Below are 72,089 nucleotides of genomic sequence, written 5' to 3'. Positions count from 1 at the left end.
ACATTCGCTTAGTTTCTTTCAGAGATCAACATATATAATATATTGGAGCCTAAATGTGCTGATGAACCTCTAGAACCAAAAGAATTGTATGAAGCTAGCAAGTCAATTAAAGGAAAGTCTTTGGAATTTCATTGTTCATCATCTGTTCTATATATTGATTGTTCAGTTAAGTCATTTGTATTAATTTGATATTCGTTTCTTTTTACATAACCAACAGGATTTATTGACGATTGAAATACTACTATATTTTGTAGAATGCGGTTCTTCTTTCCTATTATTGGTCAAATGATGATCTCACTAAAGAAGCCCTTAACATTAAGAAGGTAAATTGATTGCTTAAGAGTTACTTTTGTTGGGAAAATAATGCTACTCTAAGAAAAAAATTTGACCAAATGTAGTTAAGTTAACCCAAAAAAAATTTTTTTTGATATTATAAGTAGTGGTAAAATAGTAAATTCATTTCATCAAAGTATGAACAAAAAAAATTAATTTAAAAAATCATAGTTTTTTGCATTTCACATAGTTGAATGGAAGAACACTCACCCTATATAAATCTTTATGTTTCACTAACTCCATTCAATGTTACTGATAAAAAATATGCAGGGAACCGTGGAAGAATGGCATCGTTGCAGGGAAGACTTAAATAATTACACATATAACATACCAAGTTCTGAACCTTATCATCTCAATCTGACAAGTAGAGGATATCGAGCTCTAGTTTATAGGTGAAGCAAATCATTAGCATGCAATTGTTTGCTTTATAATTCCAGACAGCCAAAAGTTTTCTGATTTGTATGAACTTATGGATGAAATAGCGGAGATCATGATCTCGATGTACCATTCATAAGCACATTGGAGTGGATAAGATCCCTCAATTACTCTATCATTGATGATTGGCGTTCATGGTATGCAGTCGGCCAAGTTGCAGGGTGAGCATTTCCTTCATTAGTGTGGAAAATTTATTTTTCACTCTCCTTTTTCAGCATATTAATATTAATAAATATCAATCGATCATAAAGTTTCGCTTAGCTCGATCAACAGTCGTTTCATTTGCTTGCTCATCAGGTACACTATGCTGTTCTCAAACAATCTGACATTTGCAACTGTGAAGGCAAGAAACTTTTCCTTTGTTATTTGACTATTTCTGTATAAAACTGCAGAGTTTTTACTCATTTGCATGGTTGCAGGGTGGAAGTCATACAGCTCCAGATAATAGGCCTTTGCAATGCTTCGTTATGTTTGAGAGCTGGATTTCTCATAATGTTCTATGATTAATCTGACTTGAACAAACTAAAATGGGGCTTATTTTTAATCTTTTGAAACTGAGAGATATTAAAGACCGGATATGCAGAAGTTAGCAAACTTTTTTTATAAGGATATTTATTATATTATCTTATTTAAATGATGATCACATCAGATTAATAATATATACTGAGAACATCATAAATAAAAATAGAAATTTTATGTGATTCTGTCTGTGAGATCTACCTCGGAGAGAAAAATATTCATCAGTTCAAAATAAATGCACATTTGTAGCTATTGTGCTCACGGCCTCTCATTGACCTCTTTTTGAGGAACAATTATTACGTCCTCTGACCTGATGTAGAGGTAGGAGCGTACGTTCACCGGACCAAATAAAAGTTCTTTTTTGAGAGCTCAGCATCTATTGACAGATAGTTTGTTAGCTGTAAAAAAAAAAAAAAACCAAGCTCCCAAATAACTCACCTTTAATTAGCGCTTAAGAGAATATGAGTCTTAAAATTGGTAAAGTATATATTGTCACTCCCAAAAAGGTTCTTTAAATTAGTCTTCATCATCCTTTATTTATAAGATTTAGAGGGTTGTATAAAATGTTACACAGAAAAAAGGTCAAAAGATACAACGATACACAGAATACTCGTACAATGCTATACACTATCTCAAACACATGTTGGCCCATGCTTGGCTGAAGAAGGGCAAGGTCGGAAGGCTTCAATGAGTAGTCTATGGGGGAGCTTTATTATGCCGAGTAGATGAGAGCGAGTGTGCTCGGGCGAGTCTACAAGTGAGTATTGAGATGAAAAGGGAACTAGTGACTGGGGACTTAGTTGATATTGTAACATCTATTGTGTGTGATTAATTTAATTTTGTGTAAATCCTTACCTATTTTTGTTTAACAATGAAGTTTAAATTAATTTCTCTTGGGAGTAACTTGGAATATTGTTCTGTTTGGGAGGAGAAATGGAGGGGGTGCTACGGCACCAGGGAATGTCGTCGCGATGCCAAGCTCTCTGTTTGATTTTTTCTTAGGGGAATCTGGAATGTTTGATTTTTTCTTAGGGGAATCTGGAATATTCATCTGGGTGCTAGACTAAGGTTAGTGTTTTAAAATAATAAAATATATAAATTATTTGCAAAAATCTCATTCCTTAGCCACTTTGCTGGAGAAGAGAGGAGAAAAAGGTGGAGAAGAGAGGAGAGAGAAAGGAAGAGAGGGATATTGGAGGCCAAAATTTAGGATTCATCCGTCGAGCATGTTCAGGATACTTTAGAGCACGAGGTAAACTTATAAACTCTTATCTATGATTTCAATTTCAATCATTTTATAAAAAGTTATGAATAAAAATATTTTTTTTTTTTTCAGATTTTATGAAATTTTCACTATATAACAGAAGTCTACATGCGAAGTTCTAACTTCGCATGTGGACATCTGATTTGCATATTGATATATGTGATGGGCTAGATAAAGAAGTCTACTAAGTTGGTTGTGTTCATTTTGTAAATTTTTTAATATTTCAGAAAAAAAGAAAAGGCCTATTGGAGTCGAAAGTGTAGAAATAGGATCTTCTAAGTCTTAGTAGACTGAGATACCTTTTTGTAATCCAGTTCTAATTATATTGATGTATAGAATTTCTTAAAATTAATGTATATAGATTTTAATGAAATGAAATGTCTTTGTATTGTTTTTTACTATTTAGATTTTATAGTAGCTCTAGTTGTTTTAGTTGATGTTTCATTAATAATTATAGGGATTAGATTTTCAATCATTCCATTTGATCCTAAGATGTCACATATGTGGCCGGCAACCTCTTTGAAACCTTTAAGATCAACTTGAGAATATAAACGCAAATTAGATGTTATCTCAAGAAGAGAAAGCTCTGGCTCGAATGATCATGGTGAGTCAAATTGAGGGGTCCCATAAATCAGATTCTTCATGTACTTGAGTATGGTGAGAATGGTCGCTTTAGAAGAGAGTGGATGAAAGGGATGTGATCCAAGCATATGACGAGTGTCAAACTGCTAGTTCTGCAAAGGAATCCTCAATATGTCATGTGCAAGGTTAGTACATGGGTGAGTTCTTCTACAAGTTCATAGTGAATTACATAAGTGGGCCCCCTCTGAGAGGTGAGTTCCTATATCGTGACCCCCTAATAAACACCTATGAGGACATATGCAAGTATACACCTCTACCATGTTAGTCTAGTCAAGACAAAACTCTCTCTAAAGAAGGCCTCAACAAATCCCATTACTCCCTCAACTTCATGGTCACTCTTAACAGGAGTGGAGTTTAGGTGTTTGGAAAGATGGGTGTGGACAAATAAATGTGTCACTTATTAGCTTTAATATTTTTTTAGTTAAATCTACATTGCTAGCATTATAATACTTTGAGAGATAGATTAATGCTTCGCTATAGGCTTGAAAAGAGAAACATACTTTATTTTCATAATCAAACTTAGCATAGGAAATGTAAAATTCATATCAATGGATAAAATTCACATCACCTATCATTTTGAAAATTAAATTAACTAAGGATTAGCTTAGTGTGTGTTCAGATATTTTTCCCTTACTTTAGAAAACTAAAGTAATGTTTATTTTAATTCTAGGTTCTAGACTACTTATAGAGGCAAGCATCTATAGTTAATTACATCTCCGAAAAGAAAACTCTTGATTAAAGTGAGAATTATAGTTTTAATTATATAAAGATTTGATTGAAATTTGTGTTTGAAAATCTAGAGATTTATTTATATATTTTTTAAAGAAGAAACTTAGGCTTTTATAATTTAATTAGAATTTAGAGAAGAAATTGGGTGTATAATATGAACTTATATCTATTTGGAGTGGACAACCATAAGCTATTCTAAACACAATCAATTGCCTTATGAATGCAAGATATGATGATTCTATTTCTAATAGAAACAAGGATGTTTAGTTTAGAAAGTTTAATCAATACTCTTTAATATGCAACAACATCTAACTAACATCATGTATGATGTATGAAACGATGTATAAATAAACTTTTTATTCATTTATTTGAAATGAAAAGAAAACTCATGATTAGCTCTAAAAGTAAGGTGGTCAAGATCTACCATAATGGCTTTGATCGATTTCTACTCATATGAATGAAGTAGGTTTTAAATATGATTGTTTACTTTAGACTTTATATCATCTCACTCTAGATCTTCTATAGAATTCTAAAAGAGAATGCTCTCAAAGGAAGATGGGTCATTATCTTTTGGAGCCCTATGTAAGTGTAAGCAAACATCTTTAAATCTCTTATAACTTTTGAATTTTATAACTCAGCCAACATAACAGTTTTAAAGTTGAGATACATGCTAAATAGAGATAAGGAAGATCACTAAAGATCATTAGAAAGTCCCAATAATGAGGTAAGTCTAACAAGGATCATTAATAGCTAATTAGAACTACCTTTAAGATAATGAAAACATTTGAGCTCTGTAGGATCTGCCATTTATTCCCATAGTTATGCTCCATATATCTAGCATAACATCAAGAAATGAATATTCAAAACACCATAAATCTGTAGCGATTGTTTTGAAACCTAGAGCCATGCGATTTCCTTTGTTGAAAGTCGCCTTTCGGTAGAAAGTGGGATTAGCTACAAGTTCTTGCGCAAATAGAAATTCTTGATCTCAAAACCTAAATAAGCCCCAATATTTTTAATTATGGTCCATGGAAACTCTGGTTATATCAATAGACTTTTGGAAAAACTCATTACATTTTCTTCATTAGAAACACAATTGAAAGAGGTTTTTTCTTCAATAGCCCTGGTATGTTATCTTAGATCTATCTCATTTCTCATTTCCTTCTTAAACTTTAGATATTATCTAATTGCATTGTTCTTTTAAAATTCGAACTATATTATAATAGCTAGCTTGAAGTCTACTAGTTATTATTTCATTGTATGGTGCTTAATCGTTTGCCTTTTTCATGATAAATAAAAATCATATGAACTTTTTCAATTCTTCATTAACTAAGTAAAGCAATAACCCATTTTCATAGTGAATCCTTCATTTCATGAAACCTTTCCTGAAACCCATATATTACATTAACTTTAAATCTTCCGCTGAATTGTGTTCTCTAAAGCGAATTGATACCTAACATGTGGATTTTGTCCTTTTTGTAGTTTTTTATCAAATCATGCATGGTATGACAATCTAGAATGCAAAAGTAAATAAACGTTACAAAGGAATATCCTCAGCACAAAGGCAACCACATACACTAAAAATGCTATCGGCTTAGCCTAAGATAGAGTTAGTTGTCCTTAACAAACATCATAAGGTTGAATGAATATGTGATGTATGGCTTTAATATGTCATCAACGGATTTTTTATTAAGTTGTTTGATTTGAAGTTATTGTGATTATTAGATCAAAAGAGAATTTTAATTTAGAATCTTCATGTTTTAATTATTTAGAATTTTATTAATTAATTTTTAGAGTGTTTTATTTATTTAAGTTATTTATTTTTAGGTTTTAAAGAACAATACTAGTTAATGACTTTAAAGGGAAGAAGTCATTAGCGGCCAAGTACTAAGGCTCATAATTGTAATACATTCATTCCCTCATATGGGATAGATAGAATGATTGCCATAGAGTTCTTAAATTTTACTAACCAATTTTTAGGTGATTTATTAATAATTATTTTTAAATACATATTAATTATTAATACTCCAAATTACTTATTAAATATCTAAACAAATATCTCTTAAGGCCCTAATTTATGTAATTGTGCCCTCCAAGGAATCAAACACAATACTTAGAGTTTTCCATTTATTAAAGACCTGTAAATATAATGCATTTGTCTTCTTCAATGGAATCAAATATAATGCACAGAGGTCTTTGTTACTTATCATATGATTTATTAAAAAAATATTTAATTATTAATTTATTTAATTAAATTGAATTTAGTCTTGTTGTATTATTAAATTTTATTTAAATTAACATCAATTAAATTTCTATTTAATATTCTTATTTTATTTATTTATTTAAAATTTTAATTAATTTTAATTAATTTTTTTATTACTTGATTTTATAGAAAAATTATTTTTATTTAATTCTTTGTGATTTTTCTTCTATATATGTGATTTTAATTTATTTAGTTTTTATCTTTAATTTTCTTTAATTCAATTTAATTTATATTTATTTCTTTATTTTATTCATTTAGCTTGGATTTATTTAATTGGTTTATATTTATTATTTTATCTTATTATCATAGTTATTTTGCTTTTCTTTTTTCAATTATTTGCATTTTTATTAAGAAAAGCAAATAGGAAAAGTCCTAAATATTAAAAGCTTTCTATTCTAGAAAAAATATTTAGGAAATAAAACTAAGTGTGAGTTATTAATCAATGCTACGTGCTCTTAATTTTTGACATTGGTGGGTTATTGGGTTTAAAATAATAAATGTGTGGTTTCTACAAAAACCTAAGGTTTGGGAGGATCCTATGCATGCCCGCATATAAGGGTTTAAAGACCTAAGGGCCCTAAGTTTCAGATGAATTACTCATCGGTGCTAGCTTGTCCAGTGGTTTTCGACCATAGCACCTCCATTTAAAAGAAATAGAGGCAACCGAGTTCTTTAGCTTGCTGTCCAAATATCTCAAATCAAAGTATCTGGCAAATAACAGAAAGTAACATGTGTTAGAATTCAATACATTCTAGTTTTCAAATTGATATGCATATGAAATTCATAGTAATACTTGAATGATTGTACATATAAATAATACACAATGAATTAAATGACATCTCCTTAGCATGCATTATTTTGAAATATATGATATCATTAAGTGAAATTGCATTTAAAATAACTTTCAAGTGCTTGTAATCATATTAATTATGGTGTATTTAATTACATGCCAATTGAAAAGTCTAACATTAGATATTAAGGATATATCATAACATTATTTATCAAAATTGATTTTCTAATAAAGAAGTCAATGTAGGTAACAAATTATCATTGAGAGTGACTCGATTTGTTTTTCTCTTTCTCTTTCATGTAAAATTGAATCATGTAAGATAAATTCATTATTGCTCATTCTTTCTTAAAATAAGATCACATAAGAGGAATTCATCATTCTTTATTCTCTCAAGCAAAATCAAATCACATAAAATAAATTCATTATTCCTCATTCTTTTATTATATAGGATCTCACATAAAAGAAATTGATCATTCATTATTCTCTCGAGCAAGTAAAATATGATATGTCACCAAAAATTATCTTGATCGAGCACGAATCTCAAGGCATATTCAAGTTGGAAACTTCCAAATTAAAATTAAATTTGGGACTATCTAAATTCTAATTTCATCAAACTTATAGGCAAATTGAACACTTGAGGAGATGAACCCAACGACACCAAAATCAATCCAATCTGAGCCCAAATGGACCCAAATCAAGAGACTGAAGCATACTTAGAAGATTCAAAGCATCAATTGGATGACCAAATGATCACCAAATATGACATGCTTATACTTGAATCGAGGGGCTCGATGAGACGAATCTAACAAGCCCAATATATATCAATTTTGACATCATTAAAGTACTTAAATGGTTGATGAATGCTCTATGATCAAGGGGATCAATATGGGTCATCCAATAACTTCTGCTTGATAGTTATCCACATATCCACCATTAACTTTTGCTTGAAAGTTATCCACATCTCAAGTTAGTTACCAGCATTATCTGGATGATTTGATTTTATCAACAAATTCCTCCCTTAAACACAAAGTCCCTTCTATCCTTCATATTGATTGACATTTTGCATTTTTCGAACAATATTTTGTGTAACACCTTTGTAAATATATTCTCTACTTGATCATGAATCGCAACCTGACTCATTCTTATGCTGCCTTCCTATACATGTTCTCAAATGAAGTGACACTTGACATCGATATGTTTGCTTTTTTAATGTTGTATCGGATTCTTTGCTAGCTCGATTGCAAATTTGTTATCAATAAGTATCTTGGTAGCCTCTTTTTGTTGGAGATTCAGCTCGTGGAGTAGATTCTTTAGCCAAACTGCATGACACACACACAATGATGCTGCCACTTATTCTACTTCACTTGTCGAAAGTGTCACGATCAGTTGTTTCTTTAATAACAATGTAAATGTCATTTCTCCCATAAAAAATATATACCATGATGTACTCTTTTGATCATCTATGTCTCCACATCAATCGTTGTCGTAGTAATTAACCCATGAATTTGTATTTCTCTATCTTTGAATAAAATAACCCAAGTGATTATGTTCCTCAAATATCTCACAGAATTCTCTTTAGCGCCTTCCAAATACTTGTAAATAGGTTCTTCTATGAACCGACTTACCACTCCAATGCTGTAAGATATGTCTGGCCTTGTGCATGTGAGATAACGCAGACTTCCCATCAAACTTTTATATTTTGTTGTGTTAGCTTGATCGCCACCATCAAATTTTGAGAGTTTAGCACCTAGTTCCATCGATGTTGTTATTGAATTACTATTTTCCATCTTGATCTTCTTTAGGATGTCTTTTGAATATGATTCTTGTGACACAAAAATTCTTAACTTTCCTTGTCTAACTTTCAGACCTAGAAAATACTTCATCAAGCCCAAATATATCATTCAAATTCTCATTCCATCTCACCTTTAAGCTTTTTAATCATCTCGTCATTATTCCCCGTGACAATAAGATCATCAACGTAAAGAGCAACAAAAAATAAGTTATTTCATTTCTTCATCACATACAGTGCATGCTCATATGGGCATTGAATGAGCTCATTTTTCTAGAAATACATGTTGATACGAGTATTCCAAGCTCGAGGTGCTTATTTTAATCCATAAAGCGTATTTTTAAATTTCAACACCTTTTGTTCCTCTCCAGCTTTCTTGTAACCAAGTGGTTGCTCAAGATAAATTTTCTCTTCTAATACTCTATTAAAAAATGTTTACTTCACGTCCATCTAATATATTGGCCATTCAAATTGTGTCTCCTGGGAGATGAGAAGTCGAATTGTCTCCATTCTTGTAACTGATGCAAAATCCTCATCATAGTCTATCCGTGCCTTCTATATATAGCACTTTGCTACATGTCACACCTTGTATCGATCTATATCACATTGAGCTTTCATTTTCTTCTTGAACACCCACTTTACTATAATATATCGACTTCCTTTCGATAGGTCTGTGAACTCCCATGTCTTGTTTCATTTGATCAACTTGATTTCCTCATTCATAGTTTCTTGCCTTTTTTCATCGCCGCTTCAAAACTTATATTCTCGCTATCCATGAGAAGACCTATGAGGTGTGCCTCGCTTGTGGAGTCATATAGATCTCGTAGACTTTGCATTTTTGTTTGTCTTAGTTATTGCTCGTCCTCGAATGTTTGAGGATTTCTAGTTACTTGTGAACTTGTTGGAAGAATTGTTGGCGAAATGGTTGACAATTTTCCACTTTCCATTTGCTTTTCTGACATCTTGTTCCAATCCCACATGCTTGCTTCATTCACTCGAACATTTCGACTTACCTTCATCTTCTTATTTATTGGGTCGAATAGTTTGTAGCCTTTAGCTTTCTCGTCATACCCAATTAATACAAACTTATTACTTTTGTCTTCTATCTTTGTTCTTTGTTGATCTGACACATGTGCATAAACCGCACTACTGAATATTTTGAACTAAGTATGTTGTTTTTAAGATCATGTACATAATACACATTTTCAAATAACCCTTTCACACCATATTTTTGCAAGTAAAAGATTGTACCTTGACCCTTCACTTGGATCTTTGACGCATCTCCAAATGACAAATGCCCATATTCAACAACCCGCATTTCTTTGAACAAATATTTATACCCACACATATGATTGCTAGCACCAGTGTCGAGATACCAACTTATCTCTCCACTATTGTTATTTTCGTCATGAGCTATCATGAAAAGTCAATCTTTTGTTTCTTCTTATGTGAGAAGATTAGTGTTTTCAACAATATTTTTCTAGCCATAGCAATCTCTTGTGTAATGCCCAATTTTTCCACAATTATAACACTTGTCGAAGTTGCAGTCCTTCAAATAGTAACCATTTTTGTTTTCACAATTATAACATTCGACATTCAAGTGGTTTAGCCAGCCGCCTCTTCCATGACCTCATCCTCGACCTCACCAATTTTGTTGATTTGACTACTCCTCATAATATCTTCCATTATTACAACCTCTTCCACCGCGTTCAGTTCCATTACCTCTTCTTCCACATCCTTTTCAACAAAAATTTTGAGAATATAGTACTTTATCATATTTAATTTTTGCCTTGGATAGAAGAACTTCTTCGAGCGTTTCCTCCTACTTTCATTTCTCATGTGCCTCGAGAGAGCCAACGAGCTCATCAATAATTAGTGTGGTGATATCCTTTGATTCTTCGATCGCACACACAACATTCTCAAAATTATTGGTTAATGATCGCAATTTCTTCTCCACTACTTGAAAGCTAGCACTGTTCAACATCTCAGTATTTCGCTCATTATAAAAAAACCGCTCATTAACAATGGCTTTTTCCGACGGCCTATTTTTCGGTGGATTACACTAAAATATTTTCAATTGCAAAATTTCTAGCGACTTTTCTGGTGGATTTTAATAATTTCTGAAAAATCATGAATTCGTAATTTAATTAATTAATATTTAAATAACTTATTTTAATTACTTATTAGTTTAATAATTTATTTTTATTAATTTAATAACTTTATTTAAATTATTTTTAATTTAACAACTTTTTCATTTAATTTATTAACTTTACATTTTATTTTAATTAATTTTTAATTCTGATTTCTGTATTATTATAATTTAAATAAAAAATAACATCTTTACATATTTGCCTCTTCAGCAAATTTGTTAGGCCTTTGAAAAAAAATTTTAAACCCAGTTTAAATCCCACAACAGGCAGAGCAGACTGGCAGTGCACACAGGTAGCAAGTGCGGGTAGCAGCCGGCACGGGAGTGCGGCCGTGTAGCAGACAGCGCAGGAGGGCGGGCGGTCAGCAGGGCAGGCAGAGGGGTAGTGTTCGGGCAATCGAAGGGAGGGCAGTGGGCAGCTTCATTTTCTTAATTTTTTTTTTATGGCCTAATACATTTGGATAGCCACTAGAAAATTTTTTCATGCGCAGTTTTTATCAGCAAAAATTTTTTTGCCCAAAAGCCGCCGGAAAATGATCAATTACCTCCGAAAAATGCCGCTGATAATAGGTGATTTTTCTATAGTGGATTGAGTTGATTTACTACAATTTGCACGTACCTGATGTAGTCAAATGCACCTTCTGACTCTTTCATCTTCATCCCTTCTAATTTTTCTCTCAAAGTTTGTAGGCGTGCTTGCTTACATGATCTGCTCCATTGAACACTTTCTCTAGAGTGTTTCACAATTCTTTTGAAGTTATCGCTCCAGCATTCTTCTCAAAGCCTGACTCGTATGCTGCTTGATATAGCAGATAGAGAGCGGTTGTATCCTTCACCCGCGTCTCCTTCAACGCCTTTAGTTGGTTCATTGTCATGCTCGTCATTTATGTCATTTCGATGAAGCCGTTTTCAATGACGTCCCATACATCTTGTGCGCCCAACAATGCCCGCATCTGAATACTAATTGTCATTATTTATCTTTGTGAGTCATGGTAGCAGTATCTTCCCCCATCGATAAACTTCCAAGATTTGACATTACTCAGGTATCATTTTGTGGAAGAACCCAAATAAAATAGGAACACCAATACTCTAATTTTCTTTTAATTGAGAGAAAATTTCAGCAATCGCTACTCTTTAAAGCGTTTCCAGGCTTTAATATAGCTCATCATTCCTATGATTATATCCTTTCAAAATGAGATTACAATCACTCAAAGCAAAAAAAATAATAATAATAATAAAACTGAAATATTAAATTCTTCTAGATAGTTATCCGCATATCCACTATTAACTTCCACTTGATAATTATCCACATCTCCTATCAACAGAAAGACACAAGAGTCTTCTCTCATTTCTTGCTTGGTGAAGGGAGGAAACATTGTCTCATCTTGAAACACATCAAACGATAACATTGTCTCATCTCCTATTAGATTTATTAAGAAAAAGCCCATAACATTGTCTCATCTCGAAACACATCAAACGATATCTCATTCGAGCGCGAATGGACCCAATTTATCTGTCTCGATGAGCCAGACTCAATGGTGCAATCTATTTGTAAAACAAAAGTCCGATTGAAAATTTTTAGGTAAGAGATGAATATGTGCATGAAAAATTCAAATGCATAAACTCATGAAAAATATTCATCAAATTGACATCGCATTAATCAAATGTACTTTTAGAACATAATGAAGAACAAAATATGATCAAAAGAAATAAATTTTAAAACCAACGATGAATTAAAGTAAAATATGTAACTTAATCTTTCATTAGACACAATGATGCAAAATGCAAGAATATGGACAAACTGATCGACAAGACATGCAATAAGATAATACAAGTGTTCAATGTCAAAAAAAGATGTCAACAATTGGCATCAAGCATTGATTGACATCAGAAGTTGATCATTGATAGGTGTTGAGTTATTGTCCATGAGGAATGTTAAATGACACATGATGATCAATTGCAGGGAGTCCTCCTAATGATCTAAGTAATATTGTGCTTATTGCGTTCCTCTCATTCAGTTGGTCGTCTCAACTGCAAGCACATAAAAGATGGCCAAGTACATTTATCACCTGACCCTAAGAAGTTTCAAACATTTATCTTATCTCCATTTCATTGAATTGGATTGTCTCGATAATAAGTTTGTTAAAAATATAATTTAAATGATATAATGATTAACACCAAAATTTATAAAATAAATTTTTTGATGAGTTGAGATATAATATTAAAATATATATTTAATGAGGTGAATTTTCTCATTGCACATAACCTTCATGAAAGATACATCAAAATAAAATAAAAATGCATTATATAAAATACTAATACATTTTTATACTTAAATTGTATGGAAAATGAATCTGATTTCATTAGGGCAATTAAAAATAAAAAATGTACAATATATATTTTTTATTAATATCAAAATATTAACTAATATTTTTGCATAATCAACTATAAATTAAAAATCTTAAATAAATAAATAATAATGATATTTTATAAATGACTATAATCTAAAATAAATTCAAGACAAAAAGCACTAAGATTTTGAAAAATAAGTTATGATGATTTTATTTGGGCAAAGCATACAACTACTTTTTAATAATAATGTATATATTATAAATTATCATATTTTCATGTGACCTTCAAGATTTTTCTCTTTTTAAAAAAATAATAAGTTTTTTTTCCATTTATTTATATTCATTTTAAAAATAATAATAATAATAAGTTCAAAACATAAAATGATAATTGTGCATAACTAAATAAATATTTAAATCTAAAATAAATAAATAATAATGATATCTTATAAATGACTATGATATAAAATAAATTCAAGCTTCAATGACTAAGATATTAAACATAAATGATCATGACTTTATTGGGCAAAGTATCTAATTACTTTTTTTTAATAATGATATAGATATTATGGCTTTCATTTTCTCATCTCACCTTCAAGATTTTTTTCCTTTTTAAAATAATGATATAGATATTATAAATTTAATATTTATCTTAAAAAAGGAAAGTTCACTTTATACGCCCTATAAGGCCCAAAACTGTAGAAACATTTTATTACTTACAGATTGAAAATTGTTCAAACCTTAATAAAACATTAATAGTTCTTATTCAAAAACACTTTGCAGAGAAATTCTATGGAACATGAAACCGGTTTCATTAGGACAATTAAAAATAAAAAATGTACAATATATTTTTGTGATTAATATCAAAATGTTAACTAATATTTTTGTATAATCAAATATATATTAAAATTCTAAAATAAATAAAAAATAATGATAGATTATAATGATTATGATCTTAATAATCTAGAAATAAAGGATCAAGATTTTACAAGATAAATGATGATGATTTTAAAAAGATAAATGATGATGTTTTCAAATTATGCAATTCTTTCTTTTTATATATATATATATATTATATATAATATATATATATATAATATATTATATAGTATATATATATAACGAACTTTGAATATAAAATATAACTACTAACACGTACAGTTTACATGGGAAACTCATAACATCTAACTTTTTATATGTACATGTCCTTTTCTGCAAATTAATATCAACATTAAGATTTCTATCAAGAATATATGTTATGCCCTAGAATCTAAATCGAAAAAATTACCCATCTCTCTATCATTTCAATCAACAGTCTGAGCTTACAAATCACATTAAAAATATAAACATTGAAAATAAAATTATATTTCTATAGTCAATAATTACACCCTTATTCATAATCTAAAATGACGTATACAATAGCCATAATATACAATTAATAACAGTACATCAATGCAAATACTTCATGAATATAAAAGAAAGAGAAAGACTTACATATCCATAAAGAAACTCCAGCTTGCAGCCCAAAATAAGCTCAGTATACAGGATCCTTACTCTTGCCTAAAAATACGTAAAAATTTATAATGAGCATATAGCTTAGCAAGTAACTAATATATGTCACTGAAATCAATGCATCAAATAAAACATTAAATATATAACTATACAAACATGTATTAGTCAATAAAAATAGTATCATATATCATGTAATTTTTATACAATCTTATCATATTCATATCAATGATCAGAGCAAAATCAACTTCCCTACATCAACATGAAGTGGAAGGAAGCATGAATACTTGTACATCCTGAAGGTCAACAAATAATTCTGTGACCTCTATGTCGTTGTATATAATCTCACTGTCCCACTGAAGAAAATGAGGTCTCAAGTTATTATCCATTGGTGAGTGGATTGACATATGCTGTAGAAATCAAATTTGTATATAAAATCCACACAGGTTGTTAGCCAATAAATTTCTACAAAGCACAGAGGTTCTAAAATATTGTATGCACTCACAATTACAATATATACAAATCCATTTATATATTCTAGTGGTCTGCCTTTGAAAAACTTCCTGGAAATAACATCAAACTCGCCCACTAAGAAATCCCTAATGGGTGATGTCCAGTTGTAAGATGTAAATTGATCTACATTATGTGCTACAATAAGAACCCTGACTGGAGTTCGATAGTTATGCAGTGTAAAGAACATGTTACAAGAAAATGATAAATTTCTTCACAAGTTGGGCAAGTGGAGTTGATTTGTAGACACTAAACATCTCATGTTTAATATCAGTTGAAGATTTTTCAATGATTCTCGCACTTCCCATCTCGAATACATCTCCTCTATTGGTTAGTCCTATAATTAGAGCAACTTCATCTACAGTGAATGGTAGCTTACGCTCTTGATGATGAAATACTGCTTCTGGATATCCCACAGTGACAACAACATGTATAGCAGGGGAACAATCTAACATAAGCAGGGTATCAACAAAAAGTGATTTAAGTGCGGTATCAACCAAATTAATGCATATATCTCTGAACGTTGAAGTTCTGCAACGAAACATTATCTTTGGAATATATTCCTGTAAAATTAGGTGTAGTGGTTAAGAACAATACGCTATATGTAGCAATACTTAGCAATACATGGCATAAAAGTAAAGAAAATGAACATAAACTTTACTAAAAAAGTTCTATGAACATGAATATGTAATTAATAACAAATAACATCAGTATACAATAATGGTACACAACAATACACATCAAAGGTATACAACACTAACCAGTATAGAAAATGAAAAAAAAAAACATCACTAAAAATATTCTATTAACTTTATCATGCGAATATAGAATAGTACACACTGGTACACATCATAACAAATATAGAAAAAGAACAAAAAATATTTTATTAACTTGATGATGTGATTAAAGAACAATACACACTAGTACACAACAGTACATAATAATACACAATAGGAACAAGTATAGAAAATGAATAAAAAAATCATTGAAAATGTTCTATTAACTTCATCATGAGAAGAGAAAACAATACACAACGGTACACAATAGTATATAACAAAGATATACAACATTAATAAGTATACAAAATGAACAAAAACATCACTGAAAATGTTCTATTACCTTGATCATTTGAATGGAAAAGAGTACACAGCATTGCACAGTATACAAAACATATTTCTCACATATATTCTATAATACGCATCTGTGAGAAAACTGAGAAACCACGTTTTACAGCAACACGCAAATGTAATAAACCCTAAACATAAACCCTAATAACTCTATTAGATAAATAATTTATAGAAAAAATAGAACTACCTGTGATAAAGTATAACTTTTATGTCCACAATGAAAATCTCGAGCAAAAAAAGGTCGATGCTTCGATTGAAGATGAAAACCGCCTGAAACAATCGATGGGAGGAGAAACTAAAATGTCTCGATGTTGAATTTTCCACGAAAACGCCTCAGGTTTCTTTTTAATAAAACTTCACTTTTTTTGTCTGGTCTAGATTGGATCATCGGATTGTGCGGTAAATTAAAAAACATGAGACAAATATTATAATTTTTTTATCGAATAATTGGATGATCAGACTGCCATGTGTCCGCATTGTATTGAAGTCTGAATATAACTACAGAGAATAATTTCTCCATTTATAAGCGACAAAAGGGCGTTCTTCCAAGAGAGTGATTATTAGGTGTGGACACCGCACCCAGAGATGCGTCCAGATTATTGGATGCACTGCGTATGCTCTGCTTACACTCTGCGTATGTTATGATTACACTCTGCATATTTATAGATACACAGCAAATAAGTAGCAAATCCTCACAATTAAATATTTGATGCTTATTTACTACAATACACAATGTATATTCAATAAATACACATAACGTAGGCAGAACTTAAACATAAAATACACACGCATCTCTAGATGTGGTGTCTGCATATAAAGAACGTGTGATTAACGGGGCAAATTATTGCATCTGGTCACCGTACGCGCAGAATATGTTCGGACATCTAATAAAAACATTCCACGTCACATGCGCTTTTGAGTGCGCTTTAGATGCACTTTAGGTACGCTTTAGGTGCACTTTGACTCCGCTTTACCTACACTTTTGAATGCGCTTTTGACTGCGCTTTACTTGCGCTTTACCTGCGCTTTATATGCTTTACCTACACTTACCTACGCTTTTGACGTGTTTAATTTAAAATAATATTTTATTAATATTCAGATATATCTCCATATCGGATGACCCAATGCAATAATTTGCCTACTCGGACAGTGCTAGGAGACATCAGATCAGGATACTCCGCCTCACCATTTTCCAAGGTTCGGTGACCGTACTTAATAATTAATTTCTCCAAGCAAGGACATGCAGAAATATGGCGCTCGCTCCTTGGAACTCCGTCTTGGCTCCGCCCCGCAGTCTCATTGCTTCTCCTCAACCACTCCCTTTCTTCTCTCTCTCCCTTCCCGTTTCTTCATCGACGTGCTTTCTGTTGGCGGCCAAAAGGACCGACGTGGCGATGGGTACTTCTTTCTCTTTCATCGCTAGTGCTTTTTCTTCTTCTTCTTCTTCCTCTTCGTCGAACCTTTCCACCGCCGGATTCGACGAAACCGCCGTGGATGCTCTTGGGAATGTCCAGGTTCTTACCTCCTCTACCGGGAAGCCGGCGTTCCTTAAGGATTTATGGGATCAGAAGGAGGTAATAAAAATTTATTTCCTTGCAATGTTTTTCGGTTAATGTTTTGGAACTACAAATGGAATTATACGTGCTTTAAACCATATAAGATGGCAACGTTGCGAAATACTTATCCAGGAATTTTTCTGAAGTTTCACCATGTTGTTCTTTTGATGATGGAGTAAATTTATTCAGTTCCAGAAGTTTGTTCGTCGGAAAAATTAGATGGGAATTCTACAATTTTTTAAAAGAATTTTATTTCCAATAAGGTAAATTGTTCCGATGAAAATAGTTGAATCCCACTGCAAACTACGAGTTTAACCAATGACTTGGGGAGAGAGGAAAACAAATGAGCCGAGATAAACTTTGGATGAATTTGGTCTAAAGTCACTCTAAACCTAATGCGACGCCCTAAATCGAGGGAGAAAGTTTCACTTTAATGTTGAACTGTTGAAGGATCGTTGAGAAAATGATAATCTGCAGACTTCTTAGATTCTGCCCCCGCCCAAAGAACGCCTAGCAAACCTCCTGCTCTCTATTTATAGGTGAAGATCGAAGCCAATGATACAAGATGAATTATGCAAAAGATTACATCAGAGAACAATAAAGGATTGTCTTCTTGTGGAATTTTAATTAGCAAGAGTACTTTTTAGAGCCACATCCAAGCTGCCCAAGAGATAATTTTTCTAGTTTTGTTTGTCAATTTGATGATCAATTAGCATTTTAGGTGAGTATTCATGTGAGTACTGCAAGTTGTTGCGGTTTATCCTTACCCATTTTATGGAGATCGTCTATAATGACTTGAGTGCTCACGCAGTTTTGATTTAATTAGGCTACTTCAGTTCAATCACTTGTGTTCGGTCCAGTCAAATTAATCCGTTCTAGTCCAATATTGACTTGTTTCTACTTTGAGTCTAATAATGGGGAGTGAATATGCTTCTTCTGTTATTTCATGTGTTAACACAATTGCTCCAATTCAAACAGTGAGTGTTGTTTCTTCTTCTAAGGGTCTACTCAATATTTTTTAAATACTCCAATCTCCTCTCATGGTACACAGGTGAAGGCCTTTTTCAACTGTTCCTCTCACAAAGAGATCTAGTCTCCTCCGGCGAACTCACTAAGAGATCTCCGGCGAACTCACTAAGAGATCTTGGAGGGGGGGAACTCACAAAGAGAACAAGTAGTAAAAATTCATTTTTTCCAAAAAACTAAAAACTATTACAAGAGAAGGACCATATAAATAGGCCTCACAATGACAAATAAAAAACAAAAGACTAAAATGCCCCTTGGGCTACAATAGCGACCAAATACCCATAAGAGCAAAAACGGAAAAACATAAAATAAAAATAAACTACTACATAAAATAATGAAAATACAACTCATGCTCGTAACCATCGATCTCCGGCGTCGAAAATGCGGACGATGTCCTCATCACAATATTTTTTAAATACTCCAATCTCCTCTCATGGTACACAGGTGAAGGCCTTTTTCAACTGTTCCTCCTTCAATGCCACAAAATTCCTAGAGCTTCTCTCAAATTTCATTTATTCTTTTTCAAAACTTTCAAAAGAAGCACTTGTCACGCCCCAAAATCTATACTAGAAGAATTAGATCTATCTTATTTGCTTTTCTTTAATCCAAAGACTTCACATTTCATTTACATAGTGGAAGTAAATGTGATTGCATTTATATTCATCAATATGTACAATTATTACAAACCAAAAAATGTTATATATACAATAGTCATGATACAAAAGTCTACTTACATCACTATAAATAGATTATGACTACAAAATGAACTACAGGTGCCAAAAAAGAAAACTAAACATGTTGTATGGAATCTCACATTGGAGGGTCCTCACTCTTTCCTGAAAATGTGTAAAGTCACGTAATAAGCATAAAATCTTAAAAACTTGGTTTTTGGCCTTCCCATAATGATTGTATCTCCATAGAACCTAGAACACTAAAAATCCTATGTCTAGGAATGCAAGAGTTCCATTTCAACACCCCTAATTGTTCCAATATTCCTCCATTGAGACAATATATCACAATGATTTTTAACTACACACATGACTATTGTATGCATTAAATTATGAATTGAAAATATTGAACACGTCAATTATACATTCAAATAACAATAGTCTACATTAGCACTTGCAAAAGATTCACATCATTAGCCAAAAATTAGAAAATCAGCAAGCCATTAAAATTAAAGAAAACAAACCATAATTCATTTCTTGCATATAAGGGAAAATATAAAAGTAAAAGTGAAGTCAGATGTCACCCAGATAGTACAATATATTAATTTCTCCTCCAAATGTCTGATTGCTTACAAATAGATAGATATGATCTCCAAATGAAGTATTTTTTTTCTCCCATGGCCTCCTTTAGATTTGATTCTAAGGGGCCATTACACTTAAGCCCTCAAGACTCACTGAAAATGAAAGACCCCATCGAAATGATAGAATTCTCTACTAAAACGAGCTAAAAAATTATTTATACTGGTACAAAAATGGACTCAGGCGCCGCAATGCTTGACATGGTGACGTCACGAAGTTATAAAATGAACTAGTTTCTCTATGCTGCTAAGTAGGCTCCACTGCAGCTTTGGACTGACCTATAACGTCTATTGGCTAAACCGATGCACCTTTTGGCTAAGTCAATGCGGCTCCTCTTTTCGGCAACTGCTCCGCCGAGGCGCTGCAAAAGTTGAGCACTCCAGCACTTGAATGTGTAATCCGGTGTTGCGGCAATGTATATTTCGGCGTTGAGATTTTGATTTCAAGCGTTGCAGCATTGTGAAGTGTTGCAGCGTTGATCTTAACTCCGCTGGGGCGCTGAATTAATTGACATTTTTTTTAAGGCTCCAGCACTGTAGGCACCGCGATGTCCTGATCTAGCCCTTGAGTGTTATGGACACTGCAGCACTAATAGTTGAAGCGCTGTGGCACTGGTTGAACACTTGTGAATTTCTACTTTTTCGTGAGACATTCATATACAATAACAAAAAAAAATACTAATATTTAAGATATTAAAACACTACAAAATTTTCTTTTAACATGTGTTAAGAAATAAGCCATAGTGGCCCAATCCTCCACTAAATTAGAATATAGGGCACTAGCCACTGAAACTTCACATCTTATATGACTTCTTCGGCTCCTACAAGAATTTGGTATTACAACTTCTCTGACTCCTCTATATTGTGACAATTTTCATGCTTTTGCTTCTGGCCAATAATCTCACCTTCTATGCGTGAACCAAGCATATTGAAAAAAATTATCACTTCATTCAATACAACATAATATCAAATAACATCACGGTGCATCACATTGCTTCACAAGAACAACTAGCTGATATATTTACCAAATATCTTGATATCACTTTTGCCTCACTTAGATATAAGTTGTTGGCCTCATTTAGGTCCATTTGAGGGGTGTTGACCATGTTATATCATTCTGATACCCCCTGCAACCACTCGAGCATATCACATCAGAGTCACTACTTGTACGAATTCATTTCCCCTTTTCACTTATAACAAGCCATGAACCACATTCATCCATCAATACCAGCCTCTATCACAGTATTTTAAACTCAAGCTTCTCTTAGTATAAGAATGATCCACTCTATGTGAATCAAGTTAACAAAATACATTGATTGAAGAGTTTACTCTACCTCTATCTCTTCTCCTCTATATTTTCTGTACTCTATTCTAGTGTCTACATTGATTATACACCTTCTATAAAGGAAATACTGATCGATAAGGATGAAGAGGGGGAACAAAGATAAACTTTTGTTTTTAAATTTTCTATTTTGCTACTAATATTGCAAGGAAATCTTGTAACAACTTTTATAAATTTTTGCCTTTCAGTGAAACTAAACTTGTCATTTTTTTCTACTTGGCTTTTAATATTCCTTCTTTTTGTACTCGGCTTTATAAGTCATTAGCAACAACAGTCATCATTTTGATGCTTGGTGATATCACTTTGATGCTCATGTTGGTATAGACCTAAAGTAACCTTGGCTAAAATTTTTAAAAGAATCTAGTGTAAATATGAGTCAACGTCATATATAGAGTTCCTTAGAATAAATGCAATAGGAGGATTACAAAGCCGACCCAAATATTAGGGATAATGGTTATGATGATGATGACTATGACTTTTATGCTTATGTTTTTGAACTTGCACATATTTTCAGGGAATAGCTGTGGTTGCACTTCTGAGACATTTCGGATGTATTTGTTGGTAAGTTGTTAGGTTGGATCTTCAAATGCCACACAACCCATTCTTATTTTGATTTTCATATGGTTCAGTTTGAGCTTTACTGCTTTAGTACTTATTTCAGGAATTGACAATTTTTTTTATGTGCTTTATTTTCAAGTTGGGAACTTGCTTCTGAACTAAAGGAATTGATACCAAGGTTTGATGCTGCTGGAGTCAAATTGATTGCTATTGGTGTCGGTAGCCCTGACAACGCTCGTATTCTTGCCCAACGGGTATATTTTCTTCCACTTTTTTAATATATGTTTGAAGGCATGGCTTTATTCTTTTTTTATTTTTTTTTATTTTTTTTTAAGGCATGGCTTTATTCTATAGTTACATGCATAAAACCCTTTTAGGCATGCTTGTATGAGTTTATCTCAGCATGGAGAGTTCATTTTTTGGAGGTTTGCTTGTACACTTGCAAGGGCTAGTTGAAATGTATTATAATTGTTATTATTTTGGCATTTTTGTTATTGATTGTTCAGGGTCTCTGATGATCTTTCATCTTGAGTACTCTGTTGGCATCCTTATTTGAGTAGATTGTTGCCATTTCCTCATGGCGAAGATTAGTTTAAAGTATGGTTTCTCCCCCATTTAATAGAAAATATGGCCACGCCATGCTTGATGCTCATCTCCCCAACTCATCCGAATTATGATGGCCTATTCTTGTTGGACACAAGGACCACTCGTGGAGGATCTCTTAAGCATATGATGTTGCTTTCCTCCATGTACCAGGGCTATTACATCACTTTTATTGGTTGGGCTTTATGAGGCAAAATGATAGAATGAAACATGGGTGGGTATGGCAATTTTGTCCAAGCTAGTTGAGCCATGGCGGCTTGATTTTTGGCAGTTACAATGATTTCGTTATTGCTGGCAGTATGCTGGAGACTTTACTCGGAATATAAAAAGATCACGATGTGATTAAACCCATATTCTTATAATTTTGGTATCATTTCTATTGCAACACTGATATGTTTCACTTACCAACTTAATAATTTGTGTGTCATAATCTTCACTTGGTTGGCCTGGACATTACCTCAGCCGTTCTTGACTTGTCTATAGTCAATTGGGAGAACCATAGGTTGCATGCCATTGTTCATTACTCCAAATTGCTTTTCTTTGTCACACAAATTGGATTTAAAATTTTCTAAGTTGCATTGCTTTCATCATCATAAATATTTGTGTGTAATGAATATGATAAAATTTTCTACATTGTGAGTTCTTGCGAGAGCTTGAGAGAGTTGGGAGAGAAATCCCTTGGAGAGGGAATCGGATTACCCACCAATCTTGGAAGAGTCCGGATTCGTGGCTAGTTTTATCTGTTCTGTTCTTTCTAACCTCCCTCCATCCTTATTCCTCCAACCCACGGTCCACCCCACCTCAAGCCGCTGGCCACCTCCACAAAACCCCACCACCGGCCTCTAATAGCCCCACCCTTGCCCGTCGGCTAGCACCCGACACCTTCTCCCCTCACCCCACCCACGGCCCATCCACCAAGCCGCCCGGCCCCTTGCTCCCAAATTTGCAAATCTCATTATTACTTTCCTTTTCCATATGTTCTCTTTTTGGAATGTGATAATTTCAATCATTCCAAAATCAAATTTGAAACGATTCCTAAAAAAGGATTCTATTTTAGAAAAGTTTCCAAAATCAAATTCAAAGTTAATTTGATTTGGATTGGAATTAAATCATATATCCTAATTAGAGAATCCCAACCATGAAAGCAATAAACCTTGCTAATTTTCTCCAATTTCTTTCCCCTATGCCGCTGCCCCCCTCATGGTTTTCTTTGGAATTATTTCCAAAAGTCAAGCTACACTCTTGGAAATAATTCAAGCCATCCCCTTCTCTCTTGGCCGAAATTCCCAAGGCCCTACCTCCTTTACTTCTTTCCAAAATCACACATTTTTTTTTTGGAATTAAATCCCAAGCCTCCTCTACTCCACCCGCCCCCTCCATGCCTTCATACCTCCTTTAAATTTCTTTCAAACTCAAGGGACTTTGATTTGGAAATTAATTCCGGCCTTTCCCTCCAAAATCCTCTCTTAAATTCAACTCCAACTCCACCCAAAAATCTGAACTTACTAACTCCTAAACCTCATTCATTAGGCCGGCCACTTCCCTCCCTATTCTCCCCCTCAATCCGTGAGAGAAACATCTTTCTCTCAAGAGGAGTCTTCAAGGGAAGCAGCGATGATTGTCTTCAACACTTCAACCCTTCGAAACCGATGAATGGATGATCCCAATCTTGACTCCAGATTCGTTTCCAACGAGCAAGAAAACGTCAACATTCTCTGGTCAACATTCTTCGATGTCAACTCGAAGTCGACAACTCCGTCGAAGAATATTTGGATCGCATCATCTACACACTATCCGAAGCAATCAAATAACAGCTTGCCAACGTTCAGTGGCAAATTATTTCCGGTCCTCGATAAGGGTGAGCTTCTTCCCCTATTCATTTATCTTCTAAATCCTTTGATCTTGTAGGTGGTGATTCAAGCACAAGGATTCGTGCCAAGCTCTCTGCCTTCGCTTAGTAAACGTAGGATTTGAGTTCTTGATTTTCTATGTTCTAATCTCATTGTTAACTTAGGGATTTTATTGAATAACTACTTAATTTGCATTTTGTTGAATCCCACATCCACCTGAGTGTTATGTTTCCATACTGGATTCTTTCTATGACCTGATGCAGATTTATCCCTACTTCTAACCATCATTTATGAGAAGAATATAAAATAGAAGATCAAAATTCAAAACATCAAGCCACTACAAAAAACACAACCTAAGAGTTTAAGACATAGCCGTCAAGACCTACAAAGTAGATTTTAATCGTATCCAAAAAAAATTTGTATCATAGAAGATCAAAATATTATTTGTGCATAACTTCTATTCATATTACATGTAGTACACCTCTCATATTAAAATTTTATGCATTAATATTTAAGAGGCGGACGCCTCTATAGATATATGTTAGGTTAGGGTTTTTTTTTTAAAGAGGCGGACGCCTCTAAAGCATGAGGCGAGGAGGCGCGCCTCAGTGAACTTGAGGCGTATGCCTCAATCCAAGCTCTCATTGCGTAGGCTTTGAGGCTTAAAAGAACAAAATTGTGTTGAGGGGCGCCTTGAGGTGCACCTCTTATTGCACAATTTTAAACCATGCACTCATAAAAGCATAATGCTAACAGCGAACCCATCATCTGTCGACAAATTGGCAGAGTCTACAAGGTTCAACCAACTAAATGAAAATTTCTCATAAATACATCGATGATGGTCGTGTTGACAGAAAAACTCAACCGGAGGGGATCCTAAATATTTGAAAATGCCTCCTGAATTCTCATAAAAATTCAAATTTCTAAAAATATCATAATGTCAAAATATTTAAAAGTGAAATAAATTATTAAATACTTAAAGCAAAACCCATCCACCCTCTATAACAATTTACCGAGGTAGAAAAATCTGAAAACTACTTCAGCTCACAAAGAACTAGCATCTAGTCGAGAATGTCACTAGGATTCATTCTCAATATGTCTCTTGCTAGTAAAGACATGACATGGTTTCGCCGCCAATTGGCACCACACTAGTGGTTTCGCCTCTAAATGATACCGCAGGTAAACGATTATGACATGAACCCTCTGACCAGGTGGTTTTCCGCCAAATGACACAATTATATTACGGTCATGGATAGCGCCCGTATGTTCCCCAATGACTCAAAATCATTGAGTAATGAATCAATAGGATATGATCTATAGGGAACAAAGTCCTCTGTTAGCTAAGGTGGATTCAGATTTGTCCCCTTACATAAATTTTCACCCCAAGTCTATGAGGTACTCTTAGACGAAGCAACCCATGATTGCCGACAAGGATCCTCTAGTCGGATTGGGTCGACTACCTCCTCTGACTGAGTAGACCAAGGGCCATGATGGCTCGGGACGACGGAACTATGGGATCTTGATTGAGCTCATCATCATTCCCCTCACCATTTGCTTTAAGTACGAGGTGGTGAATTTTTAATTTTATATATTAAGTTTTCAAATACCAAATCACGTTGCTACTATACATTAGATACTACGTATCTCTACGTATCTGTTTGACGACTAGCCTTAATCAAAAGTCCTCTCTCGTTATCGGAAGGGGTAATTAACTATAGGGGATTGCACATATAGGAAACCTGAACTCATATCATAAAGTCCAAGCAAGAGGGTGAAAATCTCTAGGCAGTGAATTATCTATAAACCCAATATGCCTTCTAAAAATTTGCCTCTAAATTTAAGTGTTAAAACTCTCCACGACGACCCAAAATGAAAGAAAAGAAAAGAGGTCCGCTGAGAGGCCAGGGCGCAAATTTTCGGAGCCAACAGGGAGAAAATCCGTCTTTCATCAAAGAATACAAAGGTGTACACAATCAAAGGAATGCTCACTGTCCTTCCCACATCCGAAGTGCACCCATTATAAATAAAGAAAAATCTCAAGTTACTTCACTAATAAGATGATTACCTCTCACAATGATATTGACCCCCAAGATGAATCTAGTTGGAACTCTTGTTAATGCCGCTCTCCTATGTTGTAATTCTACAACCAATGTCTCCAGAGAGATTGAAATTGAGAGATTTGTACTCCAAAAACCCCAAGCAAAGTGGGCATGCCTTGCTTCTTTAATATCACATGAAACCTAGGTTGAGAAAGTATGTCGTGGAAGCCTTCAAAGCTTAACTTACAAACCTTAGAAGAGAGCTAGATCTCAGCATATAGGTACAAATACCAATTATAGTCGTATGATCTCCATCTAACCAAATAAGGAATATTTTTATTTAAAAAAAAAAAAGAAATATTCTGGTTATTTTTCAATATTGAGTTACAATTAGTAATTCTCTTTTTTTCATCTCCTTTAGGATTTCTATCTAAACCAGCATCTTAAGCTCCGAAAATCATGAAGGACTTAACAATGTGCAATTTTTTACGACTAGCAAGAGACTTTGAAAGCACATTTGTCATAAAATGATTGATTCATATTACTAAAGGGAACTTACCACAAATCTTTGTCTTCCAGCTCAAACACAAGCATTTCATTATTTTCTCGAAGAACTCTAGCAACCATAACTGGATTTCCATAAGAATCTTGTTTCTCCAAAATACAAAACCACATAATTCTCGATCTTGAACTTTGTGGCCATTGATGGTGCCAAAAGACAAGATGCTAATATATCACCATGTTTAAGAATGATGTCACTAACAATAACAAAAGTGAAATAAAAACATAAATTGAAATCAATATTTATGTAGTTCAACCTTAAATAAACCTATATTCATTGTAGGGAAGAGATGATTTGATCTAGAATTAAAGAAGTCAGAAGAGGAAAAATACAAAGGAAGAAACACTCATCACCTTTACCGAATCTCTATACACCATTCTATAATAAAGAAGAAGCTTAAGAATAATCTAACAAATAAATAGATTATCTCTCACCATGATGCAGTTTGTGATAACTCTTGCTGATGCCGCTCACTAGTATTGTAATCCTATGGCCAACATCTTCAGAGAGAAGTCAAATTGAGAGATTTGTACTCCAGGAAACCCTAGTTAAGTTGGTATGTCTCTCTTCTTTAATCTCATGGGAAACCCGACGCCGAGAGCATATGCCATAAAAGCATCCAAAGCTTGGCTTGCAAACATTAGAAGAGAGATGCCCAAATACAAATTCGAAAATTAACCAAAGTCACCAACATCTATTTGATCAAATAGGGAATATTTTGTATATTTTTCAATATTGAGTCATAATTGATGGCCAAGATGATGTGATACTCCTATGAGTTACTTGCGAAATTAAAAGAAATAGTCGATTAAAACTTGCTAGTGTAAATTATTGCTTGCAAATAAAAAAGAATTAGGAATCTAAAGTAATCAACTTGCTTAGGCCAAAGAAGCACGTTTGATATCAACCGAACAATCCAATCAAAATTCAAGACAATAGTAAATACTAAGTACACATAACATAATCAATCACTTAACAACGAGAGATTCACCTTGAGTACCTTCTCACTCAATCACTCATAGGCTTTAGCGGAGAAAGATGAACCATACGAAGAATGATACTACCACTAGGAAGACGACGTTGAGGACCTTCGTTGATGGAGCGGTAGCCGGAGGTGGTGGGTGACTGACGATTATCCAACGACCCGGTGGAAGGTGCTCTTCAATCGACAATGTTAGTTGGTATAAGATGCGGTCGATGTATCCTTCAATAGTCTCGTCGTTGCCAAAGAAGACGTCAAAGAACGGGGATCCAAGAATATCCGTCCTTCCTTGCTCGTCGAAGACAAATTCGTGGTCGGCCATACACCATTGGTAGGAAGGAGGAAAGAACTTGTTTCGTTCTCGTATCTTCAAATAACATGAGGGTTTAGGTTTTTTTTTCCTAGGGGATGATGCAAGTGGAGAGGGCGGCCAAGGGTGGAGAGGAGGGGAAGGTTTGGATGAGGAAGAATTAGGTAGGGAGAAAGAGGAATAACTTTAATCCAAATCTAAAATTAACAATGAGAAACTAGACCCTAGGATGCATCTAGCACAAGTAAAGCATGCTAGCCATGCTCTGATACCAAGATGATGTGAAACCATATCATGCGAAGATGAATTACTTAAGAAAGTTGCACGCTTAATAGTTAGAACCAATAATGATAAACTTTATGTTGGTTTTGAACGACAAAAGAAAACACTAAGAGCGGTAAGACAAGCTTAGGCTAAATTACTTGCATAGGAGTTAAGATAGTAGAATAACCAATTCAATCTAACAAGGCATACATAGATGGTTTCAACAATAAATTCCAATGCTAACAATAAGACTAGTCACTACGAGGGTTCCCTCACTCAACTCTTCTAATTACTAGGCTTTAGCGGAAAACATTAACGTGATCGTCATGAATCTACTAAGACCACAATTGAGAAGCAACTTTGAAGATAAAAGAGCCGGGGGAAGAGTTTACCCACAAGAAGCAGAAGACACAACACTTCGGTGTCGATGATGATTGTTTCTGCCTTAGGACAGCAGTCGGGTTCCTTTTCTCAGTCCTGGACAGCAATATGAACTTCATAACTACCTTGAACAGCCTTCGGAAGTCTCCCCAATTGATGGGACAACAAGGGAAAGGTGCGGAGCCCTCTGGACAGCATTCACAGCAGCTGGGACAGCAACCTGGACTCGTGGAAGGCCCTGGACAGCACCCAATACGGGTCTGCCAGGATTCGGCCTGCTCCTAGTGCTGCTGGACACCTTGGACAGCAACCTGCAGCTTTCCTGGGTGCCGCTTAGCAAGGGAACTTGCTGGAATACGAAGTGGACAACAGGTAGAAGATGAGGGGAAGGTTGAAGGTCACGTGTAGAGAATTTAGGGGAATCACGTTTGCATTACTTGGAAGAGAAATTTGAATTTTGTCATTCCAAAACAATAGTGGTCCCCATGCAATCAATTTAATGATAAGCTTAAATCTGAATTAAATTCAGATTTTAGAGATTGAATGGATTTCCAAAATAAGATTTATTAATATGGGATTGATTTGAAATTCAAATAAGTTTGAATTCAAATCAAGAAGTTTCCATATTAATAGAAAGATATTTTAGGAAAATAATTAGAGGGTGGATTTGAATTTTAAAATTCAAAATCCATGAGGGATTTGGAGGGGATTAAATTTGAAATTTGGATTCAAGAGCCATGAATGCATTAATGGATCATTAAAGGGAATTTCACCCTCATAGGGTCGGTGGCATTATGAGATGGAGAGGAGTGATTAGGGAGAGTAATTTCTTTCCAAATGAGTTTGAAACTTATGGGGGGAAAATAATGAGTCATTCAATTAGATTCCATTCGAATTTTGAATTTGAAAAACTTCCTTAATTGGAAGTTTGCAAATATGGAAAGTTTTGAATTCGAAATTTGAATTTCAAAATTCAATAACTCATGCATTTAATGCGGGATCTCAATCAAGGAGCCATTATGATGATTGACATCATCATCATGGTTTGAGGCAAGGAGATGGCCGGCGGCCAAAGGAGGAGGAGGGGCTTTGTCGTCGGGTGAGGGGTTCGGCAGGTGGGGGAGGTGGAAGAGGGTTGGTTGGCCCAGTGGGGATTGGTGGGGAAAATTCGGCGGCCAAGGGGAGAGGAAAGAAGGAGAAGAAGAAGATAGGAATCAAGAGCTCTCACAAAGAGGGCTGTTGGGTACTTCGATTGAGCCTCTCCTAGGCTTCCTCACTTGAGAACTCACCAAGAGAACTCTAGAACTCACAAAGAGATCCAAAACCAAAGTTGAAATTTTTCATTAATATTCATCATCCTTCAATACAAGAAAGCTAGCCTATAAATAGGCCTCATGAAAAGAAAAATAACAAAGACGAAAATGCCCTTCGGGCTACAACACTACATGACCACCCGCAAGGGTATAACGGGAAAAACAATAATATAAAATAAACTAGTACATAAAACATATAAATAAATAAATAACTCAAGATCGTAGCCATTGATCTCCGATGTCCTCATCAGGTGGGGCATGGTGGTGGGAGGCTTGGGAATTTGGTTGGGGGGATAAGTGGGGCTCAGCCGGCGGTGGAGCTTGAGGGGTAGTATTGTGAGGGAGTTGGGTGGGGAAAATGGTTGACAGCAAAGGGACTAGGGGAAGCCGGCGAGGGGGGGAAGAAGAAAAGCAAATTGAAATAAATGGAACCACGAGCCGCGGACTCTTCCGATGACTGGTGGGTATTGAGCTTGCTCACCTCGCGCTCTCTCTCCCTTCTCTAGTGCTCACAAAAGAAGAAGAAGAATAAACAAATAAAAATTTTCATTAATCATTCATCAAAATTCTTACAACACATTAGACCACTATATATAGGTCTCAAACATGAAAAGGAAAAGTACGCAATTGCCCTCTGGGCTACAATAACAAGACAATTACTCAAAGGGGTAAATTCGGAAAACAACAAAACTAAATAAACATAACATGAAGAAATGCATCAAAAGTAAAGGCGTTGAATCGTAGCCGTAGATCTGCGATTCCTTTTCCTGGTGGGAGGCTTGGGAATTCGGTTGGGAGGATAAGTGGGGCTTGGCTGGCGGTGGAGCTTGAGGGGTAGTATTTTAAGGGAGACTTGAGTGGGGAAAATGGTTGACGGCGAAGGGACTAGGGGAAGCCGGCAGGCGGGGGAGGGGGGGGGAGAAGAAAAGCAAATTGAAATAAATGGAATCACGAGTCGCGAACTCTTCCGATGACCAGTGGGTATTGAGCTTGCTCACCTCGAGCTCTCTCTCCCTTCTTTAGTGCTCACACAAGAAGAAGAAGAAGCAAATAAAATTTTTCATTAATCATTCATCAAAATTCTTACAACACATTAGACCACTATATATAGGTCTCAAACATGAAAAGGAAAAGTACGCAATTGCCCTCTGGGCTACAATAACAAGACAATTACTCAAAGGGGTAAATTCGGAAAGCAACAAAACTAAATAAACATAACATGAAGAAATGCATCAAAAGTAAAGGCGCTGAATCGTAGCCGTAAATCTACGATTCTTTCGTCGATAAACTTGTCGGTAGCGTCTGTTGATGTCCTCATCACATGTGTTCTTGTTTTCAATTAAATCAGTTGTTAAAGTTCGACATATGCAATTTTCATTCGCTTCTCGAGAGAGTAGAATCCATCATTAGCATATGATTAAGCTAAATTGAAATTATTTTGCCAAATGAGTTAGTCATATTCTCAACCTAGTGTTTCTTAGGGTCCATTTAGGATGACTACAACTGTCTATAGAGCTAGTTGTGGAATTGCTGTGAGAAAATCAAAGCTTTTGATAATAGTCTCTCTCTAAAAAAAATATACAATAATTTTCTTACAACTAGCATGCTAGCTGATATGATTGTGATAAGCTCGCTTTCTTCACAAAATATTTTGAAAATTAACAACAAATATACAGACACAGAAATTTGCAGCAGATTATAAAATAAAGCTGTGAAAAATTTTTCCTAAATATACCTTAATTTAAATTTGCTTTCTTTAACCCATAAGCTTTATCTTAGGCTCTTAGCATGTGATCTGAAATCATGAACCCTTAAAAAAACTCTTATGATCGTCTAGCACCTGATATAATTTTGTTTCTCAATGTGGCAGCTACCATTTCCGTTGGATTATCTTTATGCAGACCCAGATCGGAAGGTAATGATATTGTTATCTTGCATTCTTCCTCTGCCTTCTTTAATTCATGATGCACTTAATTCTGCAGGCTTACGATGTTTTGGGCCTGTATCATGGTTTAGGCCGTACCTTCTTTAATCCAGCCAGTGTGAGTATCACTTCCCATTGCCATGAATGTCTGATTACTTGCATACAAATTTAAATTTACATTTATCTGATATCATATGCAGTCAAAAATTAAATAGCATAGCTGAACATTAAGTAATTATAAATAGTATACTTCCTAGTTTTCAAATATCTATGTATTAACTTGAAATTTACCATAAGCCAGCTTATTTAGCCGTTATTCTCTGACAAAACTCTCAGTAAGTATTAGCATCATTCTGATAAAATAGTTCTAGTTTTCAAAATCATAATTGTGTCAAATTTTCATGTGTTAGGTATTATATGTATTTGAATTTAAATTCAAAATCAATAGAATTTGACATTTGGAAAGCTATTTGCAATGTGATGAAGGCATATTTTGCTTTTCTTATTAAAAAAGCAGACCAAAGTTTTCTCAAGATTCAGTTCAATTCGAAAAGCTGCAGCTAACTACACTATTTCAGCGACACCGGACGATAAGAGCAGTGTTCTGCAGCAGGTCTTGTTCAATCTAGTTTGTTCAACTTTTTAATGCCTTGCACCGTCGTTTCTGAAGGGATCATAATGACATTGTTTTAGTTTCTTTGCTGCTTTCTTAGGGTGGGATGCTTGTATTCAAAGGAAAAGAATTGTTGTATGCTAGGAAAGATGAAGGAACAGGTGACCATGCACCTTTGGAAGAAGTCCTCAATATTTGCTGCAAAGTTCCAGTTGCATGACAATAAATTTTTACAACATGTATAGATAGTAAGAAGTCCAATAATTCAACTTTTATAAGCAAATGCACATAAATTTGTATTATTGATATTTCTATGCTCATGTCTTCAACTTGTATGAAGCCGATTCTGTGGTTTTAAACATTACTAGTGCATTGAAATGCTGAAATCCCACTGCCTTATGTTGCCTGTTAAATCCATTTTCTGTTACAGCTACTTTTTCAAAGAAGTTTTCTTGCTATATCATTTATCTTTCAATTATCTAGTTCTCTAAGCTAAATTTTATTGTGCAAGTTCATTGAGAACTACATGGGGTGGGTTCCCTTAATGTACATCTTCGATCTCATTTGAAAATTAAGTTCTATGATTGGCTACTCGAATCATCTAATTGTTGATCTTTGATATGTATGCACGCTCGCACATCTTTTAGAATGTTGAATCTAAATTTGTTTGTAGGCGATATCAAAACCTTACTTTTAAAACTGCGAGTTTTTAACAAATAAAAGTGTGATGAAAATTGAGGAGAGAGAAAATGAAACAAATTGGAGTAATCTAGAATTTTATTGCTAGTGTGCACTACACGGGAAATATTTCTCCTTTCCTGTAAAACACTTAAATGGCTCTAACTTTATATTTATTGGGTTTTAGGTTCTATAGGAAAGGCAATACAATAATTAAATAAATATCCTAATATGTAGAGTATATGGCCTAAAAGGTGTAGCTCAATATTATACATGAAATGAGTCCATGTATACTATGATGACAAGATTTAGATCGTTAGGATTCGCCAATTAACTAAACAAGCGTGTTGAATTGCACCAACTTGCTTGGAGCAAACCACCAACTTCATGAAGTCGCTGACTTGCTAGAAGAAACCAACTTGTTGTAGTTGATGAAGAAGCCGCTAACTTCTTGAGGAAGTCATTATTAGAAGACAAATATTTATTCTTTGTCTTCTAATAGTCATTGTCCTCGCAATACATCAATGTCAACTTGATAGGTTGTACTACTTGCATGCCATGGACAAGTTCATAGGTTGTAGTCACGGACCAAATTGGCTTGAATTAGGCTGATTGAGCTTGAATCAAATTTTATGTATACTTGTTCCAAAGCTATTTTGATTTGAATGGATACATTTTTTTAATTTCAAATATTATGATACATATAAATTCTAACACATGTTTAATAATGTCAATATTACATTCCTATCACTCATATAAAATTTTCAAATCAAATATATCACTCATATATTTCATTCTTATAATGCATATCATTCTATAAATTTTAATATTTTATTACATGCACTCATATTTATTTTATAAGTTATAGATATGTAATATTAAAATTTTAAATATGAGATGTGAAAATAGTATTAAATAATAAAAATGATATGTATGTATGTAAAAATTTAATACTCACGTAAAAATGTCGCCCTGTTGAGAAACTTTAATTGTACGCTCGTTGTTCGTTAGCTGTTGAAATCCATTAACTCATGGACTCCATACTTCTCATAAGCCAAGCTCCCAATGGCGGTCTGTCCGCCAGGCGATTCCCCGCCGGCGGATTTGGCGCAAGCGCGACTTCTTTCCACCGTTCTTTCAAACTCATCCGTCCTCTCTCTTCCCGATCTCGCCTCGGACTCAACTCTCAGAACCCTATAAAACCCCTACATCCCACTCTCGCTGCCGACGGCGAGCCCACTCCCTCCAGCCGGTTGCCACCGTTCCCCGACCAAGGCGACAACGCAGTTTTTGTCGGAGACGAAGGCGTCCCTTTGGAAGGCGTCATCCAGTTCGAAAAGCCCTCGGCGCCTTCGTCGTTGCTCTCGTGGGCGTAAGACCGTCATTTCTCGCATTCTTTTCATTTTCTATGTGAATTTTTGGTAAATTTCTTGAGTGAATTTCAGGATTTTGGCTCTTCTGGCGGGCGGTGACGTTCTATGCTTGCTCGCGTTTTCGGCTATCGGTAGATATAGCCATGGGTTGCCTATTGTTGATGTTGAAACCCTCAAAACTGCCGATCCATTCATAGCTGGTTTGCATGTTTTTTTTCCTTTTGGATGTGTTTTAAGATAAGCCTGGGTTTTTGAGACGTGTGATGACGTTTGGTAGGATGGGTGCTGAGCGCTTACTTCCTTGGAGGTTATGGTGATGATGGAAAAGGGATGAATGGGTATGGTACAGCCCTAGCTGCTGCTGCGAGGTCTTGGCTTGTTGGCATTCCGGTTGTTACCTCTTATTATCATGCATAACTTGTGATCTGCTTATTCAAAGGGAGATTCTGTTAATTTGTTCAATTTATTTTCTGAGGTCCTGTTTAGTTCAGTTATTTAAATGTCTGTGTTGCTTGTCGATGCCTTGCCCTTGATATAGTCGTCGTCGTCATCATCAAACTTGTCCCAACTATTCTCGTTGGAATTTATGAATCCTCATTTTCCTTTTGTTCTTATTGAGTATTGCTCGAGGTGTTAAACTTGTTCTTCTCAGTTCATTTTGAACTGTTATATCTATGTAATCTTATGCCTACTCTTTCTTCCTAATCCTTTAATATTAATTTAATAAATTTATTTAATAGATGCATTTTCTATCATTTATTGTATCTCCAAAACATAAGTTTATTTTTAATTATCTCATCATCAATAGATGTCACTTCAACTATTCCTTTAATATAATTACTCTTTGATTTGTCATTCTGAGCCTTAACATACATTTATCTTAAAATTATTGTTTCTGTCACTCAACTTATATATCAATGTTTTTTCTATTGTTTAATACTTAGATCCATACAACAACATCAACCTAATTATGGTTTTGTAAAATTTACCTTTAAATCCCCATAATATCTTTTTATCACAATGCTCCTTAGGAACTTCTCTATATTAAGCTTCTAGCATTAACTTTAGAAGCTATATCCTCATTTATATTTTCATTATTCTGTAAAATAGATCCAAGATACTACCGCATGCTTGGTTTAATGTTTTGTGTCAAATATCATGTGTTTTAGTTCAGGTTTAGGATATCTAGTGAATGACGGTGAAATTGTATGTCCTTAACTTAAGCAGACTAAAACTTTCACAACTTGTGTGATTACAAGAAGATTTTGGGTGAAACTTCTATACTATATATAGTTACATGAGGACTTATCCAACTTAGGGTCAAGGGCCACCCTTATTCACCCACTGTTTTCACCATTGTTTGTTCTAGTTCAAGTTTATATATCATTGCTCGATGTCAAAATATCATCAAGATATGATTGAAATATTATTTAAATATCTTATATTTTCTAATAAACTATATTAGTTGGTATGAACTATCATTATTTGAGTAGTTGTAGAATATTAAGATTTATGTTATGCATGTATGAAGGCTGAATTATGACTGAAAATTTTTATTGTGCCTACATTAAATGTTAGAAAACTAATCAGATGCTGAACTTTTGATATCTACCATGATTTTTAGGGAAGTTATAGAACATTAGGATCAATAAATGTAATTTTTGTTCTGCATTTATGAAGGATGCATTCTATGAAATAACACCTTTACAAAAATTTTGCAACTATTTCCTTTGTTGATGGAAGATTTGAATAATATGCCCGCTTTCCGTAAAAGTGGTTATAAGAGTGGTCATTTGTGATTAATTGTGTTAGACCGGTCCATTCTAGCCGGTCCACACGAGACCGGCTCAGGCGGAAGAGTTCCGCCTCTTCCTGTACGTACGACCAAGCCGCCAATTTGGGCGAGCGATTTAGGAAGGATTTTTGGGGGAATTATGAGGGAATTTTGAATGTAGGGATTGTTTAGGAATTTCCTTTTGAGTTGTCTGCATTAAATAGTTTGTTTTCTTAGGGTAAGGGCATCTTAAGTTTGGTTGAAATTTGAGATCTCTTAGGTTTAGGTTTCCTTTGGGCTCTAACGGCGTTTAGAGAGTTTGGGAGAGATCGATCCTCCTCTCGAATTGAGGATCAACTGTATCTTGCTATTTTTTGTTTCTATTTCATCAAATAGTACAAATTGTCTACTATTTTCGTGGTTTTGTGTGGATTTTTGTGGAGAATTCTCGCAGTTTTTTGAAGATTGATAGGAAATACTTGAGATCTACAAGAAAATGTCATTGGGGATGTTTGTTTGTTTGTTTAACTTTTTTTTTTTCATATTTAAAAACCTTTCTAAATTGTTGAAAGCTATGATTATCTCTTTTATTTCCAAGTCCTCTCATGTCAACAATATTATAGATTCCATTTCTATTTCCCTTTGTCGGTCCTTTTTCAAAATCACATTTAAAATTATTGATAACATGCTCAAATCTTTGTTGTCTTCTATCATTGATTGAGCCCAATATGACTTCATCCACAGTAGCAATCTTATGATAATATCATTTTAACGAATGATCTTCTTAATCTATTCAATATTGGAAGTTCTACTGAGATTTTTGTGCTATATTGGATATTAAAAAGAGTTTTGATGCGGTCAAGAAAAAAATATTTCATTAATACTCCAACAAAAAGCTTCTCCCCTCATCTCATGGATAAAAATCTATATTCTTGATGTCTATTATTCAGTCATCATCGTAAATGATGTTTTGGAAGGTTTTTTTACCTTTGTCTATTGAGTTAAAGCAAGGGTTAAAGCAAGGCTACTCTCCTTATCTGTTTTGCATTTATATGGATTATATTTCTAACTTTCTTGACTATAAAATTACTATTTTGTACTAATCGGAATTGTTGCCAAGCAACAATGATTGTCTTATCTCCTTTATGCTGATGATCTCTTGGTCTTTGGTATTACTGCAAGAAACAATATAAATTGCCTTAAAATTTTTATGGATAATTTCAAATGATCTTCTTGCCTCTATGTGAATCCATAGAAGTTTGATTTCCTTTTCTAGGAATGTCTTAGATGCTCGCTCTATTAGGAGGAGGTTGGGATTTACCTTTTCTTCTCAAATTCATGTGTTTGGGCATTCCCATCTCTGCCAATGTACTTCATCTCCCACATTTTCAGCTGACTAATGATTAAATTTTTCCTCTTTTCGTTGATTGGAAGTTTTGGTGTCTTTTTTTGGCTAATGGGCAATTTGAAATTTTATAACTTATTATATTCCAGCTATCTTCATACTTAGGAATCATTAAAACTATTAACATCTGTTGTCTAGACTTCTTTATAATGACAACTCATTTCTTGGGTTTCAGCATGCTGCCCTAAATCTAAAGATGGTCTTGGTCTTCCCACCATCCATTCTCTTAGTCAAGCTTCCAAATTCAAGGGTTGTGGAAGTTCATTCGTAATATTGGCATTTATAGCTCATGGTGGAAAGCCAAGTATACTTCTATTTGGAAGCCCCCTCCCACTCTTCTCCGTTATTTAAATGTTTATGCAGACTTGCTGGGTCCATGAGACCTTTCTTATCTTTCAAAAATGTCAATGACACTTATTTGTCACTCTTTTTGGGTTTATGGATTTAGGAGAAGCCGTTATTTGAGTTATTTGGAAACCAAACTTTCAGGCTGCTTCCATATCGCTCTACTGCTCACCTTAGTGCAACCATTTCTCGTAATGGTTGGACGTTGTTTCAGTTTTCAGCAAGCGCTCTTGTACAAAGTATTACGAATAACATTTTAGTGAATCAAGAGTACAATCTACCTTTTGATATGGTATTAGTGACTCTCTTCTTAAGGATTTATGACTGCTTTACACTGCAGCATGCCTGTTAATGTTAGACACAAATATTGGGCATAAACATTTTGTTCTGTGGTTCTCAATCACATCATCTCTTATCTTTTGTAAACGACAGGGTTGTCTGACTTTCCTTGACCAGGTGTTAGACCGATCAAGGCTACTTCTGTGATAACATTTATGTTACCTAAATTATTTCTACAAATATTTTCCTTTTCCAGTTTTTGTAGATAATACAAGGATCTCTGTGGTCTTCCAAATTTCAAATCTGGTTTGAGTCCCAATATCCATTGTCCGTTGCAAAAATGAACCGGTGAAACTTATCATTTGAAGAATAAGCATCCTGTGCAATGTGTTGGGATTTATGATGGCAGATTTGATGCCTGCCTGTCCCAGTTCATGGTGTTTTATTGAATTACCTCGTAGGAAACAAAATTGTCAGAAATTAAGAAAAATGGTATTTTAGTTGCCTCAAAATGAATTTGATTGCACGAAGCTCCATCCTTAACAAATTTCGATCAAGATATTCTCAGCTAAAGTATTTCATTAACAAATATTAGTAGTATAAATGTTCTTAAATTTAAGAAGTTGCTGCTATTGGGTGATATTTCAGGTTTAGCGAACTGCTCCAAATTCCGTAGAGTTTGACATATCCTTCTTCCCAGTTCTGAGGCATTGTGTTGTTTATAGCCTTCATTTATTCCATCTCGGGTCCTTTTTACTGACCGCGGATCTATCCTTGGTCTGTTTTCTTATGGGTTTTTCCTATTTCTTTCTTTTGTATGACTTGTAATCGCTCATTTTAATTTAATTTGAGTCATCTCTCAAAGTTGTCCCCCAAAACAAATTATAAGCAATAAAGATGAATGTAACAGGCATCATCATTGTGAAACAACATAATTGGTGGTTAAATTCTAATTTATTTATTGATACAAGATAGTGTACAACCTATCTCACACATTGTGCCAGACCCTGCCATCAGCGTACATGCCATGCTTTGCAGATACTTGACAATGTTGAGGATGGTGTACATAGACAAAGTACTTCACAGCATTGATTTCACTATAGAGCGTTTTACCTTATTCCTACGCTCCCTCACCATTTTACCTCGCTTACCAAAACAAGCAAACTTATGAATTTATTATCTTTTGGATCACTATCGCTATCATTGCTTTTATCGTAATTATTTGGGTCGGCTTTTGCTGAGAGAGGTTAGCAACTAAAGATTATCTATGTATTCTTCAAATACATATGGGGATTTCCCCGTATGTGTCAAATAGTTTTCCGTTATATTGCTCTCAATCTTTGAGTACTTTATGGACTAGCTTGTCATTGTAAAATAACTGATTGATTGATCATTAACCATCTTCATGTTTTGGCAGTTGGGCATTGTCATTAGGGCAGCAACATCTAGTCATTTTCCTCAAACAAGTTTTATTCTGATAGCAATGGGAAGCACAGGGATCTTGCTTTTAGGATGGCGAGCCTTAGTATGCAAACTCCTTTCTGTACAAAGCAATAAAAATGATGTTTATAGGCGTGGCAACCCATTTGAGCTTTTTGAGGTAAGTTGGTAATAGACCTCATCTTCTGAAAGCTAATTCTACAAGCCTTTTAAAGCTTTCATTATCAGATTTCATGGTAGCGTTTCATAATCCCTTAGAATGCTTCATAGTTTTTATTTCGTAAGAGTTTCTGAATTACTTATTTTAGAGTGCAGTGAGCTGCTCGCTATTCTACTTTTTTTCTCTATTCTTTGTTGTATTTTAACCCTTCATTAATAAAATTGTAATTTTTCATGTTTCCTTGTTGCAGTTGCTGACATCATTGGTGCGGAGATGGTGACTTCAGCCTTTGCGGTAATTATCTATTGTTTTGTTTTCGCTACATTTTAGTTTGCTACTATATGTATATTTTTTATGGAATGCTATGTGTTTTAATGCAAGCATTTTAACAAGCAACATTCATGATCATTTAAAATGAATCCATTACTGACTTTTTTTTTTTAATTTCCAGGACAAACAAAGCATGCCAAATTCTGATTTAATGTCTTCATTAATGTTGGTAATTATGACTTTGTTGTCTTTATGTCTGCCGCTTGTTCATTAAACCATATAAATGAAAATGGTTGTCAGAAAATGCTTATGATAATCTACTAAATTTTGACTTTTTATAAAACTAATAATCTCATATCTCTATTTTTTTTATTTCTCACTTAAATATCTAAATCCATATTTTTTTTATAAAATTATAATGATCTGATCACAACACGCCTGAATCCACAATTTCAATGGCACCAAAAAATTCAATATAAGTGTTAATTTTGTAATTTAAGAAAGTTTTTATGTGCAGAAATGGTTTTTTTTTAAAACTACTATTTGTTCAATTCATTAGATATTGCTCGAAAAACATAAGAACCCTTTATGATTTTCAATTGGCTTTGCAAATGAAAATTAATGATTGCAAACCCAAGTGGTGACAAATAGGAATTTATGGACCCATTGCTGGTTAATGTTAAATGTGTTAGAATTAATTAAAATTATTTATAATTATATAAATATTATAAGATGTGCTTTATATTTATATTAAAATTTCTTATTATTATTATATGTCCTCATCGTGAAGGATATTTTTTTATTACTCTATTATATTGTTTATATGTAGGTAATTTTCTATTAATATATTATTCAATTTAATAAAAATATTGAGAGATTTATATACATAGCATTCAAAATTATTTTTTTACTTATTTAATATTTAAATTTTATCATTTCTTCATAAAATGCTTAAAATTTTAATTAATAATAAAGGGAATACTTTTACTTCTATCAAAGTTGTCGCTCCTTGTTATATATTGAAAAAATAAGCAATGAAGAAGTGTGAAAGACGCACTGAGATCTCACTATTGAAGAGACCAACAATGCTTCAAGCTTGATGGTGTGAAGAAGTTGCAGCATGATCTTCATTGGGAGCACTAACATCTTCTTGGGAAGGGCATCGATAAGCCATCAATAAGCTCATAGCATGCGAAGGGGGTGATGAGATTAGTGACTTGTGGAAGTCAATAACAAAGAAGATGATGCCTCTTCACCATCCTATGATCCCTTGGTTGACTCTTATCACGCTCAAGGGATTAGCAAGTGATTATTGCTCACAGGTAGGCATATCAAGCATGAGCAGTGGAAAAGGACTCAACCATAACGTTGTACTCAATATTGATGTGATTGTTGGTGAGTTCCAACAATGCCACCAAAGTCCTTAGTTTCTACAAGGAAAAAACATACTTGAATGGACCTTCCCTCAGGCATTGGGCTAGAGGGCTAGAGTCGTTTGGGCAACTACAAGCTCCATAACTTTTGACATCTAACATCTCTCTCTCTCTTGAACCTAACAATGAAGTTCCTCAGGGGCTCTCCTGACTCCTATCTTATCTTATGGAGAGCTTGGGATTTCCTCTGAGATTCTAGGCATTCATGAATTGTATGAAGAACATCCTTTTGAACTCAGTGACGGATATGATGACACGTAATGGTAGGTGCAATAACCTTTAAGGAGCAGGCTCCTTGAAGTTGATAAAGAACAATCGGCACTTTAGTGTCATTAATGCCCATCAATGAAGATGCCGACTCAATGTAGTCTGATATTCCTTGGTATGCCTTTAGTTGTCACAACCCAATCCGATATGACCCACAAAAAGATAAGTCATACCGTGTTGAATTGGGAGAGGCTAGCCGAAGATTTAAGTTTTTGGGGACTAGTTAGATAACTTCTAGTAATTTATATAGATCACAAAGCTTCTAATTAACTTCAATAAAACTAATAAAATAAACTTATCTGCAATTTTCCTTTCATTCCAACAAGATGTGTATATAATGTTTACAATATGATACATGGCTACCCATGTTAGAGAAATAAAACAATAGTCATTATTCTAAAAAGAATTTCATAATTTCTACGAAATATCTATATAGACTCAAACATATTAGATCATGAACGCTCATCTACTCAATTACATAAAAGAGCTCAGAAAATAATTTCACAATTTCTGCACTATTATGCAAGGTTAGGCAACAGAATGCACTACTGTATAAAATTTACTATTCCATAACATAACCAAATTACTAAGTATTATGGATAACATTAACTCAAAACTTTAATTGTACTATAGTATTAGTTTTTGGATACCATATTTATTTTCTAGATAATTAAAAGGTGAACATTTCAAATTATTGGATGTAAATTTTCTTAGAAAATATCTAAATATTAATAATTGATGTCTCTACAACATACAGAAAGTTGTATGATGAAAGTTTTATCAATGCAAAGTTATCCTCAGTTTTTTATAACAAAAATATAAATCTAATTGAAAAATTCTAAAAAAAAATTATATTTTTAAAAATTAAGTTAGAAAAATGTTACCTACCTCGATCCATATAATTCTCAAAACTTGGCTAACAGCTAAAAATAATATGAAGTGGCTCAAAATAAATTTTCTCTCTAAAAAATCTCTCCCCTTTCTCTGAGCCAACAGCTTGTGGTGAAATGAACGGAGTAAATAGTGAAAAAAGACATTTTAAATAAGAAATTTTAGCATGGCCCCGTGACGGACTAGGAAGATATTTTCTATTAGTTTATACATATCATATAATAAAATAAACTCATCCAAAAATATTTTTTCATTTCATCAAAATATATATACACATCATTTATAATATAGCAGATTACTATATAGACCCAAAATAGAGAAATAAAATAAATAGTGATGACTGTGAAAATACTTATACATACTCCAACATATTAGATCTTGAACACTCAGCTACTTAAATGGTTCTTTTTTTTCCTATGAACTGGAATAAAAAATAGAATAAGTGTGAGTCAACATAGCTCAATTAATCATTTATGCTACTCCGATATCAAAAAGAGACTATAAGAATCCATTATAATATGACCAATAGAAAGACATGTCATACCGTGTTGAATTGGGATAGGTCAGCCCAAGATTTAATTAAGTTCTAGGGGACTAGTTATATATCTTCTATTAATTTATTTAAACCATAGAGCTTCCCATAATTTCAGTAAATTGAAAAAAATAAACTCATCCATAAATTTCGTTTCCTTTCCTTTTATTTCATCAAAATGTATATACAATACTACACAATCCCAGAACAGAGAAATAAAATAAACTTCATGACTATACAAATACTAAGGAAATACCTATATAGACTCAGACATATCAGATCCTGACCGCTCTGCTACTCAACTAGTTGTTTTTCTTCCCCCAACCTGAAACAAGAAGCAAAATAATTGTGACCCAACATAACTCAATAGGTCACACCAACTGATCTTAATTGTGACCCAAAATATCTTTCTCTCACTAGAAATCTTATCTCTCTATCCAACTGTATGAGAGAATTGGACTTAAAAAGTTGAAATGATTATTTTTAATATTTAATTTGAGCCTGGCACTGTGGTGCCCAAACATACATGACACAACACTCCCCTTATAAGGCATTGTGCCACAGCACCCGCAATAAATTGGCCAAAATATAGAGAGCTCAAAGCCGCGGCGCTGCCAAACCTAACATCGTGGCACCCTAAGGGAAATTATTTTCAGATTTTTCAAACATGCACATAAACCCCTGAGACTGCATCAGACCAGATTCAGACACTCCTACTCATGCAAAATATTCATAGACACATGCAAGAGGTGATAAACAGTAGGTGGGGCATCTTAAGTTGTGAATTGCCTTTATCGTATCTGACCAAAATGAGTACAACTGTACACAAATTCAATATGTGTTACACTATATGGAGCATCTTAAATCTTACTTGCAGTCTTACTTCTGTGATCTCCCAATTGAATGCTTTAATCAGTTGTGATTCCCTACTCACTCACTTGGGTAGTAGCTCACATCTATAATGGGTATCAAAGTTAATGCTCTTGCACTAGATCATCCTCTTCAAATAATTGATTCCAAGAATCCTTCTTGTATTTTCATATAGAGATAATGGGTAAGCTAGAGAGCTCTGCACCCAGTGGCTTGTGTGAACAATGCAAAGGACATATAAGGTGCTTGAAATGATATTCAACCCCTTATTTGTAGAGTTGGAGGGATTATAAGAGATGGCACACTTAGTGAAATAATAAATAATACATGATCTAACTATTACATATACGTGGGCACTCTGGGGGTCATATATTGACAACCATCTCGGGCAATGCATTGGCTACCTTCGATAAGTTCTTATGTTGGGTGCTCTCAACGAGTACTTCTTAAGTGAGTGTCAATGTTGAGTGCCTTGCTTGAGTACTCTAAGCAAGTTTTTTCTGAGACGGAGAATGGCGTGGCTAATGAGGTTGTTACTGTGGGGTTGGTGGATGCATATCTTCTATATGTTGGATAAGAGGCCCTTTGAGAGGGGATAGACCTTGGCTAAAGCAAGTCTTGCTTTTGGTTAAGTTCTCATGAGGCAAGCACCTCTAATAATGGAGTTATGCTGAGGAGAGTTTCTCAATCAAACTTATATGAGATGTGCTTCATTAATCGAGCTCATTTGAGGCAAGCTCGCTTACTCTTGTTGAATATTGTTTAGATATGTGACGCCCCAGGCATCCATAGTGAAAGGATTCGTCTGACATTCTGATCGAACTCCATTCCAGTTGCCTTGCTCGAACCTGAAATTGTTAACCACATATAATGAGCTTCAAAAAGCCCAGCAGGTGCACCAAAGCCTACAACTGAGAATGTCAAATGCAACGGGGGGTACTCGGAAACAACATGCATGTCAGTCAATCAAGATCCATAACAGTCTATTACGCATGGTCAATGAATCATGCAGCGGATACGAAATCAAATCAGTAGTCAATCCAGCGGAGAAGAATCAATAAACAGTAGGAAATCAATTCGATTCAGTCAAACTTTAATCGTGATCAATATTCAAAAACTAATTACTATGCTGGTCTAATCGTTGTAAAATGCGATCTCAAATCCACTATCAATAGAACGCCCGAGTGCTATACTAGCAATGAACTATAACAAGTTGCAGCCGAAGTTGCAAAATATCTATGCTGCAGAACAATAAGTATCATATGCATCAAATTATAGTATACCTACCATACAGTAAATAGTCGAATACGTATCCATCAATATCAAATGAAAGTCGTACGATAACAGTAAGTCTGTTAAATATCGTCAGAAAACCAAATCAATAAAGCAAAAATCCATCACGAGTCAATGCGGCACACACGCATTTCAATACAATAGTCTTAGCTGAACAACGTACGAATCACTGTCTCTATCAATAAGTCCATAGGCGGTGCTGTTGTAGATATCCATAGTGTTGTTGTAGAAATCCATTACGTTGATATCATATAAGAGCATCACTCAAAAGGTGTTGTTGTTGTGGAATAATATCATCCGCCTGTCACGGACTGCCACTTCGCGTGCGTGGAGACGATTCTGATCATCCAATTGATTCACATCCTCAAATTCGTTCCTATATCGGGACATAGATCAATAGTTTAAAGGTAGTGAGGCGCCCAGTCGGTCCCCACGAGTCACTTCTACGAAGTCAAGTCATCGGATCTCAGAGCAAACGGTTCTCAACCAGGCACCTGCCATCTTGGATCTAATCTTCGGGAAATAGCATGACATTCAACTCAGATCAATTCGGAGTAAATGGCACATTTGTGTATGACGACATAATCAATTCACTATCTATCTCAAATTTTTCGTTGAAAATCGAAAAATCTCATACAGAATATTTCTCTGAGAGCGAGAGGAGGAATGGATGGAAGGAAAGCACGAAGTGAACAATAGCTGGTTCCGTATTGGCCGCGGAAGTCTTGCTTTTCGTTTGCACGTCGCCGCTGTTTGAGCCGATTTTGTTTTTGTCCTCGCTGTGATATGGTACTTCGAATTACCTTGTATTTGTTTTTGCGAGATGTTGAGATTTTGATCGCTTCTTGACGCATACAGATTAGTGTGTTTCTGTAGGTAGGCTCTAATGTTAGACGTAAATATCAGCACCGTGTAATAACAGTAATCATCAAATGTAATCATGTGAGCGTTTATTTACCAACAATATCTCGTACATAAACATGTTTCGCACCAAACCATACTCTCACTAAGACTTCTATTCTGACATGTGTATTAACTTTGTTATTTGATATAACGTATACGATTCTACCTTTTTATTTTTGGGTTTCATACGCAATTAGCAACGATCAGCAATTTCAATAAAAATAATGCGCGTGCCGATATATGTTCGTAATTTGATCTCGATCAATAGCATTTCGAACGGTTAGAATAGAAGTGCTTTTAGATAAAGCCTAATACAGAATATTACGAATGATGGGTAGATTCGGTGTACAGAAAATGACGTCAAAATGAGAAGCTTAATTGTCTAGATATAATACATATCATAACTACTTGACTTCAATTAAGTGTGTTGAAGCTCTCTGTGCTTGATACAAGTCATTCCGTCTCAATACAAAACCGTATCGCGGCGGTCGCTGCGCCTTAGCTGATATTTTCGTACTATTTCCGTATATTCCGAAATTGATTATTTTGAATTTTGAATATGCATAACAATGTGGTATTATACTGAAAGAACATCATATATTTTGATTCAACTGATAGTCCAGAACAAGGTGCGATCAACATCTCAACAGTGTCTTTGCATACGCGTTAGGATATCAGGTAAGATACGAGGATCGTGTGAATCTATGTGATACCGCATGCTACAGGTGATGGCTTGTGTTGTGACAGACGCAGGTAACGGACAGATATCGCTTTCCTTCTAAACTAGCTCTGTTGGAGGCATGACTATATACGATTGCGCGAGATAATGCAAGGGCGACGGGACAGTATTAGAGAGGATGGATTTCATACCGTCCAGGAACCATCTCTTGCGGTCAAGTGCCACCAAGCTTTCTATGTCTCTGTTGCTGGTTCTCCTACTCTCATGTCACTTCTTCTCTCCTCAGTATATCTTTGATTTTTTTAGTAAATTTTGAGTTTCTGTTCAATACTCTCCTCATATAATTGCAAGACGCAACTTGTATTGTGATTTTATCCTAACAAACTCATGACTATTGTCTATCACCAATCTATAAAGATCACATAATTCGGATTGATTGATCATGACACTTAGTCCGATTGATTCGTCACCTGCGTGGTTCAGTATAGAGACTATTAACGATATCATTTTGGCAAATGCATATATCGGTCGCGTGCCGGCCTCTTCTATTATTTGTTCTAAGGCCATATTGAACTCGCTGTGTTTTTGTGAGATCATTGTAACAAATTTTCATCACTACGTTCCCAGTGGGGGTTACGAATTTTTGTTCGTAGGACTGAATAATTGTATTGATTTTGCACAAAAACCACTTACAGTCTTCGATGGCATTTGCATGCACTGATCGTGCCAAAGTACAGATTCCCAAATCGGCACTGTTGGACTTGATTCCTTGCGGAGTCCGAAAAATTAAAGTGAGCGCATTAAATTATGTGTGTGTGTGTTGCAGTAGAACTAAAAAAACATATTTACGAAGCTCTCTGCAATCGGAGATCTCCTCACTTGTTTTGTGTTAGATGAATATAAGTGAGCGTACCATCTCCATAGAACATGTTCCCTAAGAGTCTTGGAGCGTGGCTCAATTGTTTCTTTCGTTTTTCACCAGGACTAAAACAAATTCTCAAGTCAAATTTCATAAACTCGTCAGAATCCATACAGTCATTCAATGCCAGTTTCAAACTTCTACATGATCTTATTTCAAGTTATTGTATGACCAAAGGATATCTCATCTTCTATTTCAGAATCTGAGACTAATTAAATCCTTCATCTTACACTTGCTCTGAATACCACGGTGTGTGAGCAACCCCAGGCATCTTCATAGATGAAGATTTGCGTTCTGACATTCATATATCGAGACTACCTATTCCAGTGGCCTTGCTACGGACCGGAAAGTTGGTTAACCCATCATAGTAGAATGAAGCTTCATAAATGAGACCCAGCAGATTGTCACCAAAGCCTACTAACTGAAATTCAAAATCACAAGATACTGGAATGTACAATATGCTATTGTCAGTCATATCAAAGATCACATAAACAGATCATGTGGCCACAGTGGGTCAACGAATCATATTACAAGCGGGATAATTGTAGAAATCAAAATCAGTAGTCAAGATGCAGCGGTTGAAGACTAGATCAATAAATAAACAGTAGGAAAAAGTCAATCGAATATAGTACAAGATCAATAGCGTATCAATCAAAGAAACAATACTTAGTCTGGTCGAATCGGTATGAAATCAGTTCAAATCAATACAATAAAAGCCTCAGTCAGTGGTATTACATAGCAATGAACTACAGAATGAACAGCAGTTCAATACAGTGTAGAAACAATAGTGTCAATGAAATCAATAATATTGATTCCATTAGTTCTTGTTGAGCATGTTTTATCATAGCGAATAGTATCAATTCAATATTAATGATCGTACGGATAACAAGTATAGTTCCGTTGAATCCTGATACAGTAAATACAAATCAAGTAAAGTGATTCCATCTACGAGTCTAATGCCGCATGGACACAATGTGTCTATGAGTTTCTATAGTATATTTACAATGAGTCTTCTAATGGTATGGGGTGCATTGCTGAACTATGATAGATATCGATCTTATCTGATGTTTGTGCTACCATCAATTAACTCCATTTTAGTTATTAAATAATTTTTTGCGTCCCTTATATATAGACAATTATGTCAGATAATTCTCATATATTTTGGTTTCTGGGGATGTTTTTGTTTGGTTTATATGTATTCTTTTAGTTATTGTCTTAGTGTGCGATGGTTTGGTGTATTGTATGTGCCTACACTAATCGTTAATTTGATTTCGTCACTTCCGTTCATGTCTGGCTTGTTGTATAGAAGATTGCAAGTGTGCCCATATGTATAGTCTTTTGAGGTCTTTTTGAGTGCTTTGGGCGTTTTGTGCATGTATTTAACATTGGGTTCGGATAAAGAAGTCGACGCACGATCTACTACTTCGTCCCATTGTAAGGGATCTGCGACCCGTTGTCTCGGAGTGCATAGTATTCAATAATATCCCTTTTTCTCCTTTCAATAGGGACTCTTCACCAGCTTATCGTCGTCGCTATATCACGAGATTATTCTAATAGTATGATTATCAATATGTCTTAAAGGAAAGCCCGCGCTCGGCTTCACCCACCATTCCGTGACAGGTCAAGTCAATCTTCCAACCCACGCGTTCAACCAGGCGTCCACTTTTGTCTTTCGAGTATCAATAATCAAATAATCACATTCGTATGCATATCACAATTCAAATCATCAAATTTCGGAAAATCAGGAAATCGTACGAAAATTTCGAGCTATGTTTTCTGTCTTCCCATCGTAACGGCACTGATACGGAATTCAGCCTACAGTTCATACCGCGCACACCTTCTTACGCCTATCTTCCCCAAACATCCATGTAACAAGTTCGTCCCGGTACCCACCATTCAAGTGTCCTCCTCAAGCTGACATCCCGATTATTTGTATCACAATATAGTTATACACAAAAAATGTCAGCCAAAATCAGAATCTTTACCATAATTACCACCAGAACATTCACAAACAATATTATGAAGATTCTAATATCTACTGAAAGCAACATCATATCAACAAGCCCGATAATTATCTATTCGATCAAAAAAATGCTGTAGAACCCAAAATAAAAGGTTAATAATCGTTACCATTATCAAAACATATTCTCCAAACGTCTAGATGCGGTGAAAATGCTTTCCTGTCTTAAATACCAAAAATACTGCACGCGTGTGTTTATCAGATAACGAAAAACACAATAAATCTGTGCTCCATAAACACTCGGATCCAAATACCCTGCAACATCTTCTCCAGGACCAAACAAAAAACTAAAGCGGATCTCACGGAGCGTATCCCTTATAGCAGCCGAGGACATAAACAAATTTGCCCTCAACTCACCCAAAAAACGCCGACGCCAGAAAACGTACGGACGAAAAACCCAAACTCAACGCGGACTCCTCGGCGCAGCATTTCCCCTTCGTACGGTAAATACCAGCTTTTCCTTTTGTCTATTCTCTTCTTCCCGTCCCATCTGCCTCAGATACTCTTAGTTTTTTTGATTCATGAAAAAAGCTTTTTCTTTCTAGCATCCTTCAAATTGCGGATAGATATGCCTCTGATTTCCTTACTTATCCCATTACAGTAGTTGGCTGATCGTCCTGGAGCGCATCGCCACACTCAGATCTCAGGACGATTATGAACAAATCTTTCAATCGTCCAGAGCATTTAAGATGAAATTTTGCTAGGAGAGTGATAAAATTCATACCAATTCAGACAAAATCTAGAGCTTTTCCACACTTATTGCTATCTTAGTCTGTATGTTTTGCCATTCTTTCCTTAAATTGATCAATAATCATCATATAGGGGGAAAGCTGCTCAGAATTCCTTAGAGAACTGCACTAACAGATTCGTCCACAGACGATCCCAAATCGGCCCTTGTAGGACAATCACCTTAGAGCGAAAAAATCAGATCCATAAAAGAGAAAAACAAAGGAACGAGCTCTCACAAGATAGGTCTCCCTCCAAGTAGGGCACATGTAAGGCGAGCGCTACTCTTGATTAAGCCCCTTGAAGGCAAACTCAACGAGTTGCATGTATTGCATATTAGGGTGTAAAAAATGGTTTTATTCGTAGAATAAATTATATGAATGACATTAAAAGTCACATTAGCACAACACCACTAAAATTTTCAATTTTTTTCTATTTTAAATGACTACCATAGAGCATGTTGTAGGATAGATAAATGAATAAAAGGTTATTTTATTTTCTTAATTAAATATAACTAGATTTCAAATAATCAAATAAATGAATACATGAATTTTTTATTAAAATCATGTAAAATGTATTTTTTTAAAAAAATAAAATAATTAATTATTTACAAAGGGAGATTTACATATATATCTTTTAATTCTTAGTTATTTATATGTCTACTATTTATATTTTATATTTTTTAATATGTTATTTTTAAACTATAATATTATTTAAAGTGAAATATGTTATTTTATTTAAGTATATATTTAAATATGATTTAGATATTAAAATTTTATTTTAATAAATATTAAATTTAAATATTATATGTTAAAATATTTTAAATTTATTGTATTTATGTATAAAGAACATAAATCAGTCGTCAGTGTCTCTCCCTCGAGTTTGACAATTATTAGGTCAGGTGACCTGACGTAGCTCTATGTTCGGACGCCAATAACATGTCGCCACGTGGTATTACTCAATACCGCGCGGCCCGACAACCTGACCCGGGATTGCTATGTTCGCGTATTGCGGTATTGCTCTAGGTATTACTCGATATTGCTTGGTATTGCTTGACAATAATGAAAAATATCGCTCTGTGAAGACCAATACCGAGAAACCCTAAGCAATACTGAGTATTACTTTGTATTGCTCTTTATTGCTAGGTATTGGTCTTCACAGAATGATATTTCTTGTTATTGCCGAGCAAAATCGACCAATACCAAGCAAATACCGAGCAATACCTAACAACATGCGAACATAGCAATCTCGTCTCCGTTTCGGTCAAGGTTGTCGGGTTGCGCGGTATATAGTGAGAATACGTGGGACTATTTTAGTGATGTCCGAACGTAGAGCTACGTCAAGTGACCGGACCAAATAAAAGTTCCTCGAGTTTACCCTATATCAATCCTCTCCACACATTCACTTCCTTACCCAATCTGAAAGCTCGAGCCCAACCCACCGACATGAAGCTACGAATCCGATCAACGGTGACGAAGGAGACGATTCGCATCGATATCCCTAATTCCTCCTCTCTCTCCGATGTTAAAACCCTAATTTCCTCAAACCTTTCCTCCACCACACCAATACCCCCCGAATCTATTCACCTCTCCCTCAATCGAACTGACGAAATCGCATCTGCCCCTGACGAATCCCTCCACGCCCTTGGTCTCACCTCTGGCGATCTCTTGTTCTATTCCATCGACTCCAGCCTTAATTCCATTACCGAAACCCTGAACCAATCTCCAGCCTCACCGGTCGAAAACCTAACTTCATTCTCCTCGGCTCCCGAGCCGCCCGCTGACGATATGGAGGTGGAATCAGAATCGAAGCCTTTTGTGCAGGAGAAGGCAGCGTCGGTTCCCTGCTTTCTTCGAAGGATTATGGAAACGGAGAAGGGAAAGATTAATGGTAATATGGGACTCACGGTGGTTACTATCCATGCTGTATTCTTAGAATCCGGATTCGTCGCATGCGGTGGCGGCGGCGGATCTTCTTTGCCGGAAGGATTTTCCATGGCGTCTCAGGTTTCGGTAAAGTACACTCTTCCAAACCTTATAAGTTGTGGGAATTTGGAAGATGTTAAAAATGTCATCTTGAAGTTTTCTTCGGTGGGGAACTATGTTTTTATTTACGGGTGCTTGGTTGGAGCTCGCCCTGATGTTTACCATCTTTCTTTGGATTCTTCCAAGTTGGCCCCTTTGTTGGCCTCGGCCGTAAATGAACTTAGTGCGCAGGAACAGGAAGACGTTTTCCAGCTTTGGAAAATTGTAAAGGATCGTCTTTCTATCCCCTTACTTATTGATATATGTCAGAAGAATGGGTTACCTCTTCCACCATGCTTTACCCGGCTTCCCACTGATCTCAAGATCATGATTTTGGAGTTTCTCCCAGGCATAGACCTTGCAAGGGCTGCATGTGCTTGTTCTGAATTGAGGTACCTTTCATCCAATGATGAACTTTGGAAGAGGAGGTTTTTGGAGGAGTTTGAGATGTTTGTTGCAGGAAGCACAGGAGGGACTTGGAAGGATAAATTTGCGAGATTATGGGTGAGGAGAAAGAAATCTAGGATGGACAGGGATAATGCATTGGTTCCGTACATTCGTAGCCCAAGGGTTATACCATTGCCCTGGATTCCTGGTGCCCAGAGGTTTCCTATGATTGGTGGAGATTATGATCGTTTCCCGGCTATTGGCGATCTTGGATCTCTGAGGAGGGCAGGATTTAATCAACACGCAGCTAGACGAAATTTTTCACCTAATTGTAACTTGGGCGGAGGCGCTTTGTAACTTGGGTAGTCGTATGCCCTGAATTTTCTTGTTTGTAAAATGGAGTTGTGCAGGCAAACTTTATAGATAACTCTTATGCATGCATATTATATTTTGCATTACAGCTTTTGTTGTTTTGTGGTAAACGTGCTTGACATCTATGGTTATTTGTCTTGCAGACTTGGATATATGAGTTAATTTCTGCTTTTGAGCTCTGCGATCAGCATGTAAACATGCTATGCACCGAAAGCTGTGGTTGCTAAAATAGTTAGTACTATCTTTTTGGCGTTTACATCTGCCTATATGAGCCACTTGTTCAATGTAGATTTAATAAGCTTTCTCACTGAAGGGATGTCATATCCATATCCACTGTTATTCATATACCTAGTTACTGAAGAATGTCATGGCTAGTATGCCCAATGCATCTGAAATAGTGTGGCAAGTGTAACAAATATAAAGTAATTCTTATTTTTTGAACTACCAAACGGGAAAAAAGAAATATGAAGTAATTCTTGTTGATATCAGAACGTTTTTTGTCTTTTAGTATGCATTATTTGAAGAAGGGGGGAGAGGGAAGGGATTGAATGCCTCAAAATGTGAGAGGCGAGAGGTAAAGATGAATCGAGTCACATGCCTACCAGTAGGAACATCTAATATATTGTTGGGGAGAGATGAAGAGTAAACACCACTAAGACAAAACAAGCAAGAAAGTAAAAGCAGCGGAAAAGTAGAGGACACCAAAAGTTAATGTGGAAAAACCTAAAATAGGGAAAAAAAGCATAGGGCATGTAAGAAATCATAGTGTTCAATTAGATAAATTGTTGGGAAATATTTTATTTTTATCATCAGTAGTCTTGTAATAAGTGCAGCACATGCTTCTTTCTTTAGGGTTATGAAAAATAAATAGAGCTACATGAAAGAGTTCTGCAAGCGTTAACCTGAATCCACTTATTTTTGTTAGGGGTGAGGGGAGTTTTAAAATTAAGAATCTGGGTTTAATGCAAAGGATTGGAAGTGGTGGTGATAGCCAGTTAGCCACCCTATAAGATATATACTTAGAAATAAATCCCAAAAGTATCGTTCTTGATAATTTCTTTCCTTTGATGTGTACACTCTTATGTGTGTACTATTAATCACAAACGCACTTACATTCTTCACATCTTTGTACATAAATGCTACTTATAAAAACTCTTTTACTTGGTAAGTTTTGATAGAAGTGGAATTGTGATGTGAGCATCCTGGATTGAAATTAATGATATCTTGAGAGGTATCAAATGCACTATTAATTGTTCGCTCATGCACTGTGTAATTTCTCTCTTACTGGCACGCACACTTACATGCCACATTTAGAGACGTCTTTACTTTAAAGTTGCAGGAAGAAATAAAATTGTGAAGTTGGGATTGTGGATAGAAAAAACTGATATCTTGATGTTTGTCGGGCTTAGTAGGAAATTGTAAGAGAGATATTATAGAAGGACACGGATACTAGGGCTAGTGTTTTTTTCATTATATGAAGTCTGTAAGCAAATCGAAAATTCTTGAGTATTTTAAACTGATTGTCAGAGAAAAGTAGAATTTCTTATGCAAAGATTGATTATTGAGAAAACATTTATTGAAAAAAAAGACTTAAAATAGTCTCTTGATTATTCGTATGCAGCCAATTTCATCCTAAAGTATTATATTTCTCCAATTTAATTCCTAAACTATATAAAATTGATCCCTAATGATCTCTCTAGGACTCTCTTCAGGGCTATTTGAACCCGATAGGTGGTGAAAATTTGTTTATGGTATTATAAATAACCAACTCTATATAAAAGGTATAATAATGAACTCATTTCTAGATTTGTTAATATGGTAAGCATGTAAGTGGTTGTTTAGCATTTCAACATAGTGATTTTTATTGCACATGAATTTTTATGAAGTCCATTGCATAATAATTGTCATTGCACTATTTTCATATATAAAAAACTTGCCTTGTAAGTTAGTTGTTTTAGTACATCATTTATAGTTGTTATGATATAATATATATTATTAGTCTGCTTCTCTCATTGTTCATAGTTATTTCCCAATCTTGTCAGTTATCTTTGCCAGTAGGTTTCACATACTAAGTTTCTTTCTTGCAAACTAACCCATTAATTTTTATAATTTTGTGTTATTAATTTTGCATCATTCGAATGAGAGATTCTATTAGAATCATCTTCAAGTATCATGGGAAGATGATTAAGGTTGTTTAATTGGTTTAATGGTAGTTTATTTCTTATATTTATTGTAATAGTTAAATTTATTTACATTTTGATTGATAGTTAATATATGCTAGTGAATTTGGATCCTCTAATATTGTATTTTTAATGGATAATTATCATTGTGGATATTTAGTGGATTAATTCTAAATTTATTAACAAAGTTTGTCCAACAAGGTTTTTGATTTTTTCCAGAACTGATGAGCGGATTGTGACGAACTCTCTGTTTGCATCTGTACGATGTATTGCCTAATCAAAAGCATTCCAAGTAATTGTGATATCTAAGAAAAGTGGCAACATCATTTAGGGAATGCTGCTTCTGGGTAGTGTGTCAAAAGATTGTTGGGCATATTTAAGCTTATTGCATTAAAGAAAGTGTTAAAGAAAGTGTTATGTGCTCCTTTCTTTCATCATTGTTGCATTTCAATCATGGATTTTGTGATGCTTAAGAGTGCCTATGCTGGATGTTATGCCGCATGCTTCATGGCACACTACTAGACATTCATTTGCTTTTATGTACGGGCAATCTAGGTAATTTTCTTCTTTTAATCACACTTCATCAGTGCTTATCTTTCTGCATTTTTTACTCATTACTTAAATAGTTTGGAAAGAACTGCAACTGGGTTTAGCACCAATGAAGACTGGTTGACCATTGTACATATTTGTCACATATATTTTTTTAAAATATTTGTAATATACTCTCTTAAAAACCAACCATTCAAAATGAATCTAAAGTTCAGTGGATGATTGCTTGTATTTTTGGCATGGAAAGAAAGCAGTTTAGTGTCATGTAGCATTGGAAATATTATTGAAATTCTCATATCAAAAGCAGGAGACAACTCTTGGTGGTTAAGCTACAGAAACATTGATAATTTGTTTGTAAGTACCTTTTATATGATAATTCTTTGGGAAAGGCTGTCGGGCATGGCAGGCAAAATTTTAAGTTAAGTTGCTTCTTCAGTTCCATTGCAATAAGTGAACAAAATCCAAAAGCAGACAGTAAGTAAACTACAAGTAGAAATTGCTGAGGAACAAGTTTGGTGTGCAAGCTATGGAAAAGCTTTATGATATCTCCAAAGACATAATTTTTGTTCAATGATAATCATTCTGCAAGTAGTCTTCCTTACTTGAGCACACTCCTTTTTCCTGCACCTAACTTATCATTTGGTTGGTCCTCATGGTACTACTGGATGTTATGGAGGGCTAATCTTCCTTGCATATTGAGACTCACATTCTGTGTTTTGATCAATTCTTTTAATGCTATCTCTATGATGATTTACACTTCATATTTTCATATCAAAAGCTTTTGTTTTTTTCATTGGACATATGAACAGAGTCTCTGCTCATTTGTTTTTCTTAAAGGTGTTTAAGCATCACTTGAGTTTTATATTTTTGTTTAAACTATTTATTAATTATTTCATTAAGTGTGTAATTGAATTTTAATCAAGTATAATCATGTGGAGGAGAGTACATAATGATTTAAAATTATATTTTACCCAGAAAAAAATTAACAAATGTAAAATTACCGCTATATGCTCGTTTCCTACCCGATTCATAAAATATATTGGAAAAATAGCCTCGGTTGCTGTAGCTCTGCTCTCAATTCTAACCTATAATGAATGCTTCGATGGGACAAAAGTAATCAACTGCTGCAAAACTACTCCTTTATTTAGCTGTAAACAGCAAGGTGGAACTGAATGGGTACGCTTTGGTTGGTGAGTTGGTGTCCTTTTGATCTTGTTTTAACCTTAATCAAACTCTTTCCTTAGTTGAATATTTGTGGAGGACAGACAGGTAAAAGATTATTAGATTCCCCGTGTCTTTGGTAGAGAGAGAAACAGACTATGATTAGGCTACTGGTGAAAGATAATCTAGCTTCAAGATGAAGAAAGCTCCTCTAACGCTCAGTCCAGTTCACTGTCATTGAGGAAAAGGCAACATAATAATAGGGATGAGTGTGAGACTCGCTTTTGTGTCTCTGTGCGTATTTGTATGTGTGTGTGTGTGTGAGAGAGAGAGAGAGAGATAGAGTAATCTGTGCATCATGGCTTTGGTTTATTTAGCTTAAGCGCTAGACTTTCAGTTAAAAACATGTATATAAATTATATTTTATAGAGGGCAGTTGGTATTGTTCAACAGGCAACAACTTTCCTAGAGAAGTACGATTTCACTTCCTCAGGCAGGTAACAGGCTTCATTGCTCTGCAAGTGCTTCTAAGCTCTCAGATTTAGCTTCTTTTTTATCTCCTACATTCGTAATTTCATCGCTCCTTATGCTTTTGTGATGTAGATAGATTTAATAGTTTAACTAATCTTCTTAGAATAACTTCAAAGTGTTTTCCCTAATTGGCCTCCTTTTATTCTTGACAGCTTTGAATTTCATCCATTTTAAGATCCATATCTAGCTTTAGTTTTTCAAATTGCACTTATTCTTCTCGGTGAAAAAAAAGTTAAAATGTCAAAGATTAACTTCAAAGGAATTACTGATTTACAATGCTTCCTTCAGTAGGATTTTTATTAAGAAATCTTAATATGTCTGTTAGTGGTTAAGATATGAATTTAGAAATCAACCTTTGTTTGTTTTCTAATTCTCCCTCCCCCTCGACTGCTGTGTATTTCTGCTTACCAATCGGATTATTTCTTCCTTGTCCCTTTAAGAAAGGTTAGCTTTTCTGACAGTATTATTATAGTGAAAAATTTTTCTTGAGTTTTAATAATCTATCCAGCTGGTGCCTGGTAATTAATATTCCTTGAGATGGATTTTATGCCATATGTTCTTAGGATTCTGCTACTGAGAACCTCTTTTACTTTCACACTTTAGCATAAAGCTACCTTTTTTTACTTGTTCCTTGTTAAGTCTTGCAAGAAATTATCAGTCCAACTACTTTTTTTCTCTTTCAGTCAAAAGCCTTATTAAGTGTCGTTTTGAAGTTCTTATCTTTGAAGAACGTTTATGTTTTGAATTTACAAAGACCGGAATGTTATGGTTTGCTATTGCTAACTACTGAGCAATTTTTTCCGCAAGGAAGTTTCATCTCAAATGGCAACTCCATGTTCATCCATGAATGACACACAACACTTCTTGGATACAGATGAAACTGTACTTAGTTTACTGAAGCAATCTGTGGAAATCGATGGTTCAGATAATGCTTCCTCGCAAATTATGATGGTGAGTGCTTTTGGTTTATCTGGTGGAAGTCGGATCTCTGAATCACTTTGCCCGGCTGATTTCTCCGTGGAAGAGAAACAAATGGAGAGGAACTTTATGGGAAAGAAAAGAAGAACACTTTCAGAATGTGGTGGCTTTTCACTTCAATCAACAATAGCCAAGGTTGTTACGATGATATGGTTTCTCATCTTTCATTTCTGATTTAGCCTTTTTCACATCTAACAACTCTCTTGTGAAAAGTGTGCTGATGCAAAAGAGCAGAATGATGTTTCTCCAGACTTTGTCAAGAGCTCCACAGACAAAGATGTCAAGAAACAAAAGAGTGAATTGCTCCCTTGTTACAATTCCAGCAAATTAACTACCAAGCAAGCTAAAGAGATATCCCAAGACGATGATGATCCAAAAGAAGCATATATCCATGTTCGTGCCAAGCGAGGCAAGGCTACGAATAGTCATAGCCTTGCAGAGAGAGTAAATTATTCTTAAACTGATTTCTTCTATATATTATGCCATTCATTCCTTCATATTTTTTTCTAAATCCATTTTATAAATCATAGGTGAGAAGAGAAAAGATCAGCGAACGAATGAGGATTCTTCAAGATCTAGTTCCAGGATGCAGTAAGGTACATTTATACCAAAGGTGTTTTTGTATTTTTCCTTGATATCACATGTAGATCTTGCAGTTTTTTAGCTGCTTTATGTGATTTGTGTGTTTTTTTTGTATCATATATTAGATTACTGGCAAGGCAGTGATGCTTGATGAAATCATCAATTACGTGCAGTCATTGCAGCAACAAGTAGAGGTATACTCTTTAAATGACATTATTTATGGAAAAATCAAGATTAAATAATGTGTTCAAGCATTGCAATTCATAAAATATCCTATCACAGAACTTCTCTTGGACCTGATGCTGGTCATTATGCTCTGAGTATTTTATTGAAGTTTTTAAAATATAACCGCTGCTTCCTGTTTAGGGTTTAAAAATGGTTTAAGTTTTTGCCCCTGTTCTTCACTTAGATTTTTACGATAAGATTCATTCTAAATTGCAGTTCTTGTCGATGAAGCTTGCAGCTGTTAACCCTGAACTAAACTTTGATATTGAACAGAACTTTTCTAGAGCTGTAAGTAGGTTGGCCATGAAGGAGAACAAAAATCTTATTCTCAATAATGTCAAGCAACTTTACCCCTTGAATGATTTTTCTTCCTAGGCACGAGATGGAACTCCTTCAGTTCTTGGTCTCAGTCCAGTTTTTAGCACTCCATATGCTCATTATCCTGGAGCAGTACAAATTCCCTCAGAAATGATTGTGGCTGCTACCATATCTCAGCTTTCCTCCATTGCTCAGGTAACTCAGAAACTCTTGCTAAGCTTAAATTCTGGTTTCATTTTTTTATAAATCATCAACATTCAGATAGAAAATATGTGGGACGAGGAGCTCCAAAATGCAATCCAGATGACCTTAATCCCTCCACAACCAATCAATAACTCTGGATTTCATGTCAAAGATCCAAAGGTCGGTAAGAATCAATTATCTATTTAGATAATCTTGTTTCATCTTAGTGATCAACCATTTATGAGTGCAGGTTTTATGAAGAAGAATGATTCGGTTACATTTTCTAGATACGATATACAGTGGAAATAACTTCCCCTGGTTTTTGAATGAATCAAGGGAAAACGAGTGTTGTATAGCACACAATCCTGACAATTTCTTCAAATTTTAGATGAAGAAACGACTAAGTGATACATGCTGATCATCTGTAGCCAGATATTCTTGCTGATTGGTTGAACAGTTTACTGTTTTTATTCTACTTTTTTTGGGGTTTTATTTGTGATAGCTACTATTGAGTGCATTAGTTGTTGGTTGTATCGAGTGAAAGTTTATTGGTTGTGGGAGATAGCACCATGGAAATTTTTTTTTTTTTATGGAGTTTATTTCTTTTTCATTATCTATGCTACTTTTTTGGGCTATTTATTATAGGTTTTATAATTGCAGCCTATGAAATGAAAAGCATGGTATTTTCTAGAGCTTAAGAATAAAGGTGTGTGGAATGCTTAGGAGATGAAGGAATTTTTTAGCTTGCTAAACTTTTTAATATTATTTTGAAGCTAAAAAGTTGTCAAATGAGCAGAGAATGAGTATGTTGATTCTAATTTTTAAGAATAAAGGTGAAGTATTAAATTGTGCGAATTATAGAGAAATTAAATTAATGTGACATACTTTAAAACTATGGGAGAGAGTTATGGAGCATATGTTGAGCGTGATGCTAATATTTCTAAAACAATTTGGATTCATGCCATGTAGGTCTACTACGGAAGCTATATATTTATTGAGAGATTTGATGGAGTAGTATAGAGAGAATAAGGAGGATATACATATGATATTTATTGAATTAGAGAAAGCATATGCTAAAGTTTTAAGAGAAGTGCTATGGAGAGTTAAAGAAAAGAAAAGGGTTAATAATGTTCATATTCAAGTCATTAAGGATATGTATGCATGAGCTGTTACTTGTGTTCAGGCACAGGTGGTTTGACCAAGTATTTTTCTATTTTAGTTGGATTACATCAAAGATCAACCTTAAGCCCATATCTTTTTGCTTTAGTCATGGATGTTCTCACAAGACATTTACAAGAGGTTATACCTTGGTGTATGCTTTTTGCTGATGATATTCTTCTTGTTGATAAGAATAGAGAGAGAGTTGAAGGTAAACTTGAATTATGGATGTCAACTTTAGAGTTTAAAGTCTTTCATTTGAGTAGATCCAATATTAAATATATAGAGTGTAATTTTAGTAATAATAGATCTAGTGGGGGGATCATGACTTTAGGCAATGAAGTCATTAATAAAAGTACATGTTTTAGATATCTTGGGTCTATTTTTCAGAGTGATGGTTAAATAAATGGGTATATTATTAGTAGAATTCAAGTTGGATGGTTGAAGTGGAGGAATTTATTGGGCTCATTGTGTAATGGAAAAGTCCCCCTCAAACTTAAGGGAAAATTTTATGAGATGATGGTGAGACTTGTAATGCTTTATCGTGCAGAATGTTGGCCATTAAAAGAGAAGCACAATATATAGATAAGTGTTGCATAAATGAGGAAGCTCAGATTAATGAGTGGTTTAACTCTTAGAGATAGTATATGAAATGAGCATATACGTGAAAAGGTTGGAGTAGCTCCAGTGGAAGGTAAGATTAGAGAGAGTCATCTTAGATGATTTAGTCACACAAAACGGTGGCCTTTCAATGACCCGGTTAGGAAAGTAGATGTATTAGATTTAACTTATGTTAAGGTAAAAGTAGACCTAAAAAGACTTGGTTATAAAATATTAGAAATTGCCTTTATTTATTAGATTTAAATGAGAATTTGATTATTAATAGGACACCATGAAGAAAAAAGATTCATGTAGTTATCCTCATATAGTGGAATAAAAGCTTGATGTTGTTGTTGTTGTGCATAAGTTAGTGATGATAGATGGTTTGAGTTTTTAACTAATAACTTATTTTACTTTCATAAATAAATATAAAAACAACCAACAAAAAATATGATAAATATATTTTTTTAAAAAAAAATTGATCTCAAAAAACCCTTAATTTTTGTGTGGGAAATTGCTCATTTCTTCTTCTCCACTTTCATCTTTGCTTTAATTGATATTTTTCATGTTTAATGTTTCAGCTCATAAAAATAATTTTAATTAAATTCATAGCATTATTACACACAAATGAGGAACTCAATTACTATTATTTTTCTTCTTTTTTTCAGCAATGATTATTCTTTTATACTCTCATAAATCATTTTTGAAGCTCAGACTTAATATCTTAACAATTAAAAATTGCTCAGATCTAATTTTATAAAGTAGTGTACATGAATGACTAAAAATATCTTTTTTATTGAAAAATATGACTATCAGTATAAGTTGAACACACACACACATACACACACACACACACACACACACACATATATATATATATATATATAATATTGAAGGAATTTATTGTAACACCCGTTACATCACAAATATTTTAAATGACCCGAAAATCCAACTTGAACTCGACCCGAAAATTTCATGTTCGGTTTAAAAATTTTGACCCATTTGTAAAACCAAGTCGGGTTTGGGTTGACCCGGAAAGCCAAAATCAACCTGATTTGATATGTTTCTTATTCTGTCTGTCCGTCGAGTCCCCATCAGCCGTGTATGTCTGTCCATCCATTGCGCCCCCATCAGTTGCACATGCCAAGTCCCGATCAATCACACTGTCTGTGTCCGGTCAGTCTTCCATTCGCGTCAAGCCCACAGGGCATTGTCGAATGCCGACCAGCCAGACCTCGTCCGTCACCACTATCTGGTATGTTCGTCATCGCTACCTCGTCGGCCCGCTGTTGCCGCCATGTAGAGTCTACACGGTTCTTCAGCATACGATCTAGTTTCCTCGCCGGCCTATCGTTATTGTTTGCCGAACGCCGACCTGCCATTTGTGCGCTTCTTCGTCATGTCATTTGCGCGCTTCTTCCATGTTCTAGGTATTTTATGTCGGGTCGAGTTGACCCTAATCCTAAACAGGTCGAGTTCGGGTCCAAAAAACTAATCAGTTTTAAAAAATGGGTCAAGTACGAGTTAGGTCGAATAGTGCCGGACCAATTCCGGATCTGACCCAAACCCGACCCGTGACACGATTTTGATAGTCCTAACCGTAATATCTAAAGTGGAATAATTTATTTTCTTTTTTTTTCTTTCTTTTTCTTTATCCAACCAATAATCATTCATTTACAATCATATTTATTTGACATTGAGAGCTGATTAAATGCATTAAAGAAAATAAATAAACAACAGGAAAACATAGTTACATTAATATTGTCAAATTTTACATTTTATAACATAAAAATAATATTATATATATATATATATATATATATTACGAAAAGTTTAAAAAAAATTAAGAAAGAAAAAAAAAAGAAAAAGTGTAATTGAATTGTCATAAAAAGCATGAAAGAGAATATTATAACTAAATATGAAGAAATATATAGATATTTTAGGGCAAGTTAGAACAAATGAGTTTTTTAGGGGGGGGGGGGGGGAAAAAAATTTTTTACTCTCTTATACTTTTTTAATTTTTTTTGAGGGGGGGCAATTGCCCCCCCTAAGATGCAAGTGGTTCCGCCACTGATCGAGCTATAAACGAAATCTAATTCTAAATGTGCATCAACAAACGAGCCTTATCGAGCTTTTTAATAAACAATTACATAAAGCATATTCGTGAATATATCTAGTGAAGTTTTTTAAACTATCAAACAAAGTCGTTCAAGAACATATCTAATGAGTATTCTTAAGCTATCAAATGAGTCCGTTCATATATGAACATATCTAATTAGTGTTCTCGAGCAACCAAATGAGCTCGTTCACAAACAAACGATCTATGATTCAAATTACATTTGTTCAGTGAGCAGGTTGTTCATGATTTTAGATGGACGCGGGAAGTAAAAATAAATTATTAATTTAATAATATAGATATTTTAAAACTCTAACATTATTCTAATATTGCTTCTTAGTCGAGCTCTAATCGAACTTCTTAACGAGCTTGTTCACGAGCGTTAAACGATATTGTTCATGAACATAAACAAATCGAACGCCAAGTTGTTTAAGCTCGTTTATTTAACTATCGAGTATTTATCAAAAGTGTTCAAAATCGTTTGTTTACCTTATCAAACGAACATGAACGAGTTGTTATCGATCCGAGCCACGAGTAGTCGGTTCATTTGCAGCCCTATGAGCTTTTTACACTTAGGAGAACCTAAGTTTAGTCATTCTCAGAGTCACACTAAAATATTAGATAAAATTTGAAAAAAGTTACTCATTGTGTAATAAGGGAACTTCGAGAAGGATAAAAAAGAGAAAAAAAATTTTGAAAAGAAAATAAATGAATGTCTCAATCACAAAAAATTATTACATCCGGTGAAAATACCGAGCAATACCGAGTATACTGAGTGTACTGAGCATGCTGTACCGAGCATGATACCGAGCACTTTAGTGACATGGAGTTTTGTTATTGGTTTCCGGATGCATTCGGTAACCTGACGGAATAATTACTCCTCAATCACATGTGAGATTTAGACATCAACACAAACTCTCTATATTTTATTTTATAAATTTCATCTATTTTTTAATCTTTCTCTTCTTAACAAATTAGGAACAATGAATTATAAGTTAATTTTACGATGAAAAAAAACACTTATTTTACAATCATTCAAGAAATCAGATTCAAAACATTTTTTTTTTTTAATTCTATGTATGATTTTATTTGGAGTTGCAGAACTCACCAAGTCTTTACCCCTTAAGCCCCCGCCACAAGTTCTATCCATGGCTACTTCGTCTTTATCCTTCTTTCTGTCCCCTCCGCGACTCCGAACCCATCTCTCTAAAGCCCCTAAAGATCACTATCTCCTCCTCTCTCTTCTTTCAATCCCCATCCCCTCTCGATTCTCATTTCCTCTTCGTGCTTCCAGAAAATACCCTAACTACTCCAAGGTACTTCTTTTCCCTCCATCTCAACGTGTTCGATCAAACTCTCTAACTATAAGTTCATGGAATTAGGACAAATCGATTAGTGCAGGAAGCGGTGGTAGTTGTGCCGGACCCTCGCGCTTGGGTAGGCGACTTCGGCGGTTCGGAGGACGGTTGTGATCTTGACGACGACGATGATGAAGAGGAGGACGATGACAGGAGCTTGGACCTTTTCGCCCGATTGTTGCAGAACACGTTCAGGAAAATATCCCGGCAAGCTCGAAGGGCCGTTCGATCAGTCTTGCCCCCTTCAATTTCCACCAAATTGGTTTGGCTCGCTTGGAAACCCCTTGTTTTCTTCATTATTTTTTTGAAAGATTTGTTCTTTTTTTTTTTATTTCAAGGGGGTTTTTTGTAGTTTTTTCTAATTTGATTGGCTGTGATTCGTTGAAGGTGCGATTTACGGTAAATGGGGTGTTGATGCTGGCTTTTTTATGGCTTCTAAAAGCGTTTCTCGAGGTATTTCTGCATATTTTAATTTGGGAATTCTTCTTAACGCTCTTGGATAAGTTTTCTATACTTAATTGATAGGAATTTAGTAATAATTGTTATTTTTTTTCTTCGGCAACATCTTACCAATTGTAGCTGAGCAATTTGGTGCACTTTTACCGATCAACACTTTTCACGACTACAATCCAATCCGTGATACTTGGTTTTTTCTATGGTAGCCAGCTAAATAAGTGCAAAGCTACTATGCTTGCTTCTACTAAAGGCTTATTACAGATGGATTATGAGCGTGTTAATTTACATAACTGACTTCTGATTCGTTATCTAAAATAGAATTTATTTGTTCCTTTAAGTTAAATCAGTGTCCCATGATTCTAGCTTCTTTGGTCGGCAGTTGATGCTTGAGACAGCCAGAAAGGCGCTTGAGAAAAACCTAACATGTTGCTTAATAAGGAGAAGAAATTTTAGAAACAGATTTAGAAGGCAAATTTGGAATATATAGCCATATATTTCCAAATGCAAGAGGGGCTACTGATATTTATGGAGTATGAATTACGAGTTCTCTCTATTTGGAGGTGAAGAAGCATAATGGCATGCACATGGATTAAGGCAGTGGCTTTTGGTGACATGAACTAGAATCTACTCTGTCTTATATGAACACCAGGCCTCTCTTTGGATTTTGAGAAAGTAGGTGACTCCGGACTACCTCAACGAGTCGCCGACGACTTCACAGAATGGAGCACCACCACCAAGATCGCGAACCACCACCTGCCATCGGTTTTGATACAAAAATGATAGCAAGAGTTATTCTCAAACTATCTTTCTTATTATTTCAACAAAATATTAACCCCATTTAAAACTACACCATTTAGTTACTTAATGGGCTACAAAGATAGCAACTAAACCCGATACAAGAAGTCTCATTACAAATTGAAGTTAAAGCTGAGGAAGAAATGAATTTTCCGTTGCTAGCCATATAGCTCCGGCATTAGTCTACCGGGGTTGGAGGAACTTCAGGTTCGTAATAAGGCGATAGGTCAGCGACATTAAACGTAGATGATACATTGTAGCTTCCAGGTAAGTCAATATGGTACGCAATATCGCTTATTTTTTTGACGATGCGTGTAGGACCGTTAGCTTTGGGCTTGAGTTTGTCGAAGGTAACATTGCGAAATTTGTCTTTGCTTAGACGGATCCATACCATATTGTCCTCTTGGAACTGCATTGCTTTCCATGATTTGTTGGCGACATCTTGATACTTTCTATTGTGTTTGGGAATCATTTTCCGCAAGTTTATGTAACTGTTGTATTTCCTTGCTACAAAGTTCACCGTCAACACTGTAGCTAGACATGGGAACTTGAGGCATCAAATCAATTGGCATTCAGGGGTTACTGTTATACACTACCTAGAAAGGGCTCTTGTTTGTGGCATGATTTGTAGATCGATTAAAAGCAAACTTGATTTGAGGTAGCACGAGGTCTCATTGCTTCGAAGTTCAAACTCTTTCCCTCAAAGCATCGAAGGAGGTTTCCTAGACTCCTATTGACGGTCTCTATCTAACCATCGATTTGGGGATGAGCCATGGAGCTATATTGTAGCTTGGTTCCCAATTTACCCCACAATGTCTTCCAAAAATGACTTAAGAACTTAACGTCGCGATCAGACATAATAGTTTTGGGGATGCCGTGCAAACGAACGACTTCTTTGAAATATAAATCAGCCACATGTGTAGCATCTAGAGTTTTATTACATGGTACGAAGTGGGCCATTTTCGAGAATCGATCAACTACCACCATTATCGAGTCATTGTTCCTTTGTGTGCGAAGTAGGCCAAGAACGAAGTCCAAGCTAACAACAATCCATGGTCCTCCGAGACTGGATAGAGGGGCATACAACCCGAGGTTTTGACCCTGAGTTTTGACTAGTTTTCAAATCCTGCATTGTTTAATGAATCGGTTCACATATTGCACGAGCAGGGGTCAGTAGAAATGCTCCTTCACCAAAATGAGAGTTTTATCTCTTCCAAAATGGCCTGGTATACCGGCTTCGTGGCATTTGCTGATGATTGCAAGTCGCGTGGACCCTTCAGGAATGCATAGTCGGTTGCCATAGAAAAGATGTTCCTGTTGAATGTGGTAGGTATGGAAGCATAGTTGTAAATAAAACATTGGTAGTAGCCGGTTAACCCAAAAAAAGGATCTTAAATGTTTTAAGAAAGATGGAATTGGCCATTTAAGCATGGCTTCAATTTTTTTTTTTTGGATTAGCTTTAATATTACCAGCGGTGATAATATGGCCAAGATATTCAATTGAAGTTTGAAAAAATTTGACATTTTGTTAGTTTTAAAAAAGATGATTATCATGTAGGCATTGAAAAAGCAATTGTAGATGATCTGAATGAAGAGATGGGGTAGAATTATAGGTGGGAATATCATCAAAAAAATTATGATGAACTTACAAAGATAAGAACTGAAGCCTTAATTCAAGAAAGCCTGAAAAGTATATGGTCTATTTGTAAGGCCAAAAAGACATTATTAATAATTCAAAATGACTGTCTGTGTGTGTGGAAAGTTGTTTTATAGATGCCTTTTGGGTGCATTCAAACTTGTTGATTTTTGGAGTGGAGGTCAAGCTTAGAAAAGAAGGTTGTATCATGTAATTTGTCCAATAACTCTCCACTGTACGGATTGGAAATTTATCTTTAATAGTTAGGGAATTAAGTGCCTCGATAATGGACACAGAAACACCAAGTACCATCACGCTTCTTAACCAAGAGAACTGAACTAGAGAAAGGGCTATTACTATGACGAATAATGCATGATTGTAACATTTCTTTAACTAATTATTCCATTGCAACTTTTTGAAAGTGATGATATCGGTAAGGATGAATATTGACTGGTTTGGAAAGTGGAGGAAGGTATATACGGTGGTCAATAGGATGTGGAGGAAGGTTTATAAGGCGATCAATAGGACGTTGAGGTGGTAGGCCTTGTGGGAGCTCAAATAAATGTTTAAATTGTAATAATCGATTGGCAATAAAATCAGGTAAAGTCTTAGTGATGGATGTAAGCGATTCATCAAGAGTTTTGGGAGGCTTATTCATGCATGTCAATGGTGCAAAATGCAGGTAAAATGGCACACGATGCGGCACAGTGCACATACGACGCTATTTGCGTCATGCATAGGCAATGCTGCAAGGCGCAAATAGTGCGCATCATTTTATTCACATGTTATAAATTTTAAATTTTAAATTATAATTAAATTTTTTAAGGTTTATATATTAATATCACAATTATTATTAATTAATTAAACACATTAATTATTAATTAATTAAAAACAAATTAAGAAAATATCAAAAAAATTATCTTAAAGGTTTTTGTTGGATTTAAAGTTTTTATTTTTGTTATTTGGTAGGATTTAGACTAAATTATATTTAAACCATGCTCAAATCTATCGATGTAAGTTTATGTATGATTTAAAGTTGTCATTTTTACTATTTAGTGGGATATGTATGCTTAAATTGGTTCAAATCAATAATATTGTTTGCTATATATATAAATGCTTTTATATTTGCACCATATTTAAAATGACGTGCATCGTGTTGTGCACTACGTGGCATGGTTCCATGAGGAACTTAGCTTTGTGGTGCATCATTCACCTTCGACGAGTAGGGTTGACTGTCATTAAACAGAAGATGAGAATGAAAGGTAAAATTTTGTATCGATGGAGAGTATGATTTAAAGCACAAAATTGATGCAGAGATATGAGATCGACAATTAATTATGATTCCCCATGAAGAATGATTGCAGTTTTGATCAGTAAATTGCATGGTGTGTCGGTAATTATGCAAAATTGAGCCTAGTAATTTGTTAGACCGGTCCAGTGTACCGGTCCAGCGGGTCCACGCAGGACCGGCCGAGACATGAAACGGTGGAAATCTTCCGCCTGGGCGGAGGCCATGCGAGCCGCTCGGCTTGCGGGAGCGTTTCAGGAAGGAAATTTGAGGAAGTTTATGAGGGAAATTGATTGTAGGGACTGTTTAGGGAATTCCTTTTGATTTGTATGCATTAAATAGTTGATTTTGCTAGGGTTTGAGTATCTCAAATTTGATTGTTAGACCGGTCCACGCGGGACCGGCCGAGACATGAAATGGCGGAAATCTTCCGCCTGGGCGGAGGCCGTGCGAGCCGCTTTGCTTGCGGGAGCGTTTTAGGAAGTTTTTTTGAGCGTTTTGAGAGGGAAATTTGAATGTAGGGACTGTTTAGGGATGTTCTCCGGCCGTCCGCGTGGACTTGGCTGGACGGTTCCACTGGACCGGTCTAACAATACTTCCCTCCAAAAATCCGCCTTGTCCTCAAAGGGAGATATGCTTCTGTTCCTGGTGGAGGTTGGCCATCCTTGAGGTACTGAAAAACCTTACTGTATTGCGAACCAAGGCTTGCCCAGAAGGAGGAACATCCCCTCCCTCTTACCCAATCTGATCGCTCCAGCCTGTGTAGTTCCACAAAATGATAATCTTCCCCCACCTCTGTAGTCGCCTAACCATGATCTAAGGTATGTGATCGGCTCTTTGATAGCCTGCATCACCCCTTAGACCACCCTTTCCCATCCCACCTTAATTTCAATCGTGAGTGCTCAATTGTCCTTGATCGTCCCTCGACGATTATACTCGAACCCCTCTTCATACTCAACTCTCTCCTTCAACATCATCACCTCGACGTTGAATACCTTTAAATTCAGGCACCTCGACGATGACGTTCCTCCCCTTCTTCCTTCAAAATCCCCCCCATCGGATTGCTGAATTCTTTCGAATTCAGCACCCCTTTGTCATATCCCATACTCACCTCTTCATCGAAAGAGGCTATAGAGGAAGCATGTCGTTCTCTTTCCTCTTAAGGATCTACCTCCAAATTTCTTCCTCCTCCGCAAGGGTTCGGTTTCCCCCATGCCATGGCCATCGGGGTCTCTCTTACTTCCGATTGTCCCGGATGGTTTTCCATCCTCAAGTAGTTTTTCAACATTTCCTCCATTGCAGTTGAGCTTCCCTCCAACCTTTATATTATGGAGTGATTTGATTTTGAAGGTGAAAATCTTCCTCCAAATTCGGTTTCAAGATTCAACGAAGCATCTTCTTTCGAACAAGAAAATCCGCTGAAATCTCAGGAAATCAGCCCCAACGGTCCCAAAAAAAGAGGCCTCTGATACAATTTGATAGGAAATACTTGAGTTCGCAAGTAACCTCTAGTAATACTTGAGTTTCGCAAGCAAACCTAACCCAAATCGGCGAAGCAAAACAGCAGCCAAATGGCTGCCCACAGCAGGAAAACAGCAGAAAACAGTGGGCAATTAGAGGAAATGTAGGAAAACTCAAAAGTACAAATTGTATCCCCTAGATGATGAATAAAATAGCAAGATACAATTGATCCTCAATTCGAGAGGAGGGATCGATCTCTCCCAAATCTCTAGACCGCGCTAGAGCCCAAAGAAAACCTAAATATAAGAGATCTCAAATTTTCTGTCAATTTCAAGATACTCAAACCCTAGCAAAATCAACTATTTAATGCATACAAATTAAAAGGAATTCCCTAAACAGTCCCTACACTCAATTCCCCATAACTTCCTAAATTTCCTT

The 72,089-nt window shown here is 35.1% G+C and overlaps 6 protein-coding genes across 8 annotated transcripts in view; all 6 read left to right on the top strand.

The window, feature by feature from the left end:
* Positions 1 to 1,427, top strand: part of LOC110114230 (serine carboxypeptidase-like 11) — an 11,856-nt gene extending 10,429 nt beyond the window's left edge. The window contains exons 9-14 of the mRNA XM_028694496.1: positions 13 to 165; positions 255 to 323; positions 604 to 725; positions 816 to 929; positions 1,066 to 1,111; positions 1,188 to 1,427. Coding sequence (XP_028550329.1) covers positions 13 to 165; positions 255 to 323; positions 604 to 725; positions 816 to 929; positions 1,066 to 1,111; positions 1,188 to 1,271 — 588 coding nt within the window. The 3' untranslated portion in view covers positions 1,272 to 1,427. The remainder of the gene's footprint in view (positions 1 to 12; positions 166 to 254; positions 324 to 603; positions 726 to 815; positions 930 to 1,065; positions 1,112 to 1,187) is intronic.
* Positions 1,428 to 17,598: 16,171 nt separating this feature from the next.
* On the top strand, positions 17,599 to 33,449 carry LOC110114215 (thioredoxin-like protein AAED1, chloroplastic). The gene is made up of 7 exons (XM_020847012.2): positions 17,599 to 17,981; positions 22,152 to 22,198; positions 22,335 to 22,449; positions 32,370 to 32,414; positions 32,482 to 32,541; positions 32,941 to 33,036; positions 33,137 to 33,449. Exons 1-7 carry the CDS (start codon positions 17,658 to 17,660, stop codon positions 33,254 to 33,256), a joined length of 807 nt encoding a protein of 268 aa, XP_020702671.2. The 5' UTR covers positions 17,599 to 17,657; the 3' UTR covers positions 33,257 to 33,449.
* A 1,256-nt stretch (positions 33,450 to 34,705) lies between these two features.
* On the top strand, positions 34,706 to 41,076 carry LOC110114243. Its single transcript, XM_020847058.2, has 6 exons — positions 34,706 to 35,086; positions 35,160 to 35,287; positions 35,365 to 35,477; positions 40,308 to 40,490; positions 40,741 to 40,784; positions 40,942 to 41,076. The coding sequence occupies exons 1-5, from the start codon at positions 34,746 to 34,748 to the stop codon at positions 40,768 to 40,770; spliced, it is 795 nt and encodes a 264-aa protein (XP_020702717.1). The 5' UTR covers positions 34,706 to 34,745; the 3' UTR covers positions 40,771 to 40,784; positions 40,942 to 41,076.
* An 11,609-nt stretch (positions 41,077 to 52,685) lies between these two features.
* LOC110114242 (F-box protein SKIP22-like) lies at positions 52,686 to 54,230 on the top strand. Its single transcript, XM_020847057.2, has one exon. It carries the CDS (start codon positions 52,739 to 52,741, stop codon positions 54,059 to 54,061), a length of 1,323 nt encoding a protein of 440 aa, XP_020702716.1. The 5' UTR covers positions 52,686 to 52,738; the 3' UTR covers positions 54,062 to 54,230.
* A 3,702-nt stretch (positions 54,231 to 57,932) lies between these two features.
* On the top strand, positions 57,933 to 61,407 carry LOC110114258 (transcription factor bHLH74). Of its 3 annotated transcripts, none has more exons than XM_028694474.1 (8): positions 57,933 to 58,463; positions 59,309 to 59,610; positions 59,689 to 59,919; positions 60,006 to 60,071; positions 60,183 to 60,251; positions 60,499 to 60,570; positions 60,658 to 60,795; positions 60,862 to 61,407. In XM_028694474.1, the coding sequence occupies exons 2-8, from the start codon at positions 59,320 to 59,322 to the stop codon at positions 60,988 to 60,990; spliced, it is 996 nt and encodes a 331-aa protein (XP_028550307.1). In that variant the 5' UTR covers positions 57,933 to 58,463; positions 59,309 to 59,319; the 3' UTR covers positions 60,991 to 61,407. The 3 variants fall into 3 exon arrangements, with proteins under 3 accessions (XP_028550307.1, XP_028550308.1, XP_028550306.1); XM_028694475.1 differs by lacking the exon at positions 57,933 to 58,463 and having other exon boundaries at positions 58,470 to 59,610; positions 60,862 to 60,963; positions 61,034 to 61,407; XM_028694473.1 differs by lacking the exon at positions 57,933 to 58,463 and having other exon boundaries at positions 58,470 to 59,610.
* Positions 61,408 to 65,759: 4,352 nt separating this feature from the next.
* LOC110114238 (protein SHORT HYPOCOTYL IN WHITE LIGHT 1) overlaps positions 65,760 to 72,089 on the top strand; it is an 11,215-nt gene continuing 4,885 nt past the window's right edge. The window contains exons 1-3 of the mRNA XM_020847049.2: positions 65,760 to 65,973; positions 66,059 to 66,277; positions 66,403 to 66,468. Coding sequence (XP_020702708.1) covers positions 65,806 to 65,973; positions 66,059 to 66,277; positions 66,403 to 66,468 — 453 coding nt within the window. The 5' untranslated portion in view covers positions 65,760 to 65,805. The remainder of the gene's footprint in view (positions 65,974 to 66,058; positions 66,278 to 66,402; positions 66,469 to 72,089) is intronic.

The sequence above is a fragment of the Dendrobium catenatum genome, unplaced genomic scaffold (assembly GCF_001605985.2).
Source record: "Dendrobium catenatum unplaced genomic scaffold, ASM160598v2 fragScaff_scaffold_490, whole genome shotgun sequence".
Classification (NCBI taxonomy): Eukaryota; Viridiplantae; Streptophyta; class Magnoliopsida; order Asparagales; family Orchidaceae; genus Dendrobium; species Dendrobium catenatum.
The sequence above is the reverse complement of the archived record's forward strand: the minus strand, read 5'-3'. Positions and strand labels throughout refer to the sequence as shown.

What these genes read in the sequence shown, in the direction of transcription:
- LOC110114258 (XM_028694474.1), top strand. Translation starts at nt 59,320, where the DNA reads ATGGCAACTCCATGTTCATCCATGAATGACACACAACACTTCTTGGAT. An exon ending in TTCAATCAACAATAGCCAAG is followed by an intron (nt 59,611 to 59,688) that starts GTTGTTACGATG and finishes TCTTGTGAAAAG; the next exon opens with TGTGCTGATGCAAAAGAGCA. An exon ending in TAGTTCCAGGATGCAGTAAG is followed by an intron (nt 60,072 to 60,182) that starts GTACATTTATAC and finishes ATCATATATTAG; the next exon opens with ATTACTGGCAAGGCAGTGAT.
- LOC110114243 (XM_020847058.2), top strand. Translation starts at nt 34,746, where the DNA reads ATGGACTCCATACTTCTCATAAGCCAAGCTCCCAATGGCGGTCTGTCC. An exon ending in TCGTCGTTGCTCTCGTGGGC is followed by an intron (nt 35,087 to 35,159) that starts GTAAGACCGTCA and finishes AGTGAATTTCAG; the next exon opens with GATTTTGGCTCTTCTGGCGG. An exon ending in CTTGGCTTGTTGGCATTCCG is followed by an intron (nt 35,478 to 40,307) that starts GTTGTTACCTCT and finishes ATGTTTTGGCAG; the next exon opens with TTGGGCATTGTCATTAGGGC.
- LOC110114215 (XM_020847012.2), top strand. Translation starts at nt 17,658, where the DNA reads ATGGCGCTCGCTCCTTGGAACTCCGTCTTGGCTCCGCCCCGCAGTCTC. An exon ending in ATGCAGACCCAGATCGGAAG is followed by an intron (nt 32,415 to 32,481) that starts GTAATGATATTG and finishes TTAATTCTGCAG; the next exon opens with GCTTACGATGTTTTGGGCCT. An exon ending in CCTTCTTTAATCCAGCCAGT is followed by an intron (nt 32,542 to 32,940) that starts GTGAGTATCACT and finishes TTAAAAAAGCAG; the next exon opens with ACCAAAGTTTTCTCAAGATT.
- LOC110114242 (XM_020847057.2), top strand. Translation starts at nt 52,739, where the DNA reads ATGAAGCTACGAATCCGATCAACGGTGACGAAGGAGACGATTCGCATC.